We start from the raw sequence: 72,089 nt of genomic DNA on the forward strand, positions 1-72,089 counted from the left end.
CAGCACCGCCGCCACGGACAGCACCTGCTAACGTCGCACTTAAGAAGGTTTACCTTAAGCAACCTCCTAAGGTATAGTCCGAGGAACACACCTAGAAATGGTATACCTTTAGTTAAGTTATACCTTTAGAGTCTTCGTGGCGTGCTAAGGGACAACGTTATCGGGAAATGCAGCCCATAGCATTATCTTTTTACTGCCATATTTGCAGTCTTCAGTCTTCGTTTTGCTTCTTTTCCCTTGGATTGTTATGATAATATGCATGAGAAGAGTCTTGCTATTTTACTTTCAGTTCTTTCAAGAATGTTGCAGCACTGGTTGAATTGTTCTTTTTAGAACACAAGACGGGGTGAGGTTCTTTAATTAGATAATATATTGCATATAAAATATGAAAATGTTCCAGGCTACAACACATTAAAAACATAAACACATTAACACTAAATATGAGGTCAAAGCAAACAGGTTTTCAGAAACAGCAAAGACTTTTGTACATACGTCTGCCTTAGGGAGTTTACTTTAAATAGGTTTAATGTTAAAATGTCTTCTTTCAGGCTCAAATTCAGCCCATCCAGCCACACACGTCCCCATTAATGTTTTAGGGTAAGTCCTTTAAACTGTAATAAATTAATTTATTTATTTATAAATAAAAAAGGACGGAAATAAATAATAAATATTTTTGAATATACTGCAAATACGTTTTTTAACCCTCTGGGGTTCTTCATTTATGGGTCACACTCAGGACCTTCGGGTCAAAAATCACCCAGAGGGTGGGATTAAGATAAAAAAGATTTGAGTAAAATCAATTAAATATATTTTTGTTCAATAATATTTTTTATTTTCTTTTTTGGTGTTTTGAGATAATTTTATGATTTATAATTAATATTTATGCAATAATTATGACACATTTTTTCCCATTGAATATAATAAAAAAATTATATATATATATATATTTTTTTTTTTATTAAAGCTGTATTTCATTTTAGAGTCAAGCCTAGGCCTCATGAAAGCAATTTTTTAAATGAGATCGGTGCCATCCGGTGGACACATTGAGCATTTTTATCACGCAATAGCACATTTTTACCACTATAGTGGATCTTGCGTTTTATAATTAAAAAAAAAAAACGTAGCGTCATCGGAATGGTCCGAAAATTGGTGACTTTATTGGTACTTGGTATATGAACACCCAAAATAATTGGGGACAGGATTTGAAAAGTCAAAGTGGTCATAAAAAAAAAAAAAGTTACACTCAGGACCTTCGGGTCAAAAATCCCTATAGGAAATTAATGGGAAATTAGTTTTTTTGTGCATACAATCTACAAATCAGCCAGGATGCAGAAAAAAAGGACTCAACAGTGAAGGGGTGAATCTCTAAAACATCAAGAGTTATTTTCATATTTTTTGCCAATTTCCCATTAATTTCCTATAGAGGTCATTTTTTACCTGAAGGTCCTGAGTGTGACTATTTTTTTACGACCACTTAGACTTTTCAAATCCTGTCCCCAATTTTTTGGGGTGTTCATATAACATGTACCAATAAAGTCACCAAGTTTCGGATGATTTTTAAAAAAATTTATTTAAAAAAATTTGGGTCAGAAATGACAGAAGAGCCCCAGAGGGTTAATATTGCATTATATCATAATAAAGCTCTTAGTTATTGAATTAATATTTTAAAGTTAAAGTTTATTAGATCTGAACATATCAACACAGTAGAAAAAGTCATAGCTTTGTCCTTAATTCATCCAGACTTAAAGGGATAGTTCACCCAAAAATGAAAACTCTGTCATAATTTACTCACCCTCAAGTTGTTCCAAACCTGTATGAGTTTCTTTCTTCTGCGGAACGCAAAGGAAGATATTTGGAAGAATGTTTGTAACCAAGCAGATCTCAGCAGCCATGAACTATCCCTTTAAATTCTGCTATGTAGTCGCCCTAAGAAAGTTATCATAGGTATTGCGTAGATTTCAGAGTTTAACTGTAAGATTAAGGCACGGCAAAAACCAAGCTCCTCATTACCATTTTATGGTTTATATAATAACAACAACAATAAACCTAATAAATGGTATTTGTAATGAAAAACATGTTAAACACTATAAAACAACCTTTATAAAAGTAACTTTTTTGCCCTTATATTACCCAATTTTTAATGTAAAGCTAACAATAGTAATTAACAATACATATACCATTATGTCATATTTTACAGCTTTAGTAGCTGCATGGTCATTTTTATAATGTGTGTATTGAAAAGCTTGTAATTACTGTTGTGTACAGTTTACCTGGAGCGGTTCGATCTGGTTTCAGCTGGTTTCACCACAGAGCAACTTATATAGCCGGTATATTCAGAATAAGTTTTTGAATGACAGATAAACATGATCTTATTTTTCACATCCATTTACCTTAGACACACATCCGCAAGCTTATGATGAGCAATTGAGTACACATTTCAATTCAATCAGACGCTAATAAGAGTTTGTGAATAATTAGAGAATATTTTTCAGTGTGTCACCTTTATACATGAGATTTGAGCTTCACTGAGAGCCAATAGATACGATCAGCTCCTAATAATGCTCAGGCCAGTGTCTGTTTGTCTCGATGGTTAGATTATCTCGTCATGATTTGCAACCCTTTTACTTTTTATCATAATCATAATCTGCTGCATTCTTTATGATTGGTTTCAACATGATTCTTTTGCCCATTTGTAATATTATAATATTTGCCATTGTGTGATTATGTAAAATAAAATAAAGGCTGTTAATGCAGTGATGACAGTCATGTGCTGTAAGCAGTTCTGGGGAATCTTGATCAACTGCATTTGCCAAATTTACTGGAAAAATCCACTTTAGTGATTTGATAAGAATCATTCATCGTCTGGAATCCATTTTGGTGGTTTCTAAAAGCTCTGAAATGTGTAAAATTGACAGTGAACCTGACAGGTTTGACAAACATGGAAATGCACAGTACTTCTGATGAGCATACAGCACATACTGTACTGTATCTCAGAGAATAAAATGTTCTTTATATTAGTGCCAAGTTATTGTCAGATGTACTGTGTAAATTAAAACTAGTCAACTTAGACCCAATGCAATAATTATTAAATAACATTTAAAATACACTCCTGTTAATTCATGCTTCTTCATAATACATTAACTAATATTAATTTATTCAGCTTGTTAAAAAAACTGCTCCCAAGTTTCTCATAGTCCCCATTTTTTACAAGGGAGGGTGTAAATTACATAATAATGTCATGACTAATGTTACCAAATTAAACCTTATTGTTCAAGACATTACTGTCAGGACACATTAAAGATGCGTCACAGGCTTTATGACTAATGATGAGTTGAGCTTCTTGTGCAATGTCCAGGTGAGGAATTTAGAACAATTCTAAAGAGTGTAATTGTTGCTCTTCAGGTTTACCGGTGAATATAGTGTTCACTTCCTCAAATTCTTTAGAGTTGCACGTCTTTTGAATGGTGTTGTTAATGAAAACAATATATAAAACATATAGGCCTATATAGCACATACAACATGTTCTCAGGTAAACCCTAATGCTCATAATAATTAATTAGTTTGAGTAGGTAAACTTAAATTAAACAAATTAATTTGATAAAATTAACTTTAATGTGTATTTAGAACTTTCTTTTTCTTTTGAGTTCACAAAACTGACACATTTTAAGTAAACTGAATTGTTTCATTGGTTTGAGTTTTGTGAATTTGTTTAATTTAATTTAGACCAGGGGTCTCAAACTCATTTTACCTGGGGGCCGCTGGAGGCAGACTCTGGGTCAGAGTATTCCAAAAAAAAAAGTAGCACAACTGATCCAATCTTCTCAATCTTTATTATTAACAGTTCTTCAACATGAATGTTTCTTCTGAACATGAACTGAACTTTCCTTCTGAACATGAATGGTTCTTCAGAACATAGGCCTCTCTTGCCTACACTATTTTTTTTAAATATAGCCTATAGAAATTAAATCATGTAATATGAAATAATGAATGATTTTAATTTTATTTTAAATAATAAACTAATTCAAAGCAAGGCCGTAACCAGGTCAAACAGAAAAGTGAACGGAATTCTAGGTGTAATTCTAGTTGGGAAATAATCTTTTTGGGACTATTTGTAAACAATATTTGCATTAATTCACGCCAAATATATTACCAGTCCCGAGATTCTTCGCAGGAGTGAATAAACACATAGATCCAAACTTTTCAAATTCTCTAGTGGTCTGGTGGTAGAATTTTTGTAGACAGTGTCAAAGGTTCTGGGTTCTAATCCGCCCTCAAATAGTTTTTCTTCATTAAAATCAAAGATGTTCATCAATGATTGTATATTAAGAGCAGGGACACGTTTGTGTGCATTTTGTCTTGTGATTTCACCGGACAGAGTAGAGTCTCTCTCAGCAACGGCATTAAGTGATAGATTGACGCGCTCGTCTGTGTGTGAAGACTGTGCAGTGTGCACGAGCCAAAAGAGAACGTAAACCCTGCCTACTTTGATTTGATTGGCCATCTCAATCATTTTGACATTGACGAGCGCTGTAAAAAGCAACAACTCAGCAAAAAGGTGCTTTTCAGAACAACCCTTAAATAACTTAAAAACTTAAATTTAACTCAAACTGGGCTGGGATTTCTATTTCCCAGCATCCCAAAAAGAAATATTTATAACTGATTACCTCAATTTTTTTTAGTTTTGCTAACTTATTTGCGTTTACATTTCCCTGTTTAGCCTAACTGTATGCAGTGCCACCGCTCCCATCACGCGCTGCGCGTAGGGCACCAAGTGCTGAGGGGGGCACCACAAGAAAATTCTCTCAGCACCCCCCCCCCCCCCCCCCCCCAAGTCAAATCAAGTCATGTCTTCGTTGTCGATACCCAAATATTAGACACACATTTTCCTGATACTGATCTGCAAACTAGCATGCCATGTCCCAGCCATTTAAAAAAAAAATATCGATATGTATTCCTGCATTCCTGTTATGATCTTGCTAGTTTGCACATCTCACAAACCCAGTCTTATTTGACCACTGCCTGCATCCTGCCAGATGTCTTATGAACTCTAAAGCTTTTTATGTGACCATTATTTAAACAAATAATGAAGTCCCATCATTAAATTAACATGAATCTTTCCAGTGACGCTTGGTCACTCAATGGGGTTTAAGGTACTATATTTTGTACATTTATTACAGTACTAAACAGAACAAACTGAACCACCATCATTCAATCTCACATTAAAGCACAGAGTTAAAGAATGTCCTTCTGAACGCAAGTGCACACAAGGAAGCGATCGGTTCAAATAACAAATATCTCATTGTCACATAAAAATTGACAAACTGGTTTAAGCTACTGTTGAGAAATTACTTCTATTTCCAGTAAAGATCCACCCACAGTTATTAAGGCATTGATAAGATAGTGAGAGCTGCAGTTCAGCATCACTGTATTGAGAATCTCCCTGAGTTTGCTCTGCAGCAGCATCTGACCTCAGGTAAAGGCACTTCTGTTTTATCCCATTGGACTCCAATAAGTTTGGCTGTTTGTTATATTAGGTATAATGTGTGTGTTATTTAAGCAGCTGTGCATGTTATAGTTGTTTTACAAATGTGCACAACAAAGAAAGAGTAAAATATAACAAAACATAAGAAACATATTTCATGTGTGTGTGTTGTATATGTGTGTGTGCAGGTGCCGTTCATCACAATGAGGTTTCTGATCTTACTGTGTGTGTCACTGCTGCTCATTAATGGTGAGTGTTTTATAATCTGTCATGTAAAATGACCAAATATTTTCCCAGTAATAAATAATTATGCCTTAATTGTGTATATAACAGGTGGAATAATCAATGGACAAACAACAACAGGTACAATCATTCTTTCACCTCATCTAATCTTCAATTCAATTTGATTTCCATTATTTTTTATATTTTATAATTCATATGGTGAAAGATTTTATTCCCTATATATAAAACCTTCTCATATTTTAGCACTTTCTTACACATTACAGTTTTTCTCATTCGCTTTGGTACTATTTTCACAAGTAAGGTGTACATTTTCAAAACTCTTACTACAAAAATCCAAACTGATCACACTTGCAACACAGCTCGTCATTCTTTCAAAACCTGATCTCATGCTTTCATTCAGTTGCACATTTTTCAGTCCACATAATCATTGTTTAAAGCACAAGATTATTATAATATATAATGAGAAAATTTGGTTTAATCACCGAAACACAACAGTGTGATCTTTTTTCAGTTTAGCAATCAGTTCATTCAACAGCAAACAATGCAAGATACATGTTTCAATTCTCCCTCGTTGCTGAATTATCTACAGTAACACAGGCTACAGATGCCTCATAAGAAAATACACTTACATTACCTAACTTATGTCATTGAATCTATAATGTTTGTAATAGTATATATTCAGTGTGTTATCAAAAGGTGTGATGAAGTTACGACAGCCATGAGGTTCTTGTCTAGAGTATGCTAAATGTTCTCACTGTACTATATGACTGAATCTATACTGTAGTTGAGTTTTATAAGGGTGAGGTACAGTAATGTGTCTCTACCATGGTCATCTGTTTACAGTATCACTTGTCTGGTTCACTATCTTTCTGCATTTTTACATTTTCCAAAAAAAAAAAAAACACACACATTCTGTATTTATAAGCTAGGCCATGGGGACCAAAAAATGTCCCAGCAGAGACAAGGATTTAAGATTTTGCCATTTTTATGGGGAAATTTTGTCCCCATAATGTAGAGTTTACCAGGCCACACACACAAACACACACACACACACACACACACACACACACACATACAGACACATTTTTTAACATAGTAGTTATAATCTAAGATAAATAGCTTATAATTTAAAAATAGTTAATTACATATGGTTATCCATATTGGAAATTGCAAACAAAGTAGAAACTATGTATATAGAATCAATATCTAAAGAAATCTATAGGTGTACCAAATGATTAATTGATAACCATTAAGATCAGTTGGATTAAATAAAATAATAGACAAATGTATTAAACTGAACGAGAAGAGATGCAAATCAAAAGTTTTATAGTAAGAGCTTTATGAAAGGCAATTACTGTGAATAAAACATTTATATAGATGAAACACTTATTTTTTGTGATGAAAAGGACATTTTATGGTTTTGTGTATTGTACTAACACAATTGAAAATATGCTGAAATGTTTGAAAAAAAGTGCACTTTTGATGATATGTTGTGATATTAGCACTTTGAGTTTTGAAAATGTACACCTTTCTTGTGAAAATAGTACCAAAGAGAATAAAAAAACCTGCAATATGTAGCACTGAAAAAATAGGGAACTTTATTTATTTATTCATTTAAAAGCACACTGCAGTTCTATTGTAGCCTATTACACAAAGTTTTGAGACAAAAACCCAAGCCAGGCACAATGGCCCTCATTTATCAATCTTGCGTAGAAACGGGCGTATATGTTGGCGTAAGATTATGCTTACACTCCTCTCACCGCCTGATATATGAAGCTGTGCGCACCTCTGAAATCCAGGCGTACGCAATACCTGCCCTTGATAAATGCCGCGGCTGAAAACGATCGTCATTAGAATAACAAGCCCCTATATATTCAAGTCTCTGCCTCCCCCACACCCTCATTTTATGCCATAGACACACGGAAGACGGCAATGAAGCGAAACTTCTCTGACGTGGAGATCGAGACCATCACCAGGGAAGTGGAAAAAAAACTAAATTGTTTTATTTGGGAGTTTAAAGAGTGGGATTAAAGGGGCCCACAAAAAGGTGTACGGTGGAAATACAGTTTAAATAGCTTTTTGGATGAGAAATTACCTATCACAATTCATTATTTTACAGCACGTGTTTTGAAATAACTAGCATTTAATTTCGTATCACATCACATGTATTGGGGTGTACAATAGTGATGATGATGTGATGTGGAGTACCATTCATTCACATTAATATAATTGCATGACAATTTGTTAGATTCTTATTATTATTATGATTTGTATTATTAATGACGCTTATTGTTATTTAGAAGAAGAATGTCGTTATTATTATTTATTTTATTATTATTTAAAAGAAGAAGAATGTCATTTTTATTATTTTGTCAGTCTGAATTATGTTCAGTCCCAGTCCGTGCGCAGTGTCGGGCCTAACCAACGTCAGGTAAAGCGCACAGGCTCGCAACTGGAGGAATACATATCAAATGCTTTGGTAAAGTCACACAAAATTAAACATTGAAGTCCATGTTGCACAAAAATAAACACTGAAGTTTATAATTACTTCCCTATTCGCACGGGATTAGTCTAGGCTATGTGGGGAGCTCTGGTGATTTGTAATAATTGCAGAGAATGTCTGTGATCTTAATCCCGTCCGAATCGGCCATGTCTCTAATATGTAAAGTAAAAATTCCCTTGCAAATGACCTACCAAATTTCGCCAAACACAGAGGTCCTGTGATAATATTAGTCCCGTGCGAATCGGCATCTATTTGGCCGGGATTAGGCGGATCGTATATAATTTTTGCAAGGTTTTTGTGTCCTGTGCGCATTTCTATCTTTATCTTTCACGAAGAATGGAGCTAGGCTGCATATAATGCGCACCGTTATGACTCCCCGTGCGGCCACGCGGATTATAGGCTACTACTTTCACTTTAGAATGAGCACAATTTGGGAGTAAATTGCTTGAATGGTGTGTTTCATATTATTCTTAATGAAAAACACAAAAACAGAACAGTACCATGACAACTCGCTTAAATGGGCACTTTTACATTTAGCTTTGAAACTGAATCTTCCTTCATATATTGTTATTAGCCTATATTGCTCAGTTACGTTTTTAATTGCGTCTGTTCTCTAACTGAACGAAATTATTTGTATTACTATAAAACAATCAAAATGATATCGATACGACTGTTTATAATTTCATACAGCTATATAACGAAAAAACATTTTCAAGTAACATCATATCCGGGAGATAAGTAAATTCGAGTAAAATCACAGCTTATCCCGTGCGAATGCGCCAAGCAAAATTCAGATGTGGGGGAGTCATTTCTAAATCACACGAGGTCCAACGTCCATATTGATCAATCTCAAAGTCACCGTGGTTTTGGATGTAGCCTACGCCAGGTGTACGCTGGAAAATTGGTGTACGCACTTTTGATAAATGAGGGCCAATGTGTTTGGAATTTGTGACATATATGAACTGCAATTAAATAAATAATATTAATTATATATTATATAGGTATTTCTGACTTTATATATTACAATTGTGACTTTGTTTTATATGTTTTATATCACTTAATGTGCAGGTAAATATATTTACATGTGTCATCTGTTTTATGTAAGAGTTTTTTTTTTATGCAATAGTCTTTTCATTGTTTATTTTTCAGTTGAAAGTACTACCATGGAATTTACAACCACGGACATTACGACAGGTAATATAATGTGATATTAGTCTGTAAGATTATGTATTTATTTAGGAGGCTTAAAATGTAATATACAACCTATGGTCAATAGGAAATTAAATATAAAATGTAATGTGTTATGGATGCTCTGTATTTTGCATTTGTAACATATTCCAATATTACATATTGTAACTATATATATGTTATATGTGAGATAGATAGATAGATAGATAGATAGATAGATAGATAGATAGATAGATAGATAGATAGATAGATAGATAGATAGATAGATAGATAGATAGATAGATAGATAGATAGATAGATAGATAGATAGATAGATAGATAGATCCAGAGTGAGACATGTAGTTAAAATATTACTGCTTATTTAACTAAGTGTGTGTGTGTGTGTGTGTGTGTGTGTGTGTGTGTGTGTGTGTGTGTGTGTGTGTGTGTGTGTGTGTGTGGAGTCAGGACACATTAAAGTGCGTCACAGGCTTTTTCGAATAATGATGAGCTTCTTGTGCAATGTGCAGGTGAGGAGTTTAGAACAATTCAAAATTGTTGCTCCTCCGGTTTACTGGTGAATATAGTGTTCACCTCCTCAAATTCTTTAGAGTTGCACGTCTTATGAATGGTGTTGTCAATGCAAACAATACAGTATATAAAACATATAGGCCTATATGTATTTGATATGCAACATGCTCTCGCTTTAGGGAAGGATCAACATTTCTTTGTTTAGCCTAACTTTATGTATCCTCTTTGGTCTTTTTAAATCAAGTTACATGACTAGCATTTGTTGTAGAGTCTCTTTCTTTTTCATTCATATATTAGACACCCATTTGTCTAATGCTAATCTATAAATTAAGAAACAATCTGGGCTGTGTTTCCCAAAAGCACCATTAGTGAATTATGGTGGAAGTTCAGTTGTTGCAACAGTTCAACGATTCAGTGTTTCCTGAAACCACAGTTCAATGAACATTTGCAAACCGCATCGCAAAGTTGTTTGGTTGGAACTAAAGCTCTCGACCTGCGATTAGAAGTGTAGTGTCTTCTTAGTATGACTTAAAGAGATCAATAATGAGAAAAATAAGCGAGGTAACAAGCAGTACAATCTGTATCTTTCATTATTTGTATCCACATTTCATTTTAAAAGAGAAGGAAATTACCGTTTCTGAAGAGTGATCATGTGTGTAAGTGCTCTAGTAACCCGAAGAACCCAGAGTATGACTTACACGATTGAGTCCAACATCTGGAAATAAAGCAACACAATGGAGAACAAAATAGCCAAGTATTCCTCAGATACTGTTTTGACACTATTCACAAGTTATAATAATTTCGAGAGCACATGAAGGGAGCATAAGAGTATGTTCTCTCAACACAGGGTATGTTCACGGTCAACACTCAAGACATTCTCAACAGAGCGACAAATCGATGAGTCACCATGAAAACGGACGCTAAGAAAAATGGCGCCATACTGCTTCCTTCTTCTTCTATTTGTTAATGGCGATTTACATAACCTACTTACATAACCTACTCCACCTATTTGGTGGATGTGCAGTCATTATTTTCAATATTTTCGTTTAATAAGTAATCTGTGTTCACTGAGAATAAGGATTATATTGTTGGTTTGATGCTAACTAATTAAATGCAGACATGTGTGAAATGACAATAAAATAAATAATAAATGTTTGAATTGAATTAACATTTAAACATTGCCTTGTTGTAATAGTGCTTTAGAATTAATTAATTTAAATAACTGTAACTATATAACAAATTTAGTTATATTAATATAACTACATTAATTATATAACACACATCTGAATAACTCTTAAGCAAACTGAGCCCTGAACATGAGCTGCTCCGGAGCCAGATATGATCAAAGAGTAAAGCCGCGTTTCCACCGAAATTACCCGGAACTATTTGTACCAGGAACTTTTTTCCCAGGAACTTTTTCTCCCCCAGACCTGCTACAATCTGCGTTTCCACCGCGGTCTAAAGTACCGGGGAGATTAGGCAAATTAGTCCAGTGACGTGGCAATGCGCGCGACTGCTTCTCCCAGTCACCGACGGACATGAATCACTTTTGCGCGATACTGTCTGCAACAATAACAAGTGGAGGAGATGCAAGCAGCGCTGCTTTTGCATACACATTACCAACACTGCTTATTTAAACGTGCACTTTCACCTGGTTTGACCATTTTAATGCAAAATGGGATGATGGGCAATCCAAAATCTGAATGTGTTGTAATAGCTCAATTCCAAAACAAAAATATTTTCTATAAAAGGATAATGAGGTTTCAGTCATTAATGACAGATGTGTGAAAAGTTAATTGAATGAAAACAATAGACTGAATTAAGCGGTTGAAAGATTAGGTACTAGACTGCAAGTATTTTATTTTTTATCACAATAACATCTCTTAACATTCACAAAAAAAAAAGTCACATGACTAGTATTACAATATGCTTCATTAAATGCATAATTTTAGAGACTTCTTCCTCAAATTTGAAATGAAGCAGGACCACACTTATGGCTTCACTTAAGTTGTGGTTATAAGTTATTATACTACATTCACATAGTTATACATTTAAAAATATAATATTTGGGTTTTCTAGATATGTTTATGTGCATATTCAGAAAGACTTGCGAGCAGCAGCCCTTTTATTTGCTTCCTACACTATATGAATACAATTAGAATGTGGTTATATAGTTAGAATGTGGAAATTAAAGACACAGTGACATTTTACACATTTGACTTTATTTTAGACAGATTAGTTCTTACAAAATTAAAATAAGTGTGCAAAGACAAATAAATTACTAGAACAATAAAAAGAAAATATAAAATGTGAAAACAACAATATAAAAAAAACGTGTATTTTTCAGTAACCTGTCCAAGAGCTGTGCCAACACGTACAATATATAAAGTACAAATGTGGTAGTGCAAATGCTTCATTCAAGCGGCTGGTCATTGTGGCTTCTTCTTGAACGACTGGACAAACTGTCCAAGAACAGACAGAAACCCGGTCTGAAAGTCCCTCTGCTTTCTTCCGCTTCTGACTGGTGGAATGCCAACTCTTGCCTCCTCATCTCTCCTCGGCCTGGCTTTCCAGTAACAGCTGCATATATTGGTCAGTTCTTGTCCATGCTGTAGGACGGCCCGGTTAGCATCCTCCATGTCCCTCAGTGCATCAAGAAAGTCACAGTCCCTTTTCCTTTTCTCTAAGTTGAAAAATTGCACTGAAACACATGGAAATTAATACACAAGGCAACCATGAAACAATAGAAACCATCAATTAATTATTTAAAGTGTTTTCACTTTATCACTTTTCACAAATAATGAACAATTGTTTGCCCAGCTTGAACAATGCCCAGTGTGCCATTTTTATCATGGGCAATTTAAGTTTACAATTAAAAACAACAAAACTACTCAAAAACATTAAGGATTACACATCAGTTTTTAAATATATACACATTTTTGTCAGCTTTATACCTCTGCGTGTGTGTGTTTCGGCAGGAGACACGCGGGGGAAAACACGCTGGTCTCTGTTGCCTGCAATTCATCAGGGCCACTCGTTACACCTGGAAAAGCACGTTGAAAAAAGTTACTGCAACGTGTTTAAACACTGCAACGAGTTTAATAGATGATACCAAGATGAGATATTTACCTTAAACCCACTCGGATTCCTGGATGGTTTCCAACAACGCACTAGCCGAGTCTTTTGTTACCGCTGTACCAGAAAAGGACGATCTGTGTCCCAACAATACGCCGGTCGGAACCGCTCCGGTTGTTATCCTTTAATTTCTTGTAATCTTGTCTTAATTTCTTCAACTTCTCTCTGCACTGTTTTCCAGTGTGACTGGAACCGAGTCAATATCTTCAGGTAACGTTATACCTTTTCATTGCGGGTCACAGTTTCCAGTTCCCGCTGGATGTCCTCCTCCGCTTATATGCTCAATAAAGCCTGAGCCTCGTCGTCGGTCCATCGGTCGAATTTTTTGTTGAACTCCATTGTTGCAAAGAAAATATTTACTGAACGCAGAACCCACGAAACCCACCTCGCAAAAGACTTGTAAACATGGCGGTGGGAAAAAAAATGCTGCGAGAGCTCAACCAATCAGCATGTTCAGCGCCCAAGTCCCACCCCCGAAAGTTCGCGAACTTTTCAAAAGTACCACCTCGCAAGCAGGGCCGTTTGGAGGGGGAAATATTTACCCGGAACTTCATTTAGACCCTGGTTCCTGCGGTCGAAACACACCGAGTTCCCCCCCAAAGTTCCTGGTTCCGGGGTAAAGTTCCTGCGGTGGAAACGCGGCTTAAGTTTCTATGGCTACTCACATACCCTGAAACATACCTCCATTGTTGGAACCGAAAGTTGAGTTTATCCGCTTACTTACTGTTAAACATACCCAAGTATCTTGAAGACCCCCTGAAGTGCCTCCCATAATCTAAAACGCTAGGCTCATTAAGAGAAAGGTGGATTTATGCTATGCATGTAGATAATGAGATAATGAGAGGTAATGATGAACAGATGAAACGGGCGGAGTAACAGATGGGATGATCAATGATAGACAGCAGAACAGCAACACCTGACTCTAACAGTAACACAGGATGTTAGAGTTCACCCGACAGCTACTGTAGAATCAAATTTTAAAGGGAATCACATTATTCATGAGTGTGCACTGATATTAAAACACAATTTTTAATCACCCACTTTATATTTCATGATTTCAAAGGGATAAAAGGATTTGATTTTCACTTACAAAAAGCTTATACAATTGAAGCTTAAAGCAGATGTTGTTGTTCAGACTGACTTTTCCTCGACTGTTACTAGAGTACTTTTATTACTTATAGAAATGAAACATATTTCTTTTGTAATCTCCATGACAGTTGCTTTCAGCAATGATCCCTGCTACAACTATGAGTCTCTGGATCGTCCCTGGAGAGCCAACAATGAAAGTGGAGATAACATTTGTGATGAACATTTCTCCTGGAGTGGCTGGTACCGGCTCTTCTACTATGGAATGAACATCCGGATGTCAGAGACCTGTGTTAGTTCATTCAGCTGTGGCACACACTATAATCTGTGGCTCAGTGATCCTCACCCTCAGATAGAGGATGGAGTGGTGATCAGGGAGGTCTGTGGAGGGACTAGTTGGGGAGCCTGCTGTTATTACAAGCCAAACCCCATCAGAGTGAAAGCATGCCCAGGCAATTACTATGTCTATGAACTTGTGAATCCACAAATCTCGTGTGCTGGATACTGCACAGGTACTGTGCTATTCTCATTTCTTTTAAGTCTTTCAAACTTCTTAAAATTATTTCTGTCATGACATGAATGTCCTTCTTTTTTAGATGTCAGCACTATTTCACAGGCAGTTTCCACTGTGAGTCCAGATATATTCACTGGATCCACCATCACCTTGAGTAAGTTGTAAATAATATATGAAAGAATATGCAAATGTTATTAAAAATGATCTCAATAGATACAAATGGTTTTGTATTACAGTTTAAATGGGAATGTTTATGCTTAAACATTTTCACTATTACACAGTTGCATTGCGTATGAATGATTTAAGAATCTCATGATTATTACTTTTTCTTGTTGTAATCTCATTATCTCTCACTAACAGATTATGACCCGTGCAATAACTACAACATACTCGACAACTACTGGAGAAGCACACTCAATTACTACCGGTATTACAATGGATACTTATCTGATCATGATGACACTCGTGTAGAATGGGATGGCTGGTATCGACTCTTCATTAATGAATCAAGTGCTCAGATGCCTGAGTGGTGTTTTTATTACAAATCATGTGGAGGTTATAGTTCTCTGTGGCTTGGTGGCTCTCATCCTCGGCTAGAAGATGGAGTTGTTACTCGTGAAATTTACGGCTCTATCTATGGTGAGTGCAGTCGCTACAGATCTGACCCAATCCAAGTCAAAGCTTGTCCTGGAAATTATTATGTCTACAAATTTACCAGACCGACTCTTTCAATCCCAGCTCCTGTATATTGTGCAGGTACATTCATTCATCTTTATTTTTGACATGCTTTTCATGAATTATATTGATTTGTATTCATATTATCTTGAAATGTATTTATTCTGCAATATATAATGTTCTCTTTGTACTTTTTCCACAGTAGTGCCTTTCTCCACCCCAAGTGTCGACCCCTGCTACAACTATACCAGTCTAGATGAGCCTTGGAGAGCCACTGACAACCCTTACTCTAGAATCAATCGATCCATGTGTGATTCTAAAGTGGAGTGGAATGGCTGGTACAGGCTGTTCTACAATGGTCAAAATGCTCAGATGCCAGAATCATGTGTAAAACATGCCATGTGTGGCACTTATTTTTCACTGTCGATCAACGGCCCTCACCCACAGCTGGAAGATGGAGTGGTCAACCGTCAGGTCTGTGCCTCCGTAGGGGGTAGATGCTGTTATCACGCATCCTACCCTATTAAAATCAAAGCCTGTCCAGGAAATTACTATGTTTATGAGTTTGTCAAGCCAAAGTTTTGTGGAGCTTACTGTGCAGGTGAGCATTTACTCATTTGCACTTCAGTCATTTTTTTTCCTGGATTTTTTTTTAATGATTTATGTTGATATAAAATTGTTCCTAATACCAGATGCCTCAAACCAGTCCATCTCATCCGCGTCTACAACAACAGAGACAATCACATCCATAGAATCCATTACTCCACCAATCACAACCACTGGTAAATATCGTCTTGCTTCCTTTATAAACTCTTATGAGCATCTTTTTGGACATGCATTTTTATTTAACATAATATCTATCTATCTATCTATCTATCTATCTATCTATCTATCTATCTATCTATCTATCTATCTATCTATCTATCTATCTATCTATCTATCTATCTATCTATCTATCTATCTATCTATCTATCTATCTATCTATCTATCTATCTATCTATCTATCTATCTATCTATCTATCTAATGTTTGCATGACAACAGCTCCCCCTGTTGACCCGTGCTACAGCTATAATGTAGAGCCCTGCGCGGGACTGTTTTCTTCATCCCGCTCCCGCCCGCACCCGCTGAATTTCTGACCATTACCGCCCGCTCCCGCAACGTATGTGTTACACTCCCGCCCGCTCCCGCAATATGTATGTCCACTCCCGCCCGCACCCGCAAAACTCTGAGAATTTATTCCCGCACAATAATAGAGATGCATTGATTTTGTGTCTTCTCCCGTCCCGCAGGAAAAAAAAACACGTATTTGTATTGATATTATTAAAGAGATTCATCGGGTTGTTTGTTTCGTTTCCCTGGCCTGCATGTAAAAAAAAGAAAAAAAAAAGACAAATACATTCAAATATAATTTCGTTTTTATCAAAAACTTTGCACATAAAAATAGACTGCTTTGCAAAACAGAAAACAGAAAAACAGATTGAGAAACAAAAAACAGATCCCAATTCGTCGGTCAGTTCCGACGTACGTCGAACGTGATCGACTGAAAGGAAACCTGAGAAAACATGCTTCAACAGAATGTAATGTGAACACAAAATAGCAAACGGACATTTAGAAACAATCCATTTCCACTCACTAAACTTCTATGTATTGTTTGTCAAAAACACCAAACAGTCAACTTGACCTGCAGGGAGTGCTGAGCGTTTTTGGTGAGGTATGATCAAGTAGCTATGTATTTGCCAGCTGCGCAATATGTGGATACATATAACGTTATACCGCATGATTTTGCCTACCAAAACAATTGAGAAACTTCTCCAAATGTCAGACTTTCCTTGCTTAGCTTTTGTGTTGTAAATACCTCGTTTGAGGTTCTTTTCTACATCATCTGTATGTTTTTTTTAGCCGCCCATTCCCGCCCGCAGCAAAATTCAAACCGCCCACTCCCGCGAGATTTGCGTTGGGTCCCGTGGGACCCGGCGGGACTCAATCCCAATGCAGCCCTCTAGTTCACAGTGCATTAACTAATGTTATAAAAAGATTTAAATAATGCATTAGTAAATGTTGAAATTAACACGAACACGGGGCAGTTGTGGCCTACTGGTTAGAGAGTCGGACTTGCAACCCAAAGGTTGCGGGTTCGATTCTCAGGTCCGGCAGGAATTGTCGGTGGGAGTGAATACCAGCGCTCTCCTCCACCCTCAATATCACGACTGAGGTGACCCATGAGCAAGGCACCAAACCCCCAATTGCTCCCCGGGCGCCGCAGCAATATGGCTGCCCAATGCTCCGGGTGTCACTACTGTGTGTGTGTGCACTTGGATGGGTTAAATGCAGAGCACAAATTCCAAGTATGGGTCACCATACTTGGCCACATGTGACTTCACTTTCACTTTCACTTTCAAAGATAAATAAATGCTTTATATGTGCAGTTCATTATTAGTTCATGTTAACTAATGTAGTTAACTAATGTACCTTATTGTAAAGTGTTACCACATTATTATATATTAATATGTATGCATGTATAACATGCGTGTATTTTTGTCGTACCTGTCTATTCTTCACCTGTCACTTTTCTAGCCTCATGTTACAAACAGATCTGTCTCCACCTTGGTGCAAATCATCCACCTTATTGTAATTTGTTTGCCCAGAATCTATTTAAGTAAAAATCAAAGTACTATATTTATGACAAAATGTTGTTTTTATGTTAACATTACTTAAATATCCAAAATTAGCAACACTATATTGCATACAATATGTAAAAAAAGAAAAAAGTGTTTTATTTTGCTTCTCCTCCCTCCCTGCCTGGCTGAATCTGATGTGTGATCACTGCACCACAGCTAGTGCTAGGTGGATTATCTCCACCTTCATTTGATTAAAAAAAGGGGTGAAGGTTTTAAACCTCACAAATGGGCAGACATAGGGTGAAAAAAATGATGGGTGTATCTCAATCAGCTCCCTTCAGTAGTCAGCCCACGGACTGATTCCCGGATCAGTGCACTGACTACTGAACTAGGGAGCTGATTGAGATACACCTATAATTTTCTAAATAGTCTAAAATTTAAAAATGTATTCAATAATAAACTACATTATGACAGTAGCCTATCTATTTTAAAAAAATCACATTTTGCCTCCCTGCTCCCAATACCTACCATATAAATACACTAAATAATATTGATCTCCTTTAGCATACAGTTGTAAGGCCCGCTCAATCGTCCCAATGAAGGCTAACAATCTGCGGTTGAAGGTCTATTGCACGTACTGTTTTTCAGCTGGGCAAAGGGATTTAATTCCAATTCATCTTTATCTGACTCCATTTTATCATAATCTCGATTTTAGGTTAGAATGCCAATTGGCTATTTGGTCATTTATATTTAATAGTAACCACACATTTTACTATTCTGTTTAACCTTTTGTTGAAATTATACTTGTTCATAATCTACTAGAGATTATGAGTTGAATAATTCCAGAGTAAATCAGAATAAATCCAAATGTAACTATTTATTAACAGTCAGGTAAATGTATAACGCCAATTACATAGTCATTTCAAAGATAACCAATACATAACATCAAATGCTCTGAAGTAAAGAGTAAAAGATGCATACCTGACATCTGAAAATTACATAACACTGAGTGTCTCAGCGTTATGGGCTGAACTGGTTACAGTATCGCGAAAACATCCCCTTTAATGCTCAGACCAAGACGGAAACCTCTTTCAAATGGAATCGTGTCAACAATGGGAATTTACATTAATCACTGTCCCAGGCCTGTATTGACAAAAGACCAAATGGCCGAAGGCACACTCAACATAATAAGCTAAATATCTCTAAACTCTTAAAACCTTTATTAATTTTTGTTTTACTTCTGTGGGGATGAGATCTTTTTACCAGTCGCACTGAGAAATTTCAAATGATATCAAACCAAATGTATAACACTGTAGGCCTATAGTGAGAATTGACATTAAACCATATTTATGTTGCGTGAATTCTGGAGGAGGTATGGGGAAGATACATGTGAAAAGTAAAGGCATGTAAATTAAAGTAATTCTTAGATGGTTCATTCAGCATGATGTCGTCTCGGGGACGCTAAAGTTAGTTCAGAACGCTAGTTCAGATGCTAATTTCCTCTATTTTCTCAGAGAGTCCTCGTTCCTTAATCAGACTTTCTGGCATTTGCTAGTTTTTTCCAGTCTTACAGTATTTTGAGTAACAATAGTAATAGCTACTGCTAACATTTGCTGGCAGTTCAATACTAATTTAACAAAGAAAAAAAGCACAGTATTTATTGCTTAATCTGACCTGCACTTGAAGCCCTGAACAGGTCAGTTATTTTGCAACATTTTGCTGCTTCTTCTTGAAGTGCTTTCTTTGCCCTTTCCCTCTCTGCTCGACCTGGCCGCTTTTTCTCCTTCATTGGGTGCTGCTGTTCCATTTGGCTGAGGTGTAAAGTCAAATCTTAGCCTTGCCAGTCAGGTCAAGACTAACAGATTCATGATTTATTTGTATTATTTATAATCATTTTATTGAATTCCAAATTCAAAAATTATCACTTTAGTAAAGGCAATAATATAAAAATAATTATATATATATATATATATATATATATATATATATATATATATATATATATATATATATATATATATATATATATATATATATATATATATATATATATATATATATATATATAAAAAAGCGGGCCAAATTAGTCACCAGGCCATCAGGAATTCTCCTGGTGCTCCCGCTGGCCAGTCCGGGCCTGGCTGTCAGCATATTCTTTCAGGTGTTTTCTTTTGTAGTGGTTAAAAAGATGTTGTGTTGTCATCCAACTGTTTTTGCGGCGTGAAAATTCGGGAAAATCAGAATTTTTTCCATATTACCGATATGATACATTTTTAGCATTACTGTGTTGCTAAAGTTCACAAGCAATGTATACAATCCTGTTAACACACCGACATCTAGTGCACCCTAATTTATCACGTCCTAGCATAGCATGACGTTGGTGAAAGCCATAGAACAGCAGCTGATAGAACGTCCACTGTAGCATGATACAACGATATTTCCCAAAAAGTGGATCTTGGAGACATTTTAATCATTTGCAATCAATCAAATATCTTCATATCGCACACACCTATTTCCAAATGATTCGGTGGATGAATGAGCTGTCTGAATGATTCACAATCATGAACTGATTTTTATATAACCTTTAACTGATTGTTCTAAACTGATAGAAAATAAGGGCAATTTAAAAACTTGATTAATTCACAAATTGGACATTGCTAGCTCTTAATAGACTATGATTTTAATAGCTTTGTTTAAAAATAAATAAATAAATAAAAAATATAAAACATTGCAGCACTACCATTAAGCTATACACTCACCTAAAGTATTATCAGGAGCACCTGTTCAATTTCTCATTAATGCAATTATCTAATCAACCAATCACATGGCAGTTGCTTCAATGCATTTAGGGGTGTGGTCCTGGTCAAGACAATCTCCTGAACTCCAAACTGAATGTCAGAATGGAAAAGAAAGGTGATTTAAGCAATTTTGAACGTGGCATGGTTGTTGGTGCCAGACGGGCCGGTCTGAGTATTTCACAATCTGCTCAGTTACTGGGATTTTCATGCACAACCATTTCTAGGGTTTACAAAGAATGGTGTGAAAAGGGAAAAACATCCAGTATGCGGCAGTCCTGTGGGCGAAAATGCCTTGTTGATGCTAGAGGTTAGAGGAGAATGGGCCGCTGATTCAAGCTGATAGAAGAGCAACTTTGACTGAAATAACCACTCGTTACATCCGAGGTATGCAGCAAAGCATTTGTGAAGCCACAACACGCACAACCTTGAGGCGGATGGGCTACAACAGCAGAAGACCCCACCGGGTACCACTCATCTCCACTACAAATAGAAAAAAGAGGCTACGATTTGCACAAGCTCACCAAAATTGGACAGTTGAAGACTGGAAAAATGTTGCCTGGTCTGATGAGTCTCGATTTCTGTTGAGACATTCAGATGGTAGAGTCAGAATATGGCGTAAACAGAGAACATGGATCCATCATGCCTTGTTACCACTGTGCAGGCTGGTGGTGGTGGTGTAATGGTGTGGGGGATGTTTTCTTGGCACACTTTAGGCCCCTTAGTGCCAATTGGGCATTGTTTAAATGCCACGGCCTACCTGAACATTGTTTCTGACCATGTCCATCCCTTTATGACCACCATGTACTCATCCTCTGATGGCTACTTCCAGCAGGATAATGCACCATGTCACAAAGCTCGAATCATTTCAAATTGGTTTCTTGAACATGACAATGAGTTCACTGAACTAAAATGGCCCCCCCAGTCACCAGATCTCAACTCAATAGAGCATCTTTGAGATGTGGTGGAACGGGAGCTTCGTGCCCTGGATGTGCATCCCACAAATCTCCATCAACTGCAAGATGCTATCCTATCAATATGGGCCAACATTTCTAAAGAATGCTTTCAGCACCTTGTTGAATCAATGCCACATAGAATTAAGGCAGTTCTGAAGGCGAAAGGGGGTCAAACACAGTATTAGTATGTGTTCCTAATAATCCTTTAGGTGAGTGTATTTAGCAATGCTACTGCCCAACACTGCAAGTCACAATGAGCCAACAGTATCTATATTGGACTTGACCGCAAATCATGGGTAAAAAGTATTTGTTGCTACACATTTCACATGCAGAAAACTTAGAGCGTATATGGACTCCCCCCGAAAATTTAATTGTTATGGTCAGGTAGATGGAAAGTGTACTATCTGTGGATCTCAAGCAGAAATCATTAAAAATTAAATGACTAATTTAATTCACTAGAAAAAAAATATTGTATTACTTTTAGGAATACAGAGCAATAATCATTCAGGGGGCAGAATATTAAGAATGTTACTCAGTGTGTCTTTATTTCATATATCTGTGCTTTTTCTCTTAGATGTGAGAGATCTCTGTGCTGAGCTCGGCTGCTCTGAGGAGGAATGGTGTGGGAAGAAAAATGGTGTTTATGGCTGTTTATGTAACAATGACCATCCCAGACCACATCCTGACTCGTTTGGTAAATATATATGAAATATAATTTATTTCTGTAATTACTTGCCTTTTCCTTTTTAAAAAATTCTGACAATCTTTTGTTTCTCTCTCTCTCAGATTTCTCAGAAACCTGTGAAAGCAGCTCTGGCTCCATGTCTGTGTCTCGCTGTCAGCTCTTTGAGGCTGGTTTTCCAGCTGATGTCTTACACCTCAATGATCCCAGCTGCAAAGGAACGGTCCGGAATGGCAGAGTGGAATTCCATTTTGATAATGAAGAACATATCTGTGGTACAAATCTTATGGTAGGACTAACTATGTGATAGAACCAATACAGTTTGATCTGACCACTTGGGGAATCTCTATGAGACTTTGAGAAGTCTGTAGAGATGTCTGTAAGGGTTCTGAATATGTAACAAAAAAACAAAGGGCCCAAACAGACCTCCCTATAGACGTCTCAAAATCTCAAAGAGATTCAGAGGGGACACAACATTGCCACAAAAGAGTGTCTATTTACACCAAGTGCAAATAGCCCACCTGGTTGGCAAAGGCTATTTTTTATACTAACTCTGCCCACCATTGTCTGATTGAGCCAGACTAGAAGAAACACATCCAGCGGATAGCGTTAATTCTGGCAGGGCACGTTAGTCAAGCTTGCTTCAGTTGACTGTCAGCTGATCACGTCTACCTATAGGGATACGATGCCTATCACAGCATGCATATAAAAGCTCCTTCAGTATCATCAGCTGCTATCGCGTTCTTCGGAGCTAATTACCCTCCTCCATCCCAGCTCCTCCACTCGTCAGTCAGGATTTGGCATTCTGATTCCCCCTGAATCAGACTACATTCCTGAATTGGGTTGTACTTTTTAATATGAAATTAATGCTATCTGCAATACATCGTTGCTTCTGTTCTGTTTACCCTAAGGGGGGGGGGGGGGGGGGGGGGGGGTTATCACTGCTCTCTCTGCTCTTATCCATGCTAGACTGCATGGATGAGCAGGGAGTTCTTGCCCAGAACAGAACCATACCGCCAATCTAAACTATGCTAATTGTCTATCACTTTGACGATAGTGATCCTGACAGAATTGAAAACATCTAGCTTTTGACGCAACTGACCCTAGTTTGAATCAGCGTTTTTCCAAACTCATTCTTCTCCATTTTCCAATATAAGCTCCGAGAGGTGTTTAGCATAGCATCAAAATACTTTTTTTACTTAGTACATAGAAAATACTGTTATAGTGCAAATAGCTTCTGCCTTTTTTAAATACCTTGAATTAAATCTAGGCTAAATTACAAAATGTTATATTTGTTGTCCACAGGCTAATGGCACCCACTTCATCTATGATAACTTTATTCTGGGGGCACCGAGGTCAGAAGGTCTCATCAGCAGAGAAAAAATCCTGAAGCTTTCTTTCAGCTGTGTTTATCCTCAAACGCAAACACTTTCAATGAATGTGGAGATCAACCCACTGGAGAGGTGCGAGTCAAGCATCACTATTTTATTAAAGGAGTAGCTCACCAAAAAAAAAAAAACTTATTTTTTTCACCCTCATGTTGTTCAAACCCTAATGTTCTTATTTATCCAAGAAAAATCTGAATTGTTCTTGTCTCACCTTTTAAATGCAGTAAATCCTCATGGGGACTTTCAAGCTTTCAAAACTTTCATCACAAAATGGTCCATATGACTCCTGCTGTATATTCTAAATCTTCTAAAATTATGTGATAGCTTTGTTTAAGGAGCTTGAGAAGATTCTTGATTCATAAATTAATCATTCAGATCAGTTTTGTGAACCGGGTTCTTTGGAAAGATCCAACTCAATAGAGCACATCGAACAACATTACTTCTCTACTGATCTCTGATGAACACTAAAGAGAGCATAGTGCGGATTGTCAGTGAATAATGTTGAAGGAATTGTCAACATTTGGGGTGAACTAATCCTTTCAGCGGAAAAATAAATGTGTAAACAAGAATATGGTTTACTCCTAAAGCAGAATTTTACCCATAGTTTTAACACAGACCTATTCATTATTTCATCAGCATTGTGCATAAGACTCTTCCCGCTGGTGAAGGCAGATATCAGGTCCGGATGATTCCATATGAGGATGATGAGTTTATTCGGCCCTTCACTGGTAGAGTGGATGCAGAGCTCGACCAGGAGATGCATGTGGAAGTTCGTGTTGAGGGGGTCGACAGCCGCCAGTTTGCCCTGGTGATGGACACGTGTTGGGCTACACCTGTGAATGATCCTGATTACAGCCTCCGCTGGGATCTCATCCTTTCAGAGTAAAGCTGTGCTTTTTTTATTCTTTTAAGCTTAGCCTTAACTCACTGTAACATTTTAATGCATAAATAATATTCATATCACTTTTAGGATTGCCTTAACATTTTTTGTCTTTCAGTATTTCAGAACTAAAGCACAAGATTCCATTTATTTATTTATTTTTGAACATGGAATGCAAATGTGTGATGATTTACAGGAGATTACTTTTGTACTGAATGTTTCAAAAATAAATAAATTGTCATTATTGATATTCTCAGGTGTCCCAATCCAAATGACGACACAGTGGAGCTGCTGCAGAACGGCGTCTCCACATCCAGCCGGTTCTCCTTCAGGATGTTTATCTTCACTGCAAACTCCACTAAGCTTTACCTGCACTGTGCTGTTCACCTTTGCCTTCTGTCAAGCAGTCGCTGCTCAATGGTCAGTTTTCAAAATTTAGTACTGTAGTTTAAAGGTCTTCACGGGTCCAAAAATTCATACCCGAACCTGAAGAGACCCGTAATGGGCTTAACGAAACCGACCCGGACCCGTCTATTATTTCAAAACCTGGACCCGGACCCGTGCAGATCCGAGAAATGCCAAAAATGTAGTACCCGGAACCGACCTGGACCCGTCTATTATTTAAAAGCTGGAACCGAACCCGGCGCGAAGACACAGACCCGAATGAACCCGATTGTCACATATTCCACAATAACTGATACTAACAAGTCAATAAACAAGTTATGAAAAATATAACTTTTTGTCTTACCTATAGCCGTCGTCTCCCTTGTAACGTTACTTGATTGTGATGCATTAATCCTTGCCAAAAAGTTAAATCCATGTTATTTCTCTCTTGTTATTCCAAGCATGCTTAATTCACTCATCATTTCAGCTTTAAAAGTCCACTTTATGTCACGGTGATGGATGACAAATGCGTCTTTGCAGATTTGCATTTCGCCAAGTTAACTCGCATAATAACTTTGACTGTTTGCCTTTTTGAACTATAATAACGATTGCTCGTTCGGTGGCCGCTGACGTCCGCATTATTTATTTGCTATCATCTCTGTGAGCTGAGTCTGACCACCAAAACTTTAAGATTAAACAAGACGGTTCATTAAAGTCAATCACAGCGGAAGCTCGGGTTGCCATAGAAACATGACACGCGCTTGAGACTGCACATGCGCGGTGGCTGGAGCAACCTGAATTATGAGCTTTTTTACGCAATTTGAGCATCATAGAAAATATTTGTGACAGTTCACCTGAGATTTTGTTGCTGATTTGAAATATATTATTTAAATATAAGTTCAAATCAAACTTCAACGTCACACGTAGGCTAATACACTTGACAGCACTGACTTTTTTCTCATGTTTGTCCACAATATGCATGAAGGATGCCCAGACAGAAAAGGTGCCCGTGGGTTTAACTTCTTTATATTCGTTGTTTTTTAGCTTTTTTCGCACATCACTCATGAAGGTATTACACACAATGTTAAACAGACCCGGGACCCGTAGTAATAGATTGGGACCCGACCCGGACCCGGCTGATCATTTAAAATATAGACCCGAACCCGTACGGGTCCACGGGTCTCGAGGGCTCCATGAAGACCTCTACTGTAGTTGTGAAATTTTTTTCATTTGAATATTAATCTAATAGCCAGTGTCCCTGTCTGTGTGTTTTTCTGCCTGTGTATATGGAGTATCTATAGTAAAATATGATGGGTAAATGTAAAGCTTTATCAATCTGCAGTGTATAAACCCTTGTTGAGTGTGTGACACATTGAAGAACACACAAACAGCTGGAACATTTGCATAATGATCAACACAATCTATTAAGAGCAAATCTGTTTAGGGCCGCAAACAAGCAGAGCCGCTGATAATCAGGTGTGTGTGATCTACTAACAACACTGGTGCAAAATGAGTTAAGAATACAGTAAATGGAGCAGTAAATAATGACAAAAATACCATTAAAGTGACTGGTGCACACCTCAGTAAATCACATTACATGCTTAATCTCATCAATTTTGCCTCTGAACGAGAAACTCCTAGTGTCCACACCTTTTCATCACTAATTCTTCACTGTGAGTCTTAAGTAAATCTTGACAGTAATTTTGTAATGTCAAAAAAGTTTTGTGCTGGTGCTGTTAGTAAATCTGGCTCTTAATGTTTATGGCTGTCCTCTGCTGGAGACTTTGTGCACTCCTTTATCTTGTTCAGTGATATTTAACAGGGATTCACACTGCTGGGTTTTGCTCTTTTCTCTATCAGGACTGTGACTCTGGACACCAGCGGAGAGAGGGCAGGTCTCTGGACTTCCATGACAGTGCTTCCATATCCATGGGTCCTCTGGTGTGGTCCGGAGGAAACACAGGTGAACATTTAATTTATTATAATCCCTTGTAATAAAGGTGTATGATGATTTCTATTGTGAATACATGACATTTCAATGCATTGCATTATATTCCCTGTTCACAGATGAGTGGGTCCCAGACCAAGTGAAGGTATCTGAAGCTTCTTGTCTGTGTGCTTCTCTGATGCTGTTACTTGTTTCTCTGATGAGTGTCCTGACACACTTTTAGTTTAGCACCACAACATTTGACATGCATATTGTCTGATGCCATTTTAATTGGCCACAGTGGTTTGGGGTTTCTAAATGTTTCTTTATTTCATAGCTGTTATTTTATGTAGCATAATACATGAATTCTTCAAAGTTTTTTTTTTCTTTGTTTTAAAGCAGAGGGTCTGATCTTTCCTTTGATATTTTGTATGTTCAGACATTCATAGAACAACATATTCTGGGTGTGAGTTTATTTGACATTCAACTGCATTACAACTTCTTTGTCAAGAATAACACAATAAAGTTGCATTAACATATTCCCATTGTGGTCCATGATTTTAGAGTCAGTCTCATGTATTCTCTTAAAAAAACTAGAAAAAATGTATTACAAATTATGTATGAAAAAGTATGAGAATGTTTAAAGGGGCTATATGCGTTTTTCTGAAATTTAAACTCGCGACTGACACCTGTGGCCAAAAAACAGAACTGCTCTTATTTTCTGCTCGCTCTCGCAGCGGTGGTGACGTCACATCCGCAGACAGCGCGGGAAAAAAACGACCCGACAGAATATAGGAAAAATAGGATACAGGCTTATAGGTGCACCCACTGTGAGCGGACAAGGTGTCAGTATGCTCATCAGGAGATGTTTGAGTCATAAATGGTAAAATAAAAAGGCTATTGTTACGTTTATTTTGGGGAAAAAGTTGCATATAGCCCCTTTAATGATCATGGTTATCTTTTCACTGCTATAGTTGCAGTCGTTTTGCTTCTTTTCCCTAGTGATGTTATGATAATATGCATGAGAAGAGTCTCGCTATTTTACTTCTAATTCTAAAGGCTTTAAATAATTCTACAGTTGAATTGTTGTTAGAACACAAGATGGGGTGAGGTTCAGTCAGTGGTCAGATTACCAAAAAGTATCCTTGTATTGGTCTATGTTTTAGTTATAGAAGGTAAAGAGAAACTGAAGTTGAAGAGCCAGTAGGACAGAGAGCAGAGATTCAGTCAGTCCTCTGATGCTGTCCTCGACTGAGAGCTTAACATTAATAGCTGTTGACCACTAAGATCCACTGCTAAATTTATGAAACGTTTAGTTATTATTAATATTATTAATAATACCTTATTGCTGAATGTTGTGAAAGATTTCTACATGTTGTCATAAACAATCAACAATATGTCAGCAGTCAATGACCATATTGTGTGATTCAGATTGCAAATTCCTGTCAATATATATATATATATATATATATATATATATAGTATATATATATATATGAGCTATTAGATAAAGTAATAATAATAATAATAAAAATAATAATAATCTTTATTTCATATAACACCTTTAAAAAGAGAATCTCAAAGCGCTTTACAAGCATATGCAGATAAAAAGCACAAGATACAAGTAATACACAAAAACAAAACAAAACAAAAATTTCAAGAATAAAAATCATATAGAAGCCATTCTGAAAAAATGTGTTTTAAGAGCAGATTTAAAAACAGTAAGAGAATCCGCCTGTCGGATCATCATCGGAAGAGAATTCCAGAGTTTAGGTGCACAAGGGGAGAAGGCCCGGTCACCCATAGAGCGTAGACGGGTAGAAGGAACAACTAAAAGGCCCGCATCAGAGGAGCGGAGATTACGTCTAGGCGTGTAAACAGTTAAAAGTTCGGATAAGTATTGATGCGCCAAGCCGTGAAGGGCCTTGTAAGTCAGCATGAGAATTTTTAAATCAATCCGAAACCTGACAGGAATCCAGTGCAGTGACTCTAAAACTGGAGTGATGTGTTCGCTAGTCCTGGTGCGTGTGAGAATTCTAGCGGTTCTAAAATTTATTTAAGGTAGTTTTAGAGACCCCAGCCAGAAGAGCATTGCAATGCGAGAAAATACGAAAGTATTAATAAATTTTTCCGCAACAGAAACAGGTAACATGGGGCTTAGTTTTGCAATGTTTCTGAGGTGAAAAAATATATTTTTGACTGTATTTTGGACATGAGGGTCAAATGATACATTTTTGTCAAATATCATCCCCAAGTTTTTTAATTTAGTTTGAAACTCCAGAGCAGAGCCGTCAATTTTTAGAGCAAAATGACTGGATTTATTGATTTGCTAGTAGTAATATAAAATGTGAACTGCTTTTGTATGTAGTTTTAACCTATAAAAGGTATTGATTGTGATCCAGCAGGTCTCTAAGGGTTAACATGCTGAACATAGCTGATATATTCAGTATAACAGGTTTCTGAATGTGTTGAGATAAACATCCCTTATGAAAATGAACCATGGTTTTACTACAAATAAAACCCAAAAAATATGGTTATCATAGTTCAACCATGGTAACCACAAATTAACCATGGCTTTGCTACTCTAACCGTTTAACCATGGTATATGTGGTAAAACTGTGGTTATATAAATGGTAATCAATTACTATAATAAATATGTTATGAAATGGACTGCATTTATATAGGGCTTTTAACAGACCTACGGCCATCCAAAGCGCTTTACATTTTTGCCTCACATTCACCCATTCACACACTTGAAACAACAATAAGTTCTGGGGAATAATTAATTCAAATGGTATGAATATTCATGAGTCTATGAATATGATTTGCTTATTGTACAGACAAAAATTAACGTATAACGGAACCTTTAATCATTTAAAAGTAACCTTTATCCAAATTGATTTCTTCATCAATTATCAATCTTACAAACCTTAAGAAACATTGATCTGTTTGATCAGGACAAATAATCTCTTATGTTTGCAAAATTTGTATTACTGAAGTAGTAATACAGGAAAATCAAGCTTAAATGGGTAGCTAAGATCTTACGCTTCAGTGACTTCGAGATCTGTGAGCAAAACAATACGGATTCAATTTAATGCAATTATTGGGTTTTAATAAAACAACTACAGAATACAAAGCTACGAATCACACGGGGGTAAATATGCATATATATAGGAGAAACAAACGATATGGTACAAACAAGGAAAAATCAAACTTAACGAATAAAATTAAAGGGAAAGAATGATGGAAAGAGCTCACTTCTGTTGAGGCCCCGTCCACAGACCCGAAACTGCAAGCCCGTTGTACATGGCACCCCAGCCGGTGGATGAGGCATCTGTGGAGACAACGGAGTGCCTGGACACTTGTTCTAGGAGAACTCCCGCCCGTAGAAACGAAGGGTCCGACCAGGGGCTGAAGGTTTGGCGGCACCTCGGAGTCACTTGGACGCGGAGGGACCGCTGCGCCACGCCCATCTCGGGACTCGGTCGTGTAGCCAGCGTTGAAGCAGACTCATATAAAGCTCATATCCTCGGTGAGGCGCGCTGTCATGGCTACCGAGTCTATCTCCATACCGAGAAAAGAGATCCTCTGTGTGGGACAGAGTTTGCTCTTCTCCCAGTTGACCCGAAGTCCCAACTGGCTGAGGTGACTGAGCACCTTGTCCATGTGTTTGCACAACTGCTCTCGCGACTGGTCAAGGATCAGCCAGTCGTCGAGGTAGTTGAGAACGCCTGTGCAATAATCATGCAGTATAATAATAAAACATATAGGCCCATGTATATGACACATGCAACGTTCTTACTGTAAACTCTAATGCTCAAAATAATTAAATGGTTTGAGTAAATTTAAATTAAACAAATTAGTTCAACCAAATTAACTTTTATGATTATTTCGAACTTTATTTTCAAAACTGACACATTTTAAAGTAATCTGAATTGTGTCATGTTTCATTGTTTTGTGAACTTGTTTCTTTTCATTTAGACCAACTTAAATTTAATTGCCATCATGAAATGTATTACAGTTTTTTACGATTGTTTACACACTAAAATTAAAATTTCCACACAATTAGCAAAACTTTACTCCAATGAGTAAAACACCTCCACAGATTTGCACAACATTACACACAATGTCTGCTTCACCCTTTTTGCAAAACATTACACACAGTGATTTGTAAAACTCTACACACATTTTCACACCTTAGACACAGATAAGGATTGTGAGGTTACTTCCTTGTAATTACAAAGCACCGGATTGCCAATTACCACACTAATGAACGAATTGGATAAACACATCTACCAGGTGTGGAAGCACACATGTGCTAATTTGAAAACGCAGCACTCAGGTGTTCTATAAAAGGCAGCAGGTGAGTTCACCTGTCTTCAACAAAAATGGAAGGAGTTAGAAGAAGAAGAAGAAGAAGAGTGAGAATGAGAGGGGGAGCTCAAAGAGGAGATGAAGGAGGTAGAGGTAGAGGAAGAGGAAGAGGAGAAGGAGGTAGAGGAAGAGGCATAGGTAGAGGAGAAGAAGGTAGAGGAAGAGGAGAAGGAGGAAGAGGAAGAGGAAGAGGAGAAGGAGGTAGAGGAGGACACCTAGGTAGAGGAAGAGGTAGAGAAGGACTTGAAGAGGTGATAGAACCTGAACAAAGAAGACGAGGACCAAATTTGACTCGAGAAATCCGTGCAACACTTATTGACCATGTTATCAACCATGGACTGACACTGATGGAAGCTGGACAAAGAGTTCAACCAAATCTCAGCAGAAATACTGTTGCGTCAGTAATTCGGACATTTCATCGACAAAACAGGTAAGCTAACCACACAGTATACATTGAAACTGAAGCTTGTATAATCAATATTGTTTACTGTGACATTTGTCAGTATATTTGATTATATATCTCTCTCTCTATATATATATATATATATATATATATATATATATATATATATATATAAAATCTCTTTTTTTTTTTTTTACATAGGATTGAGGGTCGAGGACACCAAGGTGGAAGGGGCCCTATGTTTAGTCGTGCACAAGAGGCCGCCATTGTGAACATGGTTTTGGCCAATAATTGTATCAGGCTACGAGAAATCCAAGCCAATATCATCAATGATGACAATATTTTCAATAACATCCAACGAGTCTCTCTGTCAACATTAGGTCGAATCCTAAAGAAAAATCAAATAAACATGAAGCAACTGTATCGGGTACCATTTGACAGAAATTCAGAAATTCTGCGCAATGAGTATGTGGAGGTATGCATTGTTCATCTGACTATGGTGTGGTATCATGCACTGCTCATAATATTCTGTCACAAAAAAAATACTGTGCTATAGATATTGAATAGCATCCTATTTTCTTTAATGTGTTTCAGAGAGTCTTGCAAATGGATGCTGCTGAAATTCAACATGAATTTATATGGATGAGGCTGGATTTAACCTTGCAAAAACAAGAAGAGGGAGAAATATAATTGGGCACAGGGCAATCACCAATGTGCCAGGGCAGCGAGGGGGTAACATCACCCTTTGCGCTGCTATCACACAAAATGGGGTCCTCCACCACCATGCAAATCTGGGACCCTATAATGCAAATCTGATACTTGCATTTCTTGACCGATTGCATGAGATTGTCACAGCATTACACCAAGTGGACCAGATGTGGTACATTGTCGTTTGGGACAATGTCTCATTTCATCGGGCTGCTCTGGTCCAGAACTGGTTCCATGATCACCCTGATTTTGAAGTTTTATACCTTCCCCCATACTCCCCCTTCCTGAATCCTATAGAAGAACTTTTTTCAGCGTGGCGGTGGAAGGTATATGACCTGCGGCCTTATGACCGTTTGCCCCTCATTCAGGCCATGGAACAGGCATGTGATCTTATTGAAGCAGCTTCAGTGCAGGGGTGGATTCGTCACACAAGGCGATTCTTCCAACGGTGCCTTGCCAATGAAGACATAGCCTGTGATGTTGATGAAATCTTATGGCCTGATCCAGCCAGACGGAGAGATGGATAGTTGCAGTATTCTTGTTGCTTTGAGTTTTCTTTCATTTCTGTTTACTTTTACTTTACTTTTCTTCAGAGTCAAAGTGTATGTACTGTAATTCATGCAGTAATTTTTATTTGTCTATAGATTTTATTTGTTTACAGTAATTGATATCATTGTTGTTTGATTACTGTAACTTACAATACTGTAAGTATTGAAATAAATACTTGAAATATTCAGTCTGCAGCATCAAGTGTTGTGCAGTGCAGTAAGGTTATAGTAGGCCTACAGTATTTGTCTACATTCTCCTATCTCAAAACAAATCATGAATAATGTTGTGAGTTTCTCACTATTTTTGTCACCTAAATTATCTCTTACATACAGTAAGAATGTCTGGCCAAAAATCTATTTTTTTTTTTTGTACAAATGTGTTTTTTATTTATCACAGCAGTGTGAAACTGGCTGCAATAGTGTATGATCATTGATGACTGTGTTGGTTAAATGAAAACAAATAGCATTTTCACAAATATGTGTATATGTTTTGACTGAAGTGTGTATGTTTTGACTGAAGTGTGTCATTTTGCAAACAATCTAGGAATTTTGCTAATTGAGTGTGGTGTTTGGATAATTGTGATTATATTTTGACAAAAAGAACTCTGTTTTCAAAATTGCGTGTAAACAATTGAAAAAAACTGTTAGATTAGATTAGATTAGATTCAACTTTATTGTCATTACACAAGTACAAGTACAAGGCAACGAAATGCAGTTTAGGTCTAACCAGAAGTGCAATAGCAGCAAGTGCAGGATATACAACGTTTGCATAAGTGCAGGACATGGATATGTACTGAATATATATAAATATATCTATAAATAGAAAGATGGTTATTACTATAAACAGAGTTTACAGGTGAATATGTACAGTGAATAATATACAGATGGTTAATACTATAAACAGAATTTACAGGTGGATATGTACTATGAATATAATATAATATACAGATGGCTATTACTATTAACAGAATTTTACAGATAGAGGTATACAATGATATGTTAGGCTAAAATGAGGAATATGGTAGTGGATTAAGGTAGTGCAATAAATTATGGACAGAAGCTATCCGAAAAAAAGTGTAAAAGTGCAGTGGAAAGTGATTGCATATTACAGTTAGAAGTACGGTGCAAAATACAGATGTAAACAGTTGGTACTGTAAATAACAGTCGGCAGTGCAAATGAGCATCATCCAGTTACGGTGTGGTAGTGCAAAATGCATAAGTAAACAGTTGTTACTGTAATAAACAGTCGGTAGTGCAAATAACAGAGTGAAGGCGGATGTGAGGTAGGAGAGTTATCAGTATATGAGGGAAGTGGATCAGTGGGGGTTTGAGTTCAGTAAAGAGACAGCTCTGGGGAAAAAACTGTTCTTTAGTCTGCTGGTCCTGGTCCGGTGGATCCTGAAACACCTGCCGGAGGGCAGGAGAGAAAACAGTCTGTGGGCTGAGTGAGAGGAGTCCTTGAGGATGCTGCGAGCTCGATGCAGGCAGCGTTTCCTCTGGATGTGCTCGATGGCAGGTAGTGGAGTCCCTGTGATGCGCTGGGCAGTTTTCACCACCCGCTGCAGTGCCTTGCGCTCCGCAACAGAGCAGCTCCCATACCACACTGCGACACAGTTGGTCAGGATGCTTTCTATTGCGCAGCGATAGAAGTTCACCAGGATAGCCGAGGAGAGCTGATTCTTCCTCAGTGTCCTCAGGAAGAAGAGGCGCTGGTGAGCCTTCTTGACCAGGCTGGAGGTGTTGGTCGTCCACGACATGTCCGCCGAGATGTGGATCCCCAGGAACTTGAAACTGGAGACACGTTCAACAGCCATTCCATTGATCTGGATGGTGTCGTGTGTGCCTCTTGACTCCTTCCTGAAGTCCACGATGAGCTCCTTCGTTTTGGTGGTGTTGAGGAGCAGGTTATTTTCGGTACACCATGTGGCCAGGTGCTGGATCTCCTCCCTAACATGAATCTTTCCAGTGACACTTAGGTCACTCACTGGGTTTTAAGGTATTATCTATAGATTGTTTGTACATTTAAAACAGTACTTAACAGATCAAACTGAACCACTATAATTCCATTTCACATTAAAGCACAGAGTTAAAGAATGTCCTTCTGAACGCAGGTGCACACAAGGAAACAATTGGTTCAAATAAAAAATATCTCATTGTCACATAAAAATTGACAAACTGGTTTAAGCTATTGTTAATACATTTATTTGAGTTCCAGTAAAGATCCACCCACAGTTATTAAGGCATTGATAAGATAGTGAGAGCTGCAGTTCAGCATCACTGTATTGAGAATCTCCCTGAGTTTGCTCTGCCGCAGCATCTGACCTCAGGTAAAGGCACTTCTGTTTTATCCCATTGGACTCTAATAATTTTGGCTGTTTGGTATATTATGTAAAATGTGTGTTTTATTTGATCAGCTGTGAATGATATAGTTGTTTTACAAAATGTGCACAACCAAGAAAGAATAAAATATAACAAAATTTAAGAAACATATGTAATGTGTGTGTGTGTGTGTGTGTGTGTGTGTGTGTGTGTGTGTGTGTGTGTGTGTGTGTGTGTGTGTGTGTGTGTGTGTGTGTGTGTGTGTGTGTGTGTGTGTGTGTGTGTGTGTGTGTGTGTGTGTGTGTGTGTGTGTGTGTGTGTGTGTGTGTGTGTGTGATGGTTGGCCTCAAGTCTCTTTTTCCTTCTGTAATCAATTTCTTTAAATAAAAGTATGAGAATGTTCAATGATCATAGTGTTATCTTTTTATCATCTGTTATGATAATATGCACGAGAAGAGTCTTGATATTTTACTTCTAATTCTAAAGGCTTTAAATAATTCTACAGTTGAATTGTTCTTCCTAGAACACAAGACGGGGTGAGGTTCAGTCAGTGGTCAGATTACCAAAAAGTATTCTTGTATTGTTCTCTGTTTTAGTTATAGAAGGTGAAGAGAAACTGAAGTTGAAGAGCCAGTAGGTCAGAGAGCATTCATTGTGACAGATATTTGCATAAGTTCACATTCAGTCAGTCCTCTGACAATGTCCTCGACTGATCTTAACATTAATAACTGTTGACCACTAAGACCCACTGCTGCATTTATGAAACGTTCAGATAATGCTGCTTTAAGTTATTATTACAATTTTTTTTTGTTCGCTTTGGTATTTTCACAAGCAAGGTGTACATTTTCAAAACTCATAGTACTAATATCACAACATATCATCAAAAGTACATTTCAGCATATTTTCCAATTGTGTTAGAACAATGCACAAAACCACAACGTATCCTTTTCATTACACAAAATAACAGTTCCATCTTTATAAATGTTTCATTCACAGTAACTGCCTTTCATAAAGATCTTATACTATCAAACTTTTGATTTGCATCTCTTCTCGTTTGTCTGTTATTTAATCCAACAGATCTTAATGGTTAATCAATGAATCATTTGGTACACCTATACATTTCTTTAGATATTGATTCTATAGAAATTGTTTTTACGTACCGGGTAAACTTTACATTATGGGGACAAAATGTCTCTATAAAGATGGCAATATCCTAAATCCTTGTCCTTGCGGGGACATTTTTTGATCCCCATGAGGAAAAAAGCTTATAAATCATACAGAATGTATATTGAAAATGTAAAAATGCAGAAAGCTTTGTGTGATGGGTTGGTTTACTGTAAGGGGAGACAATATACAGTTTGTACAGTATAGAAACCATTACGCCCATGTTTAAACTATGGGTGTGTGTGTGTGTGTGTGTGTATGTGTGTGTGTGTGTGTGTGTGTGTGTGTGTGTATGTGAGTGAACATAGAGCAGAATAAAGGGATGGATAAGACAGATGGCATCAAAAACGTCTCGGTTACGTATGTAACCCTCGTTCCCTGAGGAGGGAACGGAGACGTACGTTAGTGACTAACGAATGGGGGTTTCGCCTAGAAGCCAATTACCTTCGAGGTGTTCAACAGCGCCCAATGGCGTGCCAATGCCATGGGCATGCGGAATTTGCATGCATAACTCTGCCCCACCGCGTGGGTATATAAGGAAGTACGCTGGCAACATCGCATTATGTATCTGCTGCGGAGCCAAGATCTGAACTCCGCGTTCCAGCAGCACAGCTGACGTGGCTGAGGAACGTACGTCTCCGTTCCCTCCTCAGGGAACGAGGGTTACATACGTAACCGAGACGTTCCCTTTCGTTCAGTCACTACGACGTACGTTAGTGACTAACGAATGGGGGTTCCAATATAACCGCGCCACTCAGCTGTCGTCCAGTGCCCTGCGTAAGTGTGAGATCCCGCCACTTAAGGCCGTAGGACTCCCACTTATCACAGGATTACCAAGGTACACTGGGAAGCATATCCCAGTGAGGGAATGCCAAAGATGCCTACCCGTGGGGAGGACTTAGAGAGTACACATATGACCCGCTGTGGGCTGCATATGGGAAACTCTAGGGTACCAGCCGAAGGTGGATTTTTAACCCTAGGGGTGGCAGGGGCTTGCCAAGGGAAAGACACCTGCTCACTGAGGAGGCTTACGGTGTAAATACTCGTGTGGGGGTCGCCGGAGGGAACCATGCACACGGGGCACCTGGCCGGACATGAGGGTCTAGGCTCGAAAGGGCAGACTGAACTGATGTCGGCGTCGACAGTGCTGGAGGAGCTCAGGGCTCTCGGGGAGCTCACATGAGGAGAATATCGCACGTATCCAGTCCGTGGAGTGGAGTGGCGAGCAAGCGAAGACACCAGAGCCTGGTCCATTACCGGCCCCTCGAGGGGGCGAGTACATAGTCGGACACTGGCTCCACTCGGAGATTGTAGAATCTGGCGAATGTGTTGGGTGTTGCCCAGCCTGCAGCTCTGCAAATGTCTGTTAGCGAGGCGCCATGCGCTAGAGCCCAAGAGGAGGCCACACTCCGGGTGGAGTGTGCCCTCACACCAAGGGGACATGGTCGACCTTGCTGCTGGTAAGCCAAAACAATGGTGTCCACTATCCAGTGAGACATCCTCTGCTTTGAGAGAGCTCTTCCCTTCCGCTCTCCACCATAACAGACAAAGAGCTGGTCTGAGGTCCTGAAACACTGCGTCATGTCTACGTAAGCGCAGAGAGCGCGTACTGGACAGAGCAATGCCAAGGCTGGGTCTGCCTCCTCCAAAGGCAGCGCTTGCAGGTTCACTACCTGATCTCTGAAGGGAGTGGTAGGAACCTTGGGCACATATCCAGGCCGGGGTCTCAAGGTCACGTGAGAGTTAGCCGGCCCGAAATCTAGGCACGCTTCGTCAACCGAAAATGCCTGTAGGTCCCCGACCCTCTTAAGAGAGGCCAATGCGGTTAGCAGAGCCGTCTTCATCGACAGAAACTTAATATCGACCGACCGCAAAGGCTCAAAGGGAGGCCTCTGCAGAGCACTTAGGACTACTGAGAGGTCCCAAGAGGGAACGAGAGGAGAGCGAGGAGGATTCATTCTCCTCGCCCCCCTCAGGAACCTGATGATCAGGTCGTGCTGACTTACGTTCTTGTTCTCCAAGAGATCGTGGTGGGCAGATATAGCGGCCACATAAACTTTGAGGGTGGAGGGAGACAGCCTTCGCTCCAGTCCCTCTTGGAGAAACTCAAGCACGGACCCGATCGGGCATTTCCAGGGGTCTTCTTGGCGGGAAGAGCACCAGGTGACGAAGAGGTTCCACTTCAACGCATAGAGGTGTCGTGTAGACTCTGCCCTAGCGGAAGTGATGGTGGCGGCCACCGTAGGTGGCAGGCCACTCAAACCTGCCGCGTCCCGTCCAGAAGCCACACGTGGAGCTTCCAGAGCGCTGGACGCAGGTGCCATAGGGTGCCCCGTCTCTGAGAGAGGAGGTCCGGTCTCAGAGGAATAGGCCAGGGAGGGGCTGTCGCAAGGAGTAGCAGTTCTGAGAACCAGGTCTGGCCGTGCCAATACGGGGCGACCAACATGACCTGCTCCTTGTCCTCCCTGATCTTGCACAGTACCCGTGCGAGAAGGTTCACTGGGGGAAACGCATATAAGCGTCGGCCCTGGGGCCAGCTGTGCGCCAGTGCATCCGTGCCGAGCGTGCCCTCGGTCAGGGAATAGTACAGGCTGCAGTGGGAAGAGTCGTGGGAGGAAAACAGATCTACCTGCGCGTCGCCGAACTGTTCCCAAATCAGCTGGACCGTCTGGGGATGGAGTCTCCATTCTCCAGGAAGTGGCTGAATCCGTGAGAGCTCGTCGGCTGCACGGTTCAGTTCTCCCGGGATGTGGATAGCACGAAGGGACCTCAGGTGCTTCTGACTCCATAAAACGAGATGGCAGGCGAGTTGAGACATACGGCGGGAGCGTAGACCACCCTGGTGGTTGATGTACGCTACAGTGGCCGTGTTGTCTGTCCGGAAAAGTACATGTTGACCCCTCAGCAACGCTCAGAAGCAGTGCAGGGCGAACCGTACTGCCAGCAACTCGAGGCAATTGACATGCAGAAGGCGCTGGGGTCCTGTCCAGGAGCCCGCGGCTGCTTGTCCATTGCATATGGCACCCCAGCCCGTGGAGGAGGCATCCGTTGATACAACAACATGCCCAGAAACTCGTTCTAAGGACACGCCGGTCCGTAGAAAGCTGAGGTTCGACCACGGGGTGAGTGTCTGTAAGCAGGCCCGGGTTATTTGGACCCGGAGCGTGCCAGACCGCCATGCCCATCTCAGGACTCGATCGCGAAGCCAGTGCTGAAGCGGTCTCATATGTAGCAATCTGAGCGACGTTACCGCGGCTGCAGATGCCATATGCCCCAGGAGCCTCTGAAAATGTTTCAGTGGAACCGCACTCTTGCTCTTGATTTGACGGAGGCAAGTCAGCAGAGACTGCGCGCGCTCGCTCGTAAGCTGCGTGTGTGCTCTTCTCCCAGTTGACCCGAAGGCCCAGACAGGCTAAGTGGTGGAGAACCAGATCTCTGTGTTCGCAAACCTGCTCTCGAGAGTGACTCAGTATGAGCCAGTCGTCGAGGTAGTTCAGGATGCGAACCCCGTGCTGCCGTAGGGGCGCAAGAGCTGCCTCGGCAATCTTCGTAAAGACGCGAGGGGACAGAGATAGCCCGAATGGGAGGACCGTGTACTGGTATGCCCGCCCCCCGAAAGAAATCCCATCAAGGATGGAGAAGGCGGAGGAGATTGTAGACCGGTCACGGGAAGACAACGGGGACTTCCAGGACCGGGCAATCTCCTCATGCAGCTCGGGAAAGAAAGGTTTTGAGGGCGGGGACTGACGTGAGTCAGCGCGGGCTCCCAAAAACCAATCATCGAGCCGCGAGCGTTCGGGACAGGGCGGAGGGTTCCACTCTATCCCTAGACTCGCGGCTGCCCGAGACAGCATGGCTGTCAGCTCTGGGTCCGACTCGGGCAATGCTGGCATGCCCGAAGGCGGCAGCACAGCCGAGTCATCATCCTCAGAGGACTCGAGCCCACCTTGTGATGCGGTGACCGACATCGCATCATCCTCTGGAGCGCCAAACGAAATGCGCGGGGGAGCCGGAGCTGGCCCCGCGATTTCAGCCTGAACGCTCACAGGTTGCGGAACGCGAGAGGGGGGTGTGGCCCGAGGCATGAGCGTCGGGGCTTTGTTCCACACCGTAACCCTCAGGTCACCCTGACCACCAGCCGAAGGTGAACCCAGCCCGTGGAGGAGGCATCCGTTGATACAACAACATGCCCAGAAACTCGTTCTAAGGACACGCCGGTCCGTAGAAAGCTGAGGTTCGACCACGGGGTGAGTGTCTGTAAGCAGGCCCGGGTTATTTGGACCCGGAGCGTGCCAGACCGCCATGCCCATCTCGGGACTCGATCGCGAAGCCAGTGCTGAAGCGGTCTCATATGTAGCAATCCGAGCGACGTTACCGCGGCTGCAGATGCCACATGCCCCAGGAGCCTCTGAAAATGTTTCAGTGGAACCGCACTTTTGCTCTCGATTTGACGGAGGCAAGTCAGCAGAGACTGCGCGCGCGCGCTCGTAAGCTGCGTGTGTGCTCTTCTCCCAGTTGACCCGAAGGCCCAGACAGGCTAAGTGGTGGAGAACCAGATCTCTGTGTTCGCAAACCTGCTCTCGAGAGTGACTCAGTATGAGCCAGTCGTCGAGGTAGTTCAGGATGCGAACCCCGTGCTGCCGTAGGGGCGCAAGGGCTGCCTCGGCAATCTTCGTAAAGACGCGAGGGGACAGAGATAGCCCGAATGGGAGGACCGTGTACTGGTATGCCCGCCCCTCGAAAGCAATCCCTGGAACGGTCTGTGTCGAGGTAGGATGGAGACATGAAAGTAGGCGTCCTTCAGGTCGATCGCTGCAAACCAATCGCCGGGACGAACGCATTCGAAAAGGCGTTTCGCTGTCAACTCATCTTGAACCGTTACCTTCACAAACTTGTGAAGGTAACGGTTCAAGATGCGCAGGTCCAGGATTGGTCTCAACCCACCGGTCTTTTTGGGTACAATGAAGTAGGGGCTGTAAAACCCGGACTTCATCTCGGCTGGAGGGACAGGTTCGATCGCACCCTTCGCCAGTAGGGTGGCAACCTCCACTCTCATGACAGGGGCATTGGCCCCGACCATAGTAAAGCGGACTCCCCGGAAACAGGGAGGAACCTGCGCGAACTGAATCGCGTAGCCGCGCCTGACTGTCTTCGCGACCCAGCGGGACAGTCCAGGAATCTGAAGCCAGGCTCCCCGGAACTGCACCAGCGGGGTCATTCGGACTGCAGACGTACCCGGTGTGGGGCAGCGATGCAGCGTTACCGACCCGGACAAGGGAGGCTGTTGGGCGTCCCGGTGTGGGGGTGCGGTTAACGGCTGCATCCTGACAGAGGAGACCAGGGAAGGACGCACGTTCCACTGGGGTCTGCTCTGCCAGGGGGCTGGCGACAGAGTGGGATGCGAGTGGCGGGACCCATGGGTGGCGCGCACTGACATCACCGAACTCTGGGGGCTCAGGGATGGGAGTGTTAATTGGGTGAAGGCTGCTGCTTGGACTGGGTGGGAGGGGCGGGAGCCTTAGGAGGACGTCCTCGGCGGCGAGCAGGCTGAGGCGACTGTGCCGGCGGCTGGGTGGAGGCAGCAGCTGGCAGCCGGGGCAGTACATGTTTTAGAGTCTCAGGGCCCTATCTTGCACCCAGCGCAATTGACTTTGTACACCGACGCATGTGTCATTCCTATTTTGCACCCGCGCAAAGCGCGCTTTTCCCTCCACAGAATCACGTCGCTAAACTAGTGAATGAACTTGCGTTCCCTGGGCGGTTCAGCGCAAAAAAGGAGGCGTGTTCCGGCGCAAACAATCCCTGGTGCTATTTTGCTGTTCCATTAAACAATTGCGCCACTGACCAGAAAAAACCTAGTCTAAAGTCAGTGGCGCGTTGCGCGTTGTTCATTATGCTATTTTAAGGGCGCATGCTTGACCATAATGTATAGCGTGCACAACGCGCATACACTTTGCTCATGTAATCTACACAGATGCAACAGTTATTTTTGCAAATCATAAATTGTTAAACTAAAAAAATATTAACACATGAGATGACGGAAATCATTGTGGTGTGCCACGAAGATGTGAAAAAATAGGCATAAATCTAGCTTACAAATGATTCAGGCTAATTGTAATAATTAAGGATAAGACCTGTTTGCCCAATAGTGGCAAGACATATATGTATATAAGGACATCTGACAAATTGGTTTGTCCGTCAAGAACCAGGAAAAAAAATCGACTGAAAAACTGAAAAAACTGAAAGACTGAAAAAAAAAAGACTGTGAAATCACCTTTACCATAATGTACAACATTACAACTTCACTTCTCTGTCTTTCACTGCTCTTACAAGAGCATCAGTCTCCTCGGCTGTGAACCGCTCCTGGCGTGCGCCTGGTAAATACGCCATAATAATAGCAATCCATAATGGAACTTGCGCACCTGCTTTTAAAGGGAATGTTGGATGACGCTCGGATTGGTTTATTCACGTTACGCCCAAACCACACCTATGAATAATGAAGCTACTTCAGACCAACCCATTTTAGATTTGCGCCGGGCGCAAGAGCCATTTATCCCGCCGGGAAAATAGCAACAGTGCCGAGACCCGCCCACAAAGTTACTTGCGCTTCGCGCGTTGACACTTGCGTTTCAGATCGTTAAAATAGGGCCCTCAGTCTGCTTCTGGGCGGTTGAAAACTGTTGGGCGAAGTTTTCAACCGCTCCGCCGAAGAGGCCAGCCTGGGATACGGGGGCATCGAGGAAGTGTGTTCGCTCGGTGTCCCGCATATCAGCCAGGTTTAGCCACAAATGTCGCTCCTGGACCACATTTGTGGACATCACTTGACCCAGGGAGCGTGCGGTCACCTTCGTCGCCCGGAGAGCGAGGTCGGTGGCGGCACGCAGCTCATTTAAGAGCCCTGGATCAACTCCACCCTCGTGCATGTCCTTGAGGATCCTGGCCTGGTAGACCTGAAGGATCGCTATGGCATGCAAAGAGACGGCAGCTTTGTGCGATTTCGCCACCAAGGTTGATGTGAATCGACAGGCTTTGGAGGGGTGCTTAGGGTCGCCACGCCAGGTCGAAGCGCTCTGAGGACACAGTTGCATCGCAACAGAACGTTCAACCTGGGGGACCCCAGTGTACCGTTTGGCCGCGGCCCCATCAAGGATGGAGAAGGCGGAGGAGATTGTAGACCGGTCACGGGAAGACAATGGGGACTTCCAGGACCGGGCAATCTCCTCATGCAGCTCGGGAAAGAAAGGTTTTGAGGGCGGGGACTGACGTGAGTCAGCGCGGGCTCCCAAAAACCAATCATCGAGCCGCGAGCGTTCGGGACAGGGCGGAGGGTTCCACTCTATCCCTAGACTCGCGGCTGCCCGAGACAGCATGGCTGTCAGCTCTGGGTCCGACTCGGACAATGCTGGCACGCCCGAAGGCGGCAGCACAGCCGAGTCATCATCCTCAGAGGACTCGAGCCCACCTTGTGATGCGGTGACCGACATCGCATCATCCTCTGGAGCGCCAAACGAAATGCGCGGGGGAGCCGGAGCTGGCCCCGCGATTTCAGCCTGAACGCTCACAGGTTGCGGAACGCGAGAGGGGGTGTGGCCCGAGGCATGAGCGTCGGGGCTTTGTTCCACACCGTAACCCTCAGGTCACCCTGACCACCAGCCGAAGTACCGACCACGGGGGGTACGGTAGATCGGGGTGTGGTTGAGGGGACTCTCACTTCATTACGAAGATCCTTGAGTCTCGACCGCAGAACCGCGATGGTCATGTTCCCGCAGTGGGAACATGACTCATCCACGAACGCTGCTTGAGCATGCTGAACGCCCAAGCACACCAAGCAGAGATCGTGCCCATCAAAGGAAGTCAACGACCGGCCACACCCAGAAGTACACGGGCGAGACATCCTGAAAAGGACGTGCCACGTGTAAGCTCTTTTAGGAGAGGAAAGCTTCGCAGAGACGCCGAATCGCCCAGGGACCACACACCAGCTGTCAGACGGACCACTGCGCAGATCAGCAGGCAGGCAGTATGCGATCACTGGAACGCGCCGTAGATCCAACGCCTCTGGAAAGCTGCTCGTCTCGAAGGCTTGACAAAGACTCAGTTGTAGGCTTGAAGGAGTGAAGAGATACTCTTGGCTCCAAAGCAGAAACATAATGCGATGTTGCCAGTGTACTTCCTTATATACCCACGCGGTGGGGCGGAGTTACGCATACAAATTCCGCATGCCCATGGCATTGGCACGCCATTGGGCACTGTTGAACACCTCGAAGGTAATTGGCTTCTAGGCGAAACCCCCATTCGTTAGTCACTAACGTACGTCGTAGTGACTGAACGAAAGGGAACAGCATTTTACATTACAGTACATATGCCATGTGATACTGTAAACAGGTCAAAATGGTAGAGACTGCCACATTACTGTAACTCACCCTCATAAAGCTAAACTACAGTATAGATTCAGTCATATGGTATAATGAGAACATTTACTGTATTGGCAGCAAACTGTTCTATAACCCAGAACCTCATGGCCATGTCAAACCTTTTGAATATATATCATTAAACATTATGGATTCAATTACATAAGTTTGGTAATGTAATGTATTTTCTTATGTGGCATCTGTAGCCTGTTACTATTGGTAGTGTAGTAGATAATTCAGCAACGAGGGTGATTTGAAACAATCTTTGTTTGCTGTTAAATTCACTGATTGTTAAAAGTACTAAACTGAAAGAAGATCACACTGTTGTGTTTCGGTGATTAAACCAAATATTCTCATTACATATCACAATAATCTTGTGAAACAATGATTATATGGAATGAAATAATATGTGCTACTGAATGAAAGCATTACATCAGGTTTTTGAAAGAATGACTAGCTGTGTTACAAGTGTGATCAGTTTGGATTTTTGTACTAAGAGTTTTGAAAATGTACACCTTACTTGTGAAAATTGTACCAAACCGAATAAAAAATAAAAAAAACCTTTATTATTAATACCTTATTGCTGAATGTTGTGAAAGATGTCTACATTTTGTCAAACAATCAACAATATGTCAGTAGTCAATGACCATATTGTGCAATTCAGATTGCAAATTATTGTCAATAAATATAAGAGATATTAGATATGATAGGAAATCTGTATGATAGGAAATATGCTTTTGTATGTAGTTTTAACCTATAAAAGCTATTGATTGAGGTCCAGTTGGTCTCTAAGGGTTAAGGTGCTGAACATGAGAATGACTCTTTGGCCTGGTATGTCATGTCGCAGTGTTTAGCCAGTATGTTCAGTATAACAGGTTTCTGAATGTGTCAGATTTACACTAACTTATTTTTCATTCAAGGGCCCCCTTCATAGTAGCCTACCTTGGTGCCACAACAGTTTTAAAAAGTCATATCTTTAATACAGAGATGCAATACATTATTTATAAAATCTGAAAATATTCCAGACTACAACACATTAAAAACATAAACACATTAACACCAAATATGAGGTCAAAGCAAACAGGTTTCCAGAAACAGCAACGACTTTTGCACATTAGTCTGCCTTAGAGAGTTTACAGGGTTTAAGGTTAAAATGCCTTCTTTCAGGCTCAAATTCAGCCCATCCAGCCACATTCGTCCCCATTAATGTTTTGGGGTAAGTCCTTTAAATTGTAATAAATTAATTAATTAATGAACAAAATAAGGACGGAAACAAATAATATATATGTATTTTTTTTTAAATGCTGCAAATGTGTAAATTCTCCTTTGTATTTGCCCCAAAGAAAGTTATCATAGTTATTGCATATCCAGAGTTTAAGATTAAGGCATGGCAAAACCAAGCTCCTCATTACCGTTTTATGGTTTCTATAACAACAACAATAATAATAAACCATTATTTGTAATGAAAAACATGTTAAACACTATAAAATAACCTCTATAAAAGTGTTGTTTCCCCTCATTACCCACTTTTTAATTTAAAGCTAACAATAGTAATATTAACAATAAATATACCATAAAGTCATATTTTACAGCTTTAGTAGCTGCATGGTCATTTTTATAATGTGTGTATTGAAAAGCTTGTAATTACTGTTGTGTACAGTTTACCTGGAGCGGTTCGATCTGGTTTCAACTGGTTTCACCACAGAGCAACTTCTATAGCCGGTATATTCAGAATAACAGGTTTTTGAATGAGAGATATACATTCTCTTACTTTTCTTTGCACATCCCTTTACCTTAGACACACATCAGCAAACTTATGATGCACATTTGTGTTTCCAATTTCAATTCAATGAGACGCTAATAAGAGTTTGTGAATAATTAGAGAATATTTTTCAGTGTGTCACCTTTAGACATGAGGTTTAAGCTTCACTGAGAGCCAATAGATACGATCAGCTCCTAATAATGCTCAGGTTTCATGTTGTTCATTCATAAAGGAGTGTCTGTTTGTCTCGATGGTTAGAATATATCGTCATAATTTTCAACCCTTTTCCTTTTAATCACATAATCATGATCTGGTGCATTTTTTGTTTATGATTGGTTTTAACATTATTATTCTGCCTATTTGTAATAATATGCAAAAACTGCAATCATCATTTTTGCCATTGTGTGACAATGCAAAATAAAATAAAGGCTGTTAATGCAGTACTGACAGTCATGTACTGTAAGCAGTTCTGGGGAATCTTGATCAACTGCATTTGCAACAATTACCGGAAAAATCCACTTTAGTGACTTGATAAGAATCATTCATTGTCTGGAATTCATTCTGTTGGTTTCTAAAAGCTCTGAAATGTGTACAATTGACAGTGAACAAACAAACAAGGAAATGCACAGTACTTCTCATGAGACGCACATTCTGTACTGTATGTACGTTTATGGAGGAGACATTACTGTCAGGAATCAGGACACATTAAAGTGCGTCACAGCCTTTTTTGAATAATGATGAGCTTCTTGTGCAATGTGCTTTATATTTTTTAGTAAAAAAATGTTTAGTGAACTCAAATATTTAAGTACATATAACAAAGGTTTTCTTGTTAATTTTAAGTAAAATTATTCCAAGTTGGGTTTATTTAAAAAGTGTGATGCAAAAATGGTGCATATATACAGTATTTTAAGTAAATCCAACACATAATTTTTACCAGTGTATGCATAGACATCCTAAAGTGCTTATTATAAATGTACCTATTTTATAGTGCATAATTTAAAGTGCCAGTGCATAGTTCTTCCTAATGTTCAGTTTTGGTTGTTATTCAGACATCTTTTAAGCTGTTTCTTAAACGAAACAAAAGTGGGGCTTACTCTAATTACCATTGGTAAAGTGTTCCAACTTGTGCACCCTTTAATAGAAAGAGCATTGTGTGCAAAAGTAGACTTTATAAACTATACAGTACTTCACAATCCCCACGAACAATTGACCTAGTGCAAGTCTCGCTATTTCTCTTCTTGATAAGATAAATCCCCCATTGGGCCATTCCATTCAATGATCTATATATAAGACAACTCATTTTCAAACTAATTTTCAAAACTTAGGAGCTGATACTTCTCTAAAATTGAAAAATGGTGAAATTACTGGTTTCCTATCAAAAACCTTAACTGCTTTTTTGTAGAGTTGATCAATGGATTTTAGTGCAGTGACACCAGCAAACGACCAGATTGTGAAACAGTACTCGATGTGCGAAATAATCATACAATGGAGGTAGGATTTAGCAGCCTCTGTTGTAATGAAATGCCTAATTTGTTTGTCATTTTGTAGATTAAATTCTATAGTTCATGGAGTCAGAATTAAAATTAGATATCAATATATTAAGTGAACTTCACAGAAACGCTGAAAAGGCTTACATGCAGAAGTCCTTCAACCAAGCCGTTAGATTCAGTTTTTGGGCTAACGGATGGACCTTACAAAGTGGTGACCCGGACCTCCGTGATCTCCAGGATGCAAATGTCTTTTCAGCTAAATATTGGGATTGCAACAAGCAAGAGGTTTGATTTCCTTCTCTTTCTTCAGCTGTTATGGTAAGTCCACTCTTATTTGCCTTCTAGAAATGTTGGGAGTATATAATACTGAAAACTGTATAAATCCGATGGGGCTTTAAAATTAGGCAACCACATTGCTTATCAGGGACATTAAATAAATGTTATTTCGGTACTCAAAAGAGGCCTGTAAATTAAAACCTAATTTCTGAGGAAAAATGTCCAGTTACATTTGTTTATTTGCTTTGCTGCAACTACGGTCACGTTAGCTTGTGAATGAAATCTTGTGATTAAATGAGTTAAAACATATCAACGAAAAGATCTCACTGGAATCCTTTGTGTGTAAAATGTGAAAGTGGACAAAACCGGTTCAGGACTGATGTCACAATTATAAATGTCTTATAAAATATAGCGTTTTACTTTGGTCTCATTTCAGACCTAGCAATCGCTGCACTTTTGTGTGTTTATTAGTGTCAAACCTTTCTTTTCATATGCAAATAGATTCTCCAAAGAATGCAATTGATAAATTCTCAGCCCAAAACAAGAAATTTGTGCCCAATTGTATATTGTATAGTCACGGAAATCTTTAAAGTAGATAATTCAGCAACGAGGGTGATTTGAAACAATCTTTGTTTGCTGTTAAATTAACTGATTGTTAAAAGTACTAAACTGAAAGAAGATCACACTGTTGTGTTTCGGTGATTAAACCAAATATTCTCATTACATATTACAATAATCTTGTGAAACAATGATTATATGGAATGAAATAATATGTGCAACTGAATGAAAGCATTACATCAGGTTTTTGAAAGAATGACTAGCTGTGTTACAAGTGTGATCAGTTTGGATTTTTGTACTAAGAGTTTTGAAAATGTACACCTTACTTGTGAAAATTGTACCAAACCGAATAAAAAAAAAAAAACTTTATTATTAATACCTTATTGCTGAATGTTGTGAAAGATGTCTACATTTTGTCAAACAATCAACAATATGTCAGTAGTCAATGACCATATTGTGCAATTCAGATTGCAAATTATTGTTAATAAATATAAGAGATATTAGATATGATAGGAAATCTGTATGATAGGAAATCTGCTTTTGTATGTAGTTTTAACCTATAAAAGCTATTGATTGTGGTCCAGTTGGTCTCTAAGGGTTAACGTGCTGAACATGAGAATGACTCTTTGGCCTGGTATGTCATGTCGCAGTGTTTAGCCAGTATGTTCAGTATAACAGGTTTCTGAATGTGTCAGATTTACACTAACTTATTTTTCATTCAAGGGCCCTGTTCTGCCCTCACTGTTAAACTCAGACACAGCTATGCAGATAGATAAACTCCTCAACAATTGACAGGTGTGATGTCCTTTTATTGACGTATCCTTCAATTATCGACAGAGTGAAAAAGCAATGCTTTCTGTAAGACAACAAAGAAGGATGAATGTAGATCACGTCAGAAGTGGATTCTGCAGTCAGCCATATATTCACATGTGCTGTTTTTCTAACTCTTCTTCTAGTAAAGGTTAAACATAATACTCGTAACAACTACAACGCCTCCTGCTGGAGGGAGAGAAAACTACTCCAACACACTCCCCGCCTGACGTCCATAGGATGTCACCCTTAATTCTTAGGATCGTTGGCTACATTCATTGGAATTGCGCAGCAGAAGTACAGTCTCTGTCACTGGTCTCAAGAAAGTTTTGCACGTACCCCCAAAGGCAACTTTTATCTCTACTTTCCTGACTTTTCCATCTCGACTGGGGAAGGTATTGATCACGACTCCCATGGGCCATTGGCATCTTTTGGCTTGGTTGTCTTTTAGAAGTACAAGATCTCCTACTTGTAGATTTGGCCTGTTCGTCTGCCATTTTCTTCGATCTTGCAATGTTGGCAAATATTGAGTTCTCCAGCGGTGCCAAAAGACATTAGAAAGATGCTGCACCTGTCTCCACTGGCGTCCATATAAGTCTGACTTGCCAAAGCTTCCAGGAGGGATAGGTGGAGATCCAGTCTTCTGGGTGAGGAGTGTAGCAGGTGTAAGAATGAAGGGACAGTCGGGATCAGATGAGACCGGAATGAGAGGTTGAGAGTTCACGATGGCGGTTGCTTCTGCAAGAAGGGTAACGAGAACTTCATGGGTCAGCGGCTGAACGGAGTTGGTAGTTAACATTGAGTCAAGAATACGCTTCACAATCCCAATCATGCGCTCCCAACTTCCTCCCATGTAAGGGGCATGAGGTGGGTTAAAGACCCATGTGCATTCATTCTTGTCCAAGAAATCTCGTATTTCCGGGTTATCACACTGGTTTGAGGTTATACCAAGCTCCTTGCATGCACCTAGGAAGTTGGTTCCGCAATCAGACCGGAGATGCTTTACTGGTCCACGAATGGAGATGAACCGTCGTAAGGCGTTGATGAAACTGGATGACTCCATTGACTCGATTACCTCGATATGGATGGCCCTGGTACCCAAGCAGGTAAAAATGACGGCCCAGCGCTTACTATTGGCAAGACCTCCACGAGTTCGACGAGAACTGATAGTCCAGGGTCCGAAGACATCGACACCAACGTAAGTAAATGGTGGGCAAACAGTTACACGATCGGTTGGTAGGTCGGACATCTTTTGGGTTTCTGTTTTCCATCTCAGTTTGCGACATTTGACACAGTGGTGAATGATGGAGCTGATGCAATGTTTTCCGCCAACAATCCATAATCCGGCTGTTCTCACAGCGCCCTCTGTGAAATGGCGTCCCTGATGCTGTACTTGTTGGTGGTAATGACGTACCAATAGTGTACTCACATGGTGCTTTCCTGGGATGATGAAAGGATGTGCTTCATAATTTTGCATGTCGGCTTGTGAAAGACGACCTCCAACTCTAAGGCAGTCAGCATCATCTTTGAAGGGCGACAGGTTTCTGAGTGGATTTTGCTTTGGTATCTCTTTCTGGGCTTCGATGCATGCAAAGACTTCGGGATAAGTCTTGTGTTGAAGACAGCTCAGAATAACGCCTTTTGCTTTCCCAAAGTCCTCTGGGGTGATATTTATGCAAATGTGCCAACCTTGACACTTGCTTCCATAAGCATTTCCCTTGTAGCATCTGGTGATATGAATGAGTCTTGCCATTGCTCTAAGCAGTGATGTCCAGGTTGAGAAGGACTCAAAACGACTTGGATCTAGGAAAGAGTCTATGAGACCAGTTGCAAAGGCTGTCACCGTAGGACGAACCTCAGGGTCAGAGTCTGGACCGAGTAACTCAAAACAGCACTTGGTCTCTTTTGCGTGCGCTCGTAGCAGGAAATCTGGTCCTTTGAGCCACATGCTGGACATTAGAGTGTTTGCTGGAATGGACCTGGAAGCTACATCGGCTGGGTTTAAATCTGTCGGCACGTAGTTCCATTGTTCTGGGTTGGATGATTTTCTAATCCTTTGAACTCGGTTACACACATAGACATAGAATCTTCTGGATTCATTTTGTATGTATCCAAGTACTACTTTGCTGTCTGTGAAGAACCTTGTACAATGGAATGGAACATCGATCTCCTCTGAAATCAAGTCTGCAATCTCGATGGCAAGAACAGCTGCACATAGTTCCAGCCTCGGGATAGTTATCTCTTGTTGTGGGGCAAGTTTAGCTTTGCCAAACACAAATCCAAGTTCGCTCTTGCCTTTTGTATCTGTGACCTTTGCATAAGCTACGGCAGCAATAGCTTTGGTGGACGCGTCACAGAATATACAAAGCTCCCTTTTGGCTGCACCACAGAAGGATATGGATGTATACATTCTTGGTATTCGCACTTGTTCAAGATGCTTCAGGGATTCCTTCCATGTACTCCATTCTTCTCGCATTGGTTCTGGAAGTGGGTCATCCCATTCGCCTGCATCTGTTGAAAGCTCTCTCAAAAGGGCCCTGCCTTTGATGCTGACCGGAGCTGCGAAACCTAGAGGGTCATACAAACTGTTAATGATGGAAAGTACCCCTCTGCGAGAATAGGGCTTCTCAGCGGTAGACACTTGAAAGGTGAACTCATCTGTAGCAATGTCCCAGCTTATTCCAAGACTCCTTTGCATTGGTGGACTGTCTGCTCCTAAGTCGAGATCTTTCAGACCCTTTGCAAGATCCTCCTTGGAGAATGCTTTCATTACTGTGATGTCATTAGAGGCGATCTTATGCAGCCTCAAGTTAGATGAGGCCAAGGTTTCTTGAGCCTTTTGAATGACAGAGATGGCCTCGGTACTTGATGGCAGGGAGACAAGCCCGTCATCAACATAAAAATGACGTTCCACAAGATGTTTTGTTGTATTGTCTCTTTTCTCTTGATCTTCTGATGCCCTCCGGAGTCCATAGGTTGCCACTGCAGGTGATGGGCTGTTGCCGAAGACGTGTACCGTCATTCGGTACTCCACGATTGGTTGTTCCATGTCGTTATTCTGGTGCCAGAGAAAACGCAAAAAATTCCGATGGTCCTCCCTGACCTCAAAGCAATGGAACATTTGCTTAATATCGGCTGTTACAGCTACCTTCTCTTCACGGAGCCGCATGAGCACTCCCAGCAGGCTGTTGTTGAGATTCGGACCGGTAAGAAGGACGTCATTGAGGGACACTCCTTCATGTCGCGCGCTAGAGTCGAAGACAACCCTTATTTGGTCCAGCTTGCGGGGGTGATACACTCCGAAGAAGGGAAGGTACCAGCACTCTTCTTGTCCAGTAAGGGGTGGCGCTATTTCCGCATGGCCATTGTCAAAGAGGGTTTGCATAAATTCCTGGAAGTGACTTTTCATGTGAGGACGTTTGTTCAGCATACGACAAACTGAAGCTAGGCGCTGGACGGCTTGCTGCTTTTTGTTGGAAAGGCGTGGCCTAGGTGAACGAAAGGGCAGCGGAGCAACCCAACTATTTGTATTATCCTGATAGACTTCCTTATTCATTATCTGCAGGAAGGCCGTTTCTTCTTGAGAGTAACCAGGTCTCTCATCCAAACTTGTTTGTTGGAACACGGTTTCTCCGATGGACCTGTTCTTTATATGGTTAGGGAGACTGACCTTGTTGTGGCTTTGTGGGATGATGCGTTCCTTTACTTGAATGAAGTTCTTGCATGGAAGGAAGTGACTTGGGCGACCATTGTCCAAAATATCGTCTTGAAAACGCTTGCCTGCACGGGTGTGTGAGCTCCACCCAAGCAAATGTTCCCAATAATCACCCATCCTAGAGCTAGCTTCTGAGCAAAGGGTGCATTTGGAGGTCCATTTCGTTGGTCAAGAACTTTGTGTGCTTGAATAACATCCCTACCAATGAGAAGCAGAATCTTAGCGTCAGGATCAACATCTGGAATGTCGGATGCAATGTCTTGAAGGTGGGAATGGTTACGAGCAGCTTCAGGTCTAGGAATCTCATTGCGATTGTCCGGCAGCATGTCGCATTCGATAAGTGTTTGGAGCTTTAAGCGTGACTTGCTATCAACAGATTCGATGATGAAGTTGTATGCTCTCCTCCCCGTAGCTTCCTCAAGGCCTGCACAGGTTCTCAGCTTGTACGGGAAGCAGCCTTTGGTGATGCCAAACGTATCGAAGATTGAAGATCTGGCAAGTGACCTGTTGCTTTGGTCGTCCAAAATAGCGTAGGTTTTGAGTTTCTTCTCAGGGGAGCCCTGTGGATAAATGAATACAGGACTGATCTTGCCACATGAGTGACTTTCAACTTCACTTCCACAGACTTGCGTACATGTAGACGTGGCCGTAGGTAAAGCTATAATGCGCTCCCCGCCGTTGTCGGAAGCAGGCTCTGTGGTGGTTGCCCAAGGTGCAGGACCAGGGTGAAGAGCAGTAATGTGTGAGTTGGAGTTACATTCTGCACAAAAGGTCTCGGCTTTACATATTTTTGCCTGATGATTAGTGGATGCGCAACATCGGAAACATATCAGATTCCTCCTCAAATAGACCTTACGCTCCTCCAAAGGCATTTCTCTGAAAGCTCTGCATTTTTTAAGCGCGTGAGGTTTCTTGTGGATTGGGCATTCTTTATTTGGGTCATGAATGTTTGTTCCTGTAGTCAGATTCGGCTCAGTGCTGATCACTTCGGTCCGGATGACTGAGATTGCTTCTCTCTTACTCTGCTTGTCCTGAAACCTCATCTTAGTGGGTACAAGGCCGGGTTGCATTGAATGCTTAAAGCTTGGGTCGTTGCGCATTTTTGATTCCCTGCTAATGAAGCCGACAAATGCTGAGAATGGTGGAAACGATACAGAATGCTCCTCCTTGTATTTAGACCCATACGTCATCCACTTTTCTTGCAGACCGAAGGGTAACTTCTCCACAATAGGATGAATGCCCCTTGCAGTGTCGAGGTACAGTAGGCCTGGGATATAGCCTTCGTCCTTTGAAGCCTCTATCTCTAGGAGAAGATCCTGAAGTTCTCTCAAGAGGTATGGGTCTTTGTTGGAGATTCTTGGAAAACACTCAAGTCTGTCGAGTAGCGCCTTCTCCAGGGCTTCAGGGGAGCCATAGCACTCGTCCAGTCTTTCCCATACTTTGCCCAATCCTTCAGAGGGTCTGTTAATATACACTGCTCTCAGACGTTTTGCATATTGAACGGACTCAGCTCCGAGCCATTTGATCATCAAGTCAAATTCTTCGCTAGCAGACAGGTTCAAGTCATCAATAACATTGTTAAATGAAGATTTCCATCCCCAATAGTCACCTGGCTTGTCACTGAACTTCCTGAGGCCGCCAGTGAGCAAATCACGTCGTGCAAGAAACCTGGCTATATCAGTCATATTGCCATCTTGTGGAGTGTAACCCGTACTTTGATGTGTCGGTAATGCTCCAAAGGTAGGTTTCCACACAGGAATGCCTTGGGAACATTGGGGAACATCTTTACGTTTGTCTGCGCTCTGCGATAGATGGACATACTCTGTGTCCATAGACTGGTGTGGTTCCTGTTTTGGTGGCACGGATGGGACAGTTGTTGCTAGAGTATCATTGTGCTCTGTGTTGCCAAATGGACTTGAATCTGCCTTTAGGATTATTTGGCGTTTTACATAGTCACAAGTACGTTCTGTGGGATCTACCTTCACGGACCCCGATGCAGATTCTTCTTCAAGATCGGTGGCCGCTTTCTCGAAGACATACGCCTCAGCTTGTGCGGCTTCTGCATCGCACTGCTGTTGTAGTGCTTGTAGTGTGGCATCCAGACGCACCTCTTCTACTTTAAGCTCTGCTTTCTTAACTTTCATTTCAATTTCCATCTTTGCAAATTCTGCTCTTGTACGAGCTGCTTCAGCTTTAGCTCGAGCATTGAGAGCGGCTATACTGGCAGATGATTTAACTGAACTTTTAGAGCTCTTGGAGCGATGCGATTTCTTGGAGCAGACGGACGCTGCGCTTTTTCTCCCTTCATCAGACATAGTTGAATATGCTGAGGCTGAAGTAACATCCACTTGTTGTCGCGTAGATAGGTGCTTTTTCACTGTTCTGCCCTCACTGTTAAACTCAGACACAGCTATGCAGATAGATAAACTCCTCAACAATTGACAGGTGTGATGTCCTTTTATTGACGTATCCTTCAATTATCGACAGAGTGAAAAAGCAATGCTTTCTGTAAGACAACAAAGAAGGATGAATGTAGATCACGTCAGAAGTGGATTCTGCTGTCAGCCATATATTCACATGTGCTGTTTTTCTAACTCTTCTTCTAGTAAAGGTTAAACATAATACTCGTAACAACTACAACGCCTCCTGCTGGAGGGAGAGAAAACTACTCCAACACAGGCCCCCTTCATAGTAGCCTACCTTGGTGCCACAACAGTTTTAAAAAGTCATATCTTTAATACAGAGATGCAATACATTATTTATAAAATCTGAAAATATTCCAGACTACAACACATTAAAAACATAAACACATTAACACCAAATATGAGGTCAAAGCAAACAGGTTTCCAGAAACAGCAACGACTTTTGCACATTCGTCTGCCTTAGAGAGTTTACAGGGTTTAAGGTTAAAATGCCTTCTTTCAGGCTCAAATTCAGCCCATCCAGCCACATGCGTCCCCATTAATGTTTTGGGGTAAGTCCTTTAAATTGTAATAAATTAATTAATTAATGAATAAAACAAGGACGGAAACAAATAAAAAATTTTTTTTTTGAAAATGCTGCAAATGTGTTTTTTAACATTGTATTATATTGCAATAAAGCTCTTAGTTATTGAATTAATATTTTAAAGTAAAAGTTTATTAGAACTGAACATATCAACACAGTAGAAAAAGTCATAGCTTTGTCCTTAATTCATCTTAAATTCGACTTACATTTTCCTTTGTATTTGCCCCAAAGAAAGTTATCATAGTTATTGCATATCCAGAGTTTAAGATTAAGGCATGGCAAAACCAAGCTCCTCATTACCGTTTTATGGTTTCTATAACAACAACAATAATAATAAACCATTATTTGTAATGAAAAACATGTTAAACACTATAAAACAACCTCTATAAAAGTGTTGTTTCCCCTCATTACCCAATTTTTAATTTTAAAGCTAACAATAGTAATATTAACAATAAATATACCATAAAGTCATATTTTACAGCTTTAGTAGCTGCATGGTCATTTTTATAATGTGTGTATTGAAAAGCTTGTAATTACTGTTGTGTACAGTTTACCTGGAGCGGTTCGATCTGGTTTCAGCTGGTTTCACCACAGAGCAACTTCTATAGCCGGTATATTCAGAATAACAGGTTTTTGAATGAGAGATATACATTCTCTTACTTTTCTTTGCACATCCCTTTACCTTAGACACACATCAGCAAACTTATGATGCACATTTTTGTTTCCAATTTCAATTCAATGAGACGCTAATAAGAGTTTGTGAATAATTAGAGAATATTTTTCAGTGTGTCACCTTTAGACATGAGGTTTAAGCTTCACTGAGAGCCAATAGATACGATCAGCTCCTAATAATGCTCAGGTTTCATGTTGTTCATTCATAAAGGAGTGTCTGTTTGTCTCGATGGTTAGAATATATCGTCATAATTTTCAACCCTTTTACTTTTAATCACATAATCATGATCTGGTGCATTTTTTGTTTATGATTGGTTTTAACATTATTATTCTGCCTATTTGTAATAATATGCAAAAACTGCAAACATCATTTTTGCCATTGTGTGACAATGCAAAATAAAATAAAGGCTGTTAATGCAGTACTGACAGTCATGTACTGTAAGCAGTTCTGGGGAATCTTGATCAACTGCATTTGCAACAATTACCGGAAAAATCCACTTTAGTGACTTGATAAGAATCATTCATTGTCTGGAATTCATTCTGTTGGTTTCTAAAAGCTCTGAAATGTGTACAATTGACAGTGAACAAACAAACAAGGAAATGCACAGTACTTCTCATGAGACGCACATTCTGTACTGTATGTACGTTTATGGAGGAGACATTACTGTCAGGAATCAGGACACATTAAAGTGCGTCACAGCCTTTTTTGAATAATGATGAGCTTCTTGTGCAATGTGCTTTATATTTTTTAGTAAAAAAATGTTTAGTGAACTCAAATATTTAAGTACATATAACAAAGGTTTTCTTGTTAATTTTAAGTAAAATTATTCCAAGTTGGGTTTATTTAAAAAGTGTGATGCAAAAATGGTGCATATATACAGTATTTTAAGTAAATCCAACACATAATTTTTACCAGTGTATGCATAGACATCCTAAAGTGCTTATTATAAATGTACCTATTTTATAGTGCATAATTTAAAGTGCCAGTGCATAGTTCTTCCTAATGTTCAGTTTTGGTTGTTATTCAGACATCTTTTAAGCTGTTTCTTAAACGAAACAAGAGTGGGGCTTACTCTAATTACCATTGGTAAAGTGTTCCAACTTGTGCACCCTTCAATAGAAAGAGCATTGTGTGCAAAAGTAGACTTTATAAACTATACAGTACTTCACAATCCCCACGAACAATTGACCTAGTGCAAGTCTCAATATTTCTCTTCTTGATAAGATAAATCCCCCATTGGGCCATTCCATTCAATGATCTATATATAAGACAACCCATTTTCAAACTAATTTTCAAAACTTAGGAGCTGATACTTCTCTAAAATTGAAAAATGGTGAAATTACTGGTTTCCTATCAAAAACCTTAACTGCTTTTTTGTAGAGTTGATCAATGGATTTTAGTTCAGTGACACCAGCAAACGACCAGACTGTGAAACAGTACTCGATGTGCGAAATAATCATACAATGGAGGTAGGATTTAGCAGCCTCTGTTGTAATGAAATGCCTAATTTGTTTGTCATTTTGTAGATTAAATTCTATAGTTCATGGAGTCAGAATTAAAATTAGATATCAATATATTAAGTGAACTTCACAGAAACGCTGAAAAGGCTTACATGCAGAAGTCCTTCAACCAAGCCGTTAGATTCAGTTTTTGGGCTAACGGATGGACCTTACAAAGTGGTGACCCGGACCTCCGTGATCTCCAGGATGCAAATGTCTTTTCAGCTAAATATTGGGATTGCAACAAGCAAGAGGTTTGATTTCCTTCTCTTTATTCAGCTGTTATGGTAAGTCCACTCTTATTTGCCTTCTAGAAATGTTGGGAGTTAGCCTGGGAAAACCCAGACAACTTCCGGCAAATTTAGATTTGCTCTGCAAGTAGTCTGGCAAAGAGTCCATTCAAACCCATTTCTAAACCCTAGAAATCGCGGCACCAATTAGAAACGTTGGGGCGGGCTTTAGACGATGACGACAGCGCAGCGACATTGAAGTAGATTTGCCGCTGTGGAGCATCACTCGTTCGAATCAGCTATCACGTCTGTTTTAAGCGATTTAAACTTTTCCTTTTCGTTAAAACCCGAGCAAAGAACAACACTCGAAGCCTTCATATCTAAAAAAGATGTTATCGCTGTCTTACCGACTGGATTCGGCAAAAGTCTGATACCAGCTTGGCCCTTTGGTGGCTAAACGAATGGGTCTTAGCGAGAGCCCTCTGGTAGTGTTAATGTTTTACAAAATATAGTTTTAAGTCCTTTTCAGGCGTGAATGTAGTTGTTTAAAGCTCAAATATGTGGTTTATTTATAAAGAGAGCGCCTTTTTTAAAATTTTATCTGCCGTTTTCGGAGTTGTGAGCGCCAGTGGTTCAGCGGCGCTCAATTGATCATTGAGCCCGCCGAGAGGCGCCTTTCCTCGGCCAGTCCTTCTGCCGTCTGCCGCTGGCTCTGATGTCTCTGTAGTGGTTAAACCGTCTCGTCTTGTGTAGATCTAACGGCTGATCTTTGTGAAGTGAAGTTTCATAACTTTATATTTTTAAGATATTAAACTTTACCGTTGTAGTCTCCTAGCGCTGACTTTGACTGAATTGCTTTATTTATTGTATAGCTTCTTATACCTTTTATTTATACTTTTATGATTGCTATGGATGATCACACATAAACTGACATTTAACAAAAAGAGACTGGGTTGTGTTTTGTGTCATATTTAATTTATTACAGTGATAATCATAGCCTATATTATGTGTGTGTGTGTTTTTAAATGTAAACGAAAAGAGGCTGGGTTTTTCATATTTCGTTTTGTTATAAACATGCATTGAAGATAATATGCATTGCCTGCACTACATATATACTGAATGAAACTGTCAAGAACGCTGCTTGTCCATTAGCAGACTAGGCGGACTAGTTCCCTTTCGTTCAGTCACTTCGACGTAACGTTAGTGACTAACAAATGGGGGTTTCGCTTAGAAGCCTATCATCTTCGAGCTTAGAGAAAACGCCCAATGGCGTGCCAATGCCATGGGGCATGCGGAATTTGCATACGTAACTCCGCCTCACCGCGTGAGTATATAAGGAAGTACGAGGCAATATCGCATTATGTTTCTGCTTTCGGAGCCAAGAGTACCTACCTCTTCACTCCTACAGCCTTCTGAGACTCTGTCAGCTTCTTCGAGACGAGCAGCTTTCCAGTCGGTGTTGGTGTGACGGCGCGTTCCAGTGATCGCATACTTCCTGCCTGCTGATCTGTGCAGTGGTCCGCCTGACAGCTGGTGTGTGTTTCCCTGGGCGCTTCGGCATCGACTGCAAAGTTTCCTCTCACAAAAGAGCTTGCACGTGACGCGTCCTTTTCAGGATGTTTCGTCCGTGCACTTCTGGGTGCGGTAGATCGCTTTTTTCTTTCGACGGGCATGAGCGTTGTGTGACGTGTTTGGGCTTTCAGCACGCTCAGGCAGCGCTCGTGGATGACTCATGTTCCCTCTGCGGGAACCTGGCCATCTCGGTGTTATGGTCAAGACTCCGTGAGTTCCGTGCTGATGCCGGAACGAGAGTCCCCTCCGTCACCCCCCAATCTGCGGTCTCCTCTGGAGGCGGCACTTTGGCTGGTGACCAGGGTGATCTGAGTGTGACGGTGTGGAACAAAGCTCCAACGCTAGTTCCTCGGCCCACACCCCCCTCTCATGCACCTGACCCGGTCCGTGTTCAGGCGTCTACATCGGGGCCGGCTCCTGCTGTCCCGACTGTGGCGTTTGGCGCGGCGGAAGAGGAAGTGATGTCTATCGCCGCATCACAAGGTGGGCTGGAGTCATCTGAGGATGATGATTCGGCTGTGCTGCCACCTTCGGGTGCGCCAGCATTGCCCGAGTCGGACCCAGAGTTGACAGCCATGCTGTCTCGGGCAGCCGCAGCGCTTGGACTGGAGTGGAACCCTCCGCCTCAGCCTGAGCGTTCGCGGTTGGACGATTGGTTTTTGGGGGCGGCGCGCTCGGACACCCGTCCGACCGCTCCTCCAGATCCTTTCTTTCCCGAGGTGCATGAAGAGATTGCGCGTTCCTGGAAGGCCCCGTTGTCTTCCCGTGAACGTTTGGCGAACTCTTCCGCCTTCACCTCCCTCGATGGAGCCGCGGCTCAAGGGTACACTGGGGTCCCCCCAGTCGAACGTTCTGTTGCGATGCAACTGTGTCCTCAGAGCGCTTCGTCCTGGCGTGGTGACCCTAAGCACCCCTCCAAAGCCTGTAGGTTTTCGTCATCCCTGGTGGCGAAGTCCTATAGAGCTGCGGGGCAGGCCGCTGCTTCTTTGCATACCATGGCAACTCTTCAGGCTTACCAAGCCAAGTTGCTGTGTGATATGCACGAGGGGGGGGCTGACCCAGGACTCAGCAATGAGTTGCGTGCCGCCACCGACCTCGCTCTCCGGGCGACGAAGGTGACCGCACGCTCCCTGGGCCAGGTGATGTCCACAAATGTGGTCCAGGAGCGACACCTATGGCTCACCCTGGCCGATATGCGCGACGCTGAGCGAACCCGTTTCCTCGACGCCCCCATATCCCAGGATGGGCTATTCGGCGGAGCGGTCGAGAGCTTCGCCCAACAGTTCTCGGCCGCTCAGAAGCAGACTGAGGCTATAAAATATATCCTGCCCCGGCGGTCAGCTGCTGCCTCCACCCCACCGCCCGCGCAGGTGCCTCAGCCTGCTCGCCGCCGAGGGCGCCCTCCCGCGGCTCCCTCTACCTCTGCGCCACCCAAGCAGCAGCCTCCACCCGGGCCGCGCAGAGGCAGCCGCAGGAAGGCGTCCCAGTCCGCTCCAGCCCCGCAGCCCGCGAAGAAACGCCAGGCTAAGCGGCGCTCCTGACGCGGACGGCTCAGGGATGGGCAGTTCTTTCCAGGAGACGGCGGCAGGGCCGCTCCTTCCCCCGGTGGAGGGCCGGGGGAGAATCTTTTGTTCAGCTGCTGGCCCCCGGGTCAGCAGCACCCTAATGTGGTTAAAGAAAGAACTGACAACCCCATCCCTGAGCCCCCAGAGATCGGTGACGGCAGTGCGCGCCACCCTCGGGTCTCGCCACTCTCGTCCCTCTCTGTCGCCAGCCCCCTGGCAGAGCAGACCGCAGTGGAACGCGAGTCCTTCCCTGGTCTCCTCTGTCAGGATGCGTTCGTCCTAACGATTGGTTTGCAGCGATCGACCTGAAGGACGCCTACTTCCATGTCTCCATCCTTCCTCGACACAGACCGTTCCTACGGTTTGCTTTCGAGGGGCGGGCATATCAGTACGCAGTTCTCCCATTCGGCTATCTCTGTCCCCTCGCGTCTTCACGAAGATTGCCGAGGCAGCCCTTGCGCCCCTTCGGCAGCACGGGGTTCGCATCCTGAACTACCTCGACGACTGGCTTATACTAGGCCACTCTCGAGAGCAGGTTTGCGGACACAGAGATCTGGTTCTCCACCACTTAGCCCGTCTGGACCTTCGGGTCAACTGGGAAAAGAGCAAACTTTGCCCCGTGCAGAGGATCTCTTTTCTCGGTATGGAGATCGACTCGGTCGCCATGTGCGCGCAGCTTACGAGCGAGCGCGCGCAGTCTCTGCTGACTTGCCTCCGACAAATCGAGAGCAAGAGTGCGGTTCCACTGAAACTATTTCAGAGGCTCCTGGGGCATATGGCATCTGCAGCCGCGGTAACGCCGCTCGGATTGCTTCATATGAGACCGCTTCAGCACTGGCTTCGCGATCGAGTCCCGAGATGGGCATGGCAGTCTGGCACGCTCCGGGTCCAAGTGACTCGGGCCTGCTTACAGACGCTCACCCCGTGGTCGAACCTCAGTTTTCTACGGGCCGGTGTGCCCTTAGAACGAGTTTCCAGGCATGTTGTCGTATCGACGGATGCCTCTGCCACGGGCTGGGGTGCCATGTGCAATGGACAAGCAGCCGCGGGCTCCTGGACAGGACCCCAGCGCCTCCTGCATGTCAATTGCCTCGAGTTGCTGGCAGTACGGTTCGCCCTGCACTGCTTCCGAGCGCTGCTGAAGGGCCAACATGTGCTTGTCCGGACAGACAACACGGCCGTAGTAGCGTACATCAACCACCAGGGCGGTCTACGCTCCCGCCGTATGTCTCAACTCGCCCGCCATCTCATCCTATGGAGTCAGAAGCGCCTGAGGTCCCTTGGTGCTGTCCATATTCCGGGAGTCCTGAACCACGCAGCCGACGAGCTCTCGCGGTTTCAGCCTCTCCCGGGAGAATGGAGACTCCATCCTCAGACGGTTCAGCTGATTTGGGAACAGTTCGGCGACGCACAGGTAGATCTGTTTGCCTCCCACGACTCTTCCCACTGCAGCCTGTACTATTCCCTGACCGAGGGCACGCTCGGCACGGATGCACTGGCGCACAGCTGGCCGCGGGGCCTACGCAAATATGCATTCCCCCCAGTGAGCCTACTCGCACAGCTCCTTTGCAAGATCAGGGAGGACAAGGAGCAGGTCCTTTTGGTCGCCCCGTACTGGTACGGCCGGACCTGGTTCCCCGAACTCATACTCCTTGCGACAGCCCCTCCCTGGCCTATTCCTCTGAGACCGGACCTCCTTACTCAGAGACGGGGCACCCTATGGCACCCGCGTCCCGACCTCTGGAGCCTCCACGTGTGGCTCCTAGACGGGACACGGCAGGTTTGAGTGGCCTGCCACCTACGGTGGTCGCCACCATCACTTCCGCTAGGGCAGAGTCCACTCGGCATGCCTATGCGTTGAAGTGGAACCTCTTCGTCACCTGGTGCTCTTCCCGCCAAGAAGACCCCTGGAAATGCCCGATCGGGTCCGTGCTTGAATTTCTCCAAGAGGGGCTGGAGCGAAGGCTGTCTCCCTCCACCCTCAAGGTATATGTGGCCGCAATATCTGCCCACCACGATCTCTTGGAGAACAAGAAGGTAAGTCAGCACGACCTGGTCATCAGGTTCCTGAGGGGAGCAAGGAGACTGAATCCTCCTCGCTCTCCTCTCGTACCCTCTTGGGACCTCGCAGTAGTGTTAAGTGCTCTGCAGAGACCTCCCTTTGAGCCTTTGCGGTCGGTTGATATTAAGTTCCTGTCTATGAAGACGGCTCTGCTGACCGCATTGGCCTCCGTTAAGAGGGTCGGGGACCTGCAGGCATTTTCGGTTGACGAAGCGTGCCTGGAATTCGGGCCGGCCAACTCTCACGTGATCCTGAGACCCCGGCCTGGATATGTGCCCAAGGTTCCCACCACTCCGTTTAAGGACCAGGTGGTGAACCTGCAAGCGCTGCCCTTGGAGGAGGCAGACCCAGCCTTGGCATTGCTCTGTCCAGTACGCGCCCTTCGCGCCTACGTAGACATGACGCAGTGTTTCATGACCTCAGACCAGCTCTTTGTCTGTTATGGTGGAGAGCGGAAGGGAAGTGCTCTCTCAAAACAAAGGCTGTCTCACTGGATAGTGGACACCATTGTTTTGGCTTACCAGCAGCAAGGTCGACCATGTCCCCTTGGTGTGAGGGCACACTCCACTAGGAGTGTGGCCTCCTCTTGGGCTTTAGCGCATGGCGCCTCGCTAGCAGACATCTGCAGAGCTGCAGGCTGGGCGACACCCAACACATTCGCCAGATTCTACAATCTCCGAGTGGAGCCAGTGTCCGACTATGTACTCGCCCCCCCGAGGGGCCGGTAATGGACCAGGCTCAGGTGTCTTCGATTGCTCGCCATTCCACTCCACGGACTGGATACGTGCGATTTTTCCTCAGGTGAGCTCCCCGAGAGCCCTGAGCTCCTCCAGCACTGTCGACGCCGACATCAGTTCAGTCTGCCCTTTCGAGCCAGACCCTCATGTCCGGCCAGGTGCCCCATGTGCATGGTTCCCCTCCGGCGACCCCCACATGTGTATTTCACCGTAAGCCTCCGCAGTGAGCGGGTTTCTTCCCTTGGCGTGTCCCCGCCACCCCTAGGGTTAAAAATCCACCTTCGGCTGGTACCCTAGAGATCTCCATATGCAGCCCCTTCCGGCTCATATGTGTCTCTTAAGTCCTCCCCACGGGTAGGCATCTTGGCATTTCCCTCACTGGGATATGCTTCCCAGTGTACCTTGGTATTCCTGTGTTAAGTGGGAGTCCTTCGTCCGTATTAGTCTTACGACAGGGTACTCACACTTACGCAGGGCGCTGGAAGACAGCTGAGTGGCGGGATTATATTGGGACCCCCATTCGTTAGTCACTAACGTTACGTCGTAGTGACTGAACGAAAGGGAACGTCTCGGTTACGGATGTAACCCTCGTTCCCTGAGGAGGGAACGGAGACGTAACGTCCCGTTGCCACTTCAGTTGTGCTACCTGGAACGCAGGAGTTCAGTCTTGGCTCCTCAAGCAGGTAACATAATGCGATATTGCCTCGTACTTCCTTATATACTCACGCGGTGAGGCGGAGTTACGTATGCAAATTCCGCATGCCCCATGGCATTGGCACGCCATTGGGCGTTTTCTCTAAGCTCGAAGATGATAGGCTTCTAAGCGAAACCCCCATTCGTTAGTCACTAACGTTACGTCTCAGTTCCCTCCTCAGGGAACGAGGGTTACATCCGTAACCGAGACGTTTCCTCTCGTCCTCGGGAGTTCATTCTCCGGAGTCAAACTTGGTAAGTCACGGAAGCAAGTCAGAAGTTCACGTACGAAATATGTCATAAAAAACACCACTGCCTCATTTCATAAAAAAAAATTATAATAATTAAACATAATAATAGCCACACGAATGTGATTCAGGCAACGCATAGCTAGGCCTACATTGATTATCTTATATATTTATAATAAAACGAAGTATAAAACACCATGCCTCTTTTCGTTTACATTTTAAAAATAATATATTAAACATTAATATGTGGTTTAGGTAAAGTGACCAGATTTCTGAAATGGAAACCGGGGACATTTCCTATTTGAGAACACAATTACAGACAAGAACACATATTGAGAAACGGCCAGAGTCTCAGATGTTTCTCCGTCGCTCTGCATACGTCATCTCCCTCATCGCTCTGATTGGTTTTAGGTCTATCCAATTGCGCAGAGAGGCATTTGAGCGACGCCCGTTGGTGACGCCCCTTTGGAAATGATTTGTCTATGAAGCTTTGCCAGACCATAACTCAGTTACTACTGAGAATGGTCTGGTTTTAACCAGGCTAGTTGGGAGTATATAATACTGAAAACTGTATAAATCCGATGGGGCTTTAAAATTAGGCAACCACATTGCTTATCAGGGACATTAAATAAATTTTATTTCGGTACTCAAAAGAGGCCTGTAAATTAAAACCTAATTTCTGAGGAAAAATGTCCAGTTACATTTGTTTATTTGCTTTGCTGCAACTACGGTCACGTTAGCTTGTGAATGAAATCTTGTGATTAAATGAGTTAAAACATATCAACGAAAAGATCTCACTGGAATCCTTTGTGTGTAAAATGTGAAAGTGGACAAAACCGGTTCAGGACTGATGTCACAATTATAAATGTCTTATAAAATATAGCGTTTTACTTTGGTCTCATTTCAGACCTAGCAATCGCTGCACTTTTGTGTGTTTATTAGTGTCAAACCTTTCTTTTCATATGCAAATAGATTCTCCAAAGAATGCAATTGATAAATTCTCAGCCCAAAACAAGAAATTTGTGCCCAATTGTATATTGTATAGTCACGGAAATCTTTAAATTGAGCAATGATTTGACCTGTGCTCTCAGTGTTTGCAGTTTATTGAATTTCCACAGCAACTAAGTTTATAACTGGTTTCCAGTTTGGTCTTGTTGCTGTGCACACAATGCATATGCAAGCACAGCAGTAGCTGCAGGGCCAATCGAAGGTCAGGCTTCTAAAAGATCAGTGAGATTCTGGACAAATGACTCAGCAGAGACCCTCATGAGACCAGCAAATAAAATCATTTTTAGACACCACCCATCTCCTATACACAACATACACACCACACACCCCCGCACAACATATTTTCACCGGCAAAGATCCTCTACACTCATCTTTTTCTTCTGACGTTACTTATTCCAGCGTGCGTGCAGACAGGGTTGCCAAGTTTTTACAACAAAACCTGCCCAATTGCTACTCAAAACTAGCCAAAAACAAGCCCAATAGCTTTCCGGGATGGGTGGTTTCTCTGGAAAAAAATGGCATTTGGGGGGTAAAATATGTGTTATTTTGGCAGGGCTGCCTGCTAAAATTTGCATTCCTGGGTCTGTATATCACATAATTGGGGTCGCTTCAACCCGCAGACTTGGCAACACAGTGCAGTTGAGTTCTGCGTTATGCGTCACTCCGTTGCTCTGATTGGTTGTAGGTCTATCCAATTGAGGTCTTTCCTGGTTCGGTTGAAACACACCCCATAATCACTGCCCAACGGTGCAGAATCAGACTCATATTCTGACTAGAATTGAGTATGACGACGTCAGGCTAGATCATAGGACTATCCAAGCCAAAATCATTCACAGAATGCAAATCTATCGTACATTATTCACCTTCATTCATATAGGACAAGGGAAATTATTTTCATAATTCCTTTTCAGTTATGTTGAACGATTTTACGGCTTACAGCCATGTCAACATTCATAAAACATGTGCAGGGCTTAGTCACACAATTGATTGACAATTAATTGATCCGTGAACTGATGGACAAAATGTGCATTATGTCAAGTCCTTAGCATTGTTGCAAACTGGAAGGGCCCCTAGTTTCCAACCTATGACGAGAGCAGGGGTGCGCGCGCTGTGAGAAAATGTGTCTCTGTGCACAAAAATTGAGTTCTCTCTTTCAAGTCTTGCTCTTGAACGGACATCAACATGTCCATCTTGATGAGTATTCTAGCAGACGTAGTCTGTAAATGCCTTAAGTAAACTTTATACAGTCGAGAAAGACGACGCATATGTTGTGTTCTCTTCAGTGTTGTTAGAGAATGCATTGAGTTCGTGTTCAGTGATGCATAAAGTTTGATTGTGCTGAAGCATTCTGTTATGCCTGACGAATGGATGGGTTCGTGCACTTGGGTCTGGAAGGTGCGTGAAAATAAAAGTAGAGACGATAAGTCGATGCAACTCTCTGTGTCTGTGTAATCCTTACCCAAATATAACATTGGCGACGAAGATGGCTGATATTGTACTACCACCTCCTGCTCCTTTCCTTGCTCTTCCTGGCGAGCCTCCGATTCCATGGACTCGCTGGTTACGGTCCTTCGAGACTTTCATCTTGGCAGTGGGGCTGACTGACGTGAGCGCAGCCCGCAAAAAGGCGCTGTTATTGCATTGCTTGGGAGCTGAGGGTCAACGTGTGCTGGGAACGCTTGAGTCGGACACCATAAGCGATTATGACACAGCCGTGGAACTATTAACCGCACACTTTGCGGCCCCACAGAGCGCACTCTTGCGCCGTTTTCTCTTCCGCCAAAGACACCAGCTGCCCGGTGAGTCTGTGCAACAGTACGTCGCCAACTTGCGGGGGTTGGCCAGCTCATGCAAGTTCGGTGCGTTGCAGGACGAAATGATTCGCGACCAGTTAATTGAACATACCAACAACGCAAAAATACGTGAAACTCTATTATTAGAACCGGATGATTTATCACTGGCCCGAGCAATCACGATTGCATTACAAATAGAGAGTGCAGCTGCATGTGCATCAGCTTTGACTAAACGGCAAACAATCACGGACTGCCCAGCCCCCTCCCCCATGCCCCCATCGATATTACAGCCCAGCCAGAACGACACATTGGCAGACGCAGACTCCTCTGTAGTTATGCAACTGAGACGCCAGCAGCGGTCTCGGCCACGCCCACAAACACAAACATCACGGCCCTGTGACAACTGTGGATCTTCATCTCATCCATCTAGAGCACAGAACTGCCCAGCCCGTGGCCAAACGTGTCACAACTGTGGTAAACGCCACCATTTTGCTTCAGTCTGCCGCTCTGCCCCAGCTGAGTCAGTCCAAGCACCCACTATCATTCACAATGTTTACTCTGGACCAGCCTCATTTAAAGCATGCTCAGTGCGCCTAAATGATGTGTGTATTCCACTGCTTTTGGACACCGGTGCCAGTGTGTCTCTCCTGAACATGCACACATACAACATTTTCTTCAGAGCGCTACCACTTTCGGCACCCTCTGCTTCACTCTGTGGCTATGGCGACTCAAAGATTGACCTAGTGGGTTCCCTGCAGGTGACCGTAGGGTATGGCAACAAGATGGTACCCAGCTTCACCTTCCATGTCGCCCGTCGCGGGGCCAACCTGATGGGTCTGGATTTGTTCTCGGCTCTGGGATTCTCCCTAGTGGACACAAAGGGAGCTGCGATCCTGACAGTCTCCATACCTTGGCAGCAAAAGTGGCCTTCCCTGTTTGAAGGTTTGGGTTGCCTTACTGCTTTTGCCCACAAACCTCTCCTGAACCCTGCCATTAAACCAGTCATCCAACCACTCCGCCGCATCCCCCTGGCTTTCCGTGATGGTGTCTCAGCTGAGCTTAAGCAGCTACTGGACGCTGGCATCATCGAACCAGTGGATGCATCGCCCTGGGTCTCAAACTTGGTGGTAGCTCAGAAGAAATCAGGGGCCCTACGGGTGTGTGTCGACCTGCGAGCAGTGAATAAGGCAGTAATCCCGGACAGGTTCCCACTGCCTACTTCAGAAGAGCTCATTGCTCAGTTCTATGGGTCAACCGTGTTCTCTAAACTGGATCTCAGACAGGGCTACCTACAAGTACCTCTCCACCCCAGCAGCAGAAACCTCACAGCTTTCGTGACCCATGCAGGTGTGTTTCGCTATACGCGTATGCCATTCGGACTTAGCTCCGCCCCCAGCTGTTTTCAAAAAATCATGGTGTCGGTGTTGGCTGGTATACCAGGGGTGGCCATTTACCTGGATGATGTGGTTATCCATGGGTCCACTCCCGAGAGCCACGACGAACGCCTCAGCAGAGTCTTTGCAGCCCTAGCTGAACATAAACTAACAGTCAATGCTGAAAAATGTGTTTTCTCTGCACCGAGCATTGAGTATGTGGGTTTCCGGCTGTCGGCGGATGGCGTCACACCGCTTCAGTCAAATGTAGACGCCATACTGGCAATTCCCGAACCCAGCTCAGCTGCGCAGGTCGCCTCCTTCTTGGGCATGACCGGCTACTATCTGAAGTTCCTCCCACATTATTCTGCTACCACTGCCCCACTACGGCGTCTGCTGCGTAAGGATGAGCCATGGGTGTGGTCACAGGCATGCTCTGATGCGGTGCGTATGCTCAAAGTGCAGCTCACCACAGCTCCAGTGTTGGCTCACTTCGATATCTCTAGCCCCACCTTAGTGACCTGCGACGCTTCGGCCACAGCCATAGGAGCAGTGCTGTCACAGATCCAGCGGGGCGTAGAGAAGCCCATTGCCTTTGCGTCACGGGCCCTCAACCAGACGGAGCAACGGTATTCGGTGGGGGAACGTGAAGCATTAGCTTGCATCTGGGCCTGCGAGAGGTGGCACTTATATCTCTATGGCCGTGCCTTCACCCTAAGGACAGATCACCAGGCCCTGACTGCACTGCTTTCCACGTCTGGGACAGGCCACAGACCACTGAGGCTACACCGCTGGTCTGACCGCCTCCGCCAGTATAACTTTGACTTGAAGTTCACCCCTGGCAGGGACAATGTTGTGGCTGATCTACTGTCCCGCTCAGCTCCACCCCACCCGGACACACACACACACGCCGACACGGACCGGATGGAACGGGACATTGTCCAAATGTTACACACACCCCTCCAGGCCGTCATATCATTGCAAGAACTGAAGGAGGCATCTGAACAGGACCTGGCCCTTTCCCAGCTCCGTGTATATATCCTGAACGGGTGGCCTCAGGAGGTACCAGAGGAGCTGGCAGCATTTTCCAGAATAAAGCAAGAGCTGTCCTGCTGGAACGACACCTGTGTGGCACGCGGCCTCTGCACAGTCATCCCCAGTACCCTGCGTGCACGCGTCTTGGCAATGGCTCATGAGGGCCACCTGGGTATTGTGAAGTTGAAGCAGCGCTGCAGAGACCGGGTTTGGTGGCCAGGGATAGATAAAGACATCGAGGCCCTGGTGAAAGACTGTGCCGCCTGTCTCTTGAGCGGTAAGACGGGTCACCAGGCCCCCCCACCCTTACAACCTCTTGCTTGGCCATCGCAGCCCTGGGACCACCTGCAGCTGGACATATGTGGTGAGATACAGGGAGTTCCTCATCACCAACGCTTCCTAGTGGTTGTCTATGACCTGCACTCGAAATGGCCCGAGCTCATTGCCACCAGCTCTGTAACCTCTCAGGTCATAATTAACTTTCTGGACTCTCTGTTTTCCCGCTGGGGCCTTCCAAATACCATCACTACTGACAATGGCCCGCAGCTAATCTCGGCTGAGTTTACCACATATCTCAAAAACAAGGGTATTCGTCACATACGCACGGCATACTATCACCCCCAAGCTAATGGTGGCGTCGAACGCTTCCACCAGTCACTGAAAAACAGTCTCAGAGCGTACTTGTTCCAGGGTTGGACCTTCTCACAGGCCATCCGTCACACACTGCTGCACTACAGGGCCACCCAACACTCTACGACGGGGGTCTCTCCAGCTTCCCTCATGCTTGGCCGTGAACTCCAGCTTCCCCTCGACAGGCTCAGCCCCTCACTACCTCAGGAACCACTACCGAGAGTTAAGGCTGCTGTTGCTCGCCAGCAGAGGCGGATGAAGCAGAAATTTGATCTCTCAGCACGTGCTAAGGTCCCTGACATACAGGCCGCAGATTGGGTCAGGGTCTGCAGGCCCCACAGAAACAACAAACTCGCATCATATTGGTCTTCCCCTCTCCAAGTTACACATCAGCTGGGCCCAGTCACCTTCCTGCTCAGTGATGGCACGCGGTGGCATGCAAGCCGCCTCCGCAAAGTGCCGC

General features: G+C 42.5%; 1 protein-coding gene across 1 annotated transcript; it reads left to right on the top strand.

Annotated features, from left to right (window-relative positions):
* The first annotated feature begins 5,416 nt into the window (after positions 1 to 5,416).
* LOC307116883 (pancreatic secretory granule membrane major glycoprotein GP2-like) lies at positions 5,417 to 27,505 on the top strand. Its single transcript, XM_079801373.1, has 16 exons — positions 5,417 to 5,473; positions 5,671 to 5,731; positions 5,816 to 5,845; positions 9,378 to 9,422; positions 14,279 to 14,659; positions 14,744 to 14,815; positions 15,022 to 15,417; positions 15,539 to 15,937; positions 16,029 to 16,118; positions 22,281 to 22,400; positions 22,493 to 22,677; positions 23,694 to 23,851; positions 24,413 to 24,658; positions 24,914 to 25,076; positions 26,901 to 27,003; positions 27,108 to 27,505. The coding sequence occupies exons 2-16, from the start codon at positions 5,686 to 5,688 to the stop codon at positions 27,209 to 27,211; spliced, it is 2,538 nt and encodes an 845-aa protein (XP_079657499.1). The 5' UTR covers positions 5,417 to 5,473; positions 5,671 to 5,685; the 3' UTR covers positions 27,212 to 27,505.
* Positions 27,506 to 72,089: the final 44,584 nt, after the last annotated feature.

The sequence above is a fragment of the Gobio gobio genome, assembly GCF_949357685.1.
Source record: "Gobio gobio genome assembly, chromosome: 20".
NCBI classification, from domain to species: Eukaryota; Metazoa; Chordata; class Actinopteri; order Cypriniformes; family Gobionidae; genus Gobio; species Gobio gobio.

Excerpts from the sequence above, each read along its gene's own strand:
- LOC307116883 (XM_079801373.1), top strand. The coding sequence starts at position 5,686 with ATGAGGTTTCTGATCTTACTGTGTGTGTCACTGCTGCTCATTAATG. Across the intron at positions 14,816-15,021 it reads TGGATCCACCATCACCTTGA|ATTATGACCCGTGCAATAAC; the intron begins GTAAGTTGTAAA and ends TCTCACTAACAG. Across the intron at positions 23,852-24,412 it reads GAGATCAACCCACTGGAGAG|CATTGTGCATAAGACTCTTC; the intron begins GTGCGAGTCAAG and ends TTATTTCATCAG.